The sequence below is a fragment of the Amia ocellicauda genome, chromosome 11 (genome assembly GCF_036373705.1).
Source record: "Amia ocellicauda isolate fAmiCal2 chromosome 11, fAmiCal2.hap1, whole genome shotgun sequence".
NCBI lineage: Eukaryota > Metazoa > Chordata > Actinopteri > Amiiformes > Amiidae > Amia > Amia ocellicauda.
Window position 1 is genome coordinate 87,878 of NC_089860.1, and position 60,948 is coordinate 148,825.

General features: G+C 43.5%; 6 non-coding genes across 6 annotated transcripts; all 6 read right to left on the bottom strand.

The window, feature by feature from the left end:
• Positions 1-428: 428 nt before the first annotated feature.
• On the bottom strand, positions 429-501 carry trnav-cac (transfer RNA valine (anticodon CAC)). Its single transcript has one exon. It is a non-coding gene; the product is annotated as a tRNA-Val (tRNA).
• Positions 502-27,641: 27,140 nt separating this feature from the next.
• On the bottom strand, positions 27,642-27,714 carry trnav-aac (transfer RNA valine (anticodon AAC)). Its single transcript has one exon. It is a non-coding gene; the product is annotated as a tRNA-Val (tRNA).
• Positions 27,715-28,255: 541 nt separating this feature from the next.
• trnav-cac (transfer RNA valine (anticodon CAC)) lies at positions 28,256-28,328 on the bottom strand. The gene has a single exon. It is a non-coding gene; the product is annotated as a tRNA-Val (tRNA).
• A 13,369-nt stretch (positions 28,329-41,697) lies between these two features.
• trnav-aac (transfer RNA valine (anticodon AAC)) lies at positions 41,698-41,770 on the bottom strand. Its single transcript has one exon. It is a non-coding gene; the product is annotated as a tRNA-Val (tRNA).
• Positions 41,771-42,641: 871 nt separating this feature from the next.
• On the bottom strand, positions 42,642-42,714 carry trnav-cac (transfer RNA valine (anticodon CAC)). The gene has a single exon. It is a non-coding gene; the product is annotated as a tRNA-Val (tRNA).
• A 17,877-nt stretch (positions 42,715-60,591) lies between these two features.
• On the bottom strand, positions 60,592-60,664 carry trnav-cac (transfer RNA valine (anticodon CAC)). Its single transcript has one exon. It is a non-coding gene; the product is annotated as a tRNA-Val (tRNA).
• Between the last annotated feature and the right edge of the window lie 284 nt (positions 60,665-60,948).

Genomic DNA, 60,948 nt, shown 5'->3' on the forward strand with positions numbered 1-60,948 from the left:
GCTCAAGGGCACATCAGGACACTTTGAAAACTCTTTCAAAGGAAGAACGCCCTGAGCTATGACAAGACTTACACTTACCCCAACAAGGTGATGCTCAATGGCTTGTTCAAACAGCTGCTGCTTGTCTTGTGCCACCATCAGACAATCACAGAGCTATTGTGCCTTCTACACCTTACGGTAGCTTTACTTTAACAATAATAATGACGGCGACCACGACGACAACAAGAACAACAACAACAACAACAACAATAACTTCATCATCAGATTTTAATTAAAAGTGCCTACACCAGCATTTACAATTTCAACCTGTCGATTGACGGACGCTCTGAGTGCACCAATTTCGGGCACTCCAATGAAGAAAAGCCACCTAACCGCCTCCGGGGAACCACGAGGGCAAGCAGGACGAAAAGGGCCGGCCCACAGCAGGCTGTTTCCGCCCGGTTTCAAACCGGGGACCTTTCGCGTGTGAGGCAAACGTGATAGCCACTACACTACGGAAACCAACCCGTCCTGGTGTTTCGAATAACTCCTATCAAAGCCGGCTGGTAAAACGGGCTCAGGCATTTCAGGTCGGCTAGACTGTGAGATGGCGTCTGAAGTGCCGCGAAAGGATGCCATTTTCACAGACCTGTTTGGCATTGCTAAAGGGCACATCAGGACACTTTGGAAACTCTTTCAAAGGCAGGTCGCCCTGCGCTTTAAAAGGGATCCCAGCTATGTTGGAGTGGAGCTTTTTGCTTTGGGAGAGAAGGAGGGTACGTTGGAACCTTTTGAGACGGTAATTGAATACTCTTATGAGGACTGGTTGAAGGTGATGGCCTGGAGAGATCTGGGGCTTGTGGATAAGACTCTAGAAGGCTTGCAAGAGGGTCCAAGAGAATGCGAAATGGAGTCTCCGACTCAGGGTTTTGAAAGGTGTGAATGGGAAAGCTTGCAGAACTACGGTAGAGTGGTGAAGAGTCTAACTCAAACTACAGATCGTAAGGTTTTGTTTAGCAGTACCCTGATTACAAACCCTATTGAAGGGGGTGTGGAGGATCCAGAAAAACAGGTTACTGAAATTATGTTTGACGCCGTGGACTGGCCGTTCTTGAAAGAGGTCATAAACTGTATAAATGATGGTTTTGACATCTTGACCAAATGTTCGCAACTGGATTTGGTTAGAAGGAGAATATGCTGGATTATGGATTATATATCCCCCTTGAATGACGACGACGATGATAAAACAGACGACGTGTGGGGTTTTGGAGGGGGGTCTGACGGCTCAGGGGCTACTCTCTTCTAAGAGGGCGGTGTGTCGTGACGTAGTGAAGAGATAGGATAAAAGGCGCAACAATTAATTCATGGTTTAAAATTAAAGAGAATGTCTTACCCGAAAGCTGCGGACGTCGACAGGCTCTACAGGCCTCTTCAAACCCGGGATCACCCCTGGTTCTATTCCCCAGATTTTGTATACACTCTGGAACCCTTTGACTGCGGTTACTCTCCAAGACCTCAGACCCCGGTCCCTCAGGACGAAACAACATGCGGTGCGATGGATGTCCAAATGAGTCTCGGGGATCCCCAGCCTCTGGAGCTCATGGAGGGCCTCGATTTTGCCGAACTGTCTACCGTCTGTGCGTCTCAGGAGGGGGTCAGTCCAATGGATGTAGAAACACCCCACAAACCACCAGGCGACCCAATGAGCATCGGACTGTCCCAATGGCGTGATGAAGATGCAGGATTTATGCCCGGGGTATGTGACCAAGTAAGCAGAGTGGTTAAAAGCACCCTGGTGTATATTCTGAGTGCTCTCATCGACCGAGCTCTGAAAGAAGTCTGTCGGGGGTGTGAAGTGAATCACCCCAGTCAGTTGAGACACAGTTGTTTGTTTGAACCAGACCGTTACTATTTCCTGTTGTATTTCAACGTGTTTTACAGAAGACTGAACAAACCGTGGCTGAAACCGGCATTAATCAAGGCGCTGTCTTACTCCCACATACATGTAACTGTGGGACAAGTCCAGAAAATCATAGATGAGATTTTGCTGGAGCTGAAAAAGGAGCCGTTTATAATAGAGAAACTTGGGCAGCTGCTCAATGACCTGGATGAGCCGAGTAGAAAAACCGCTGGCAAGCTAAAAGCTTATTTCTTCGGTAAAGAAGTTAAAGCTGGGGGCAGCGACGAGGAATTCGACATCTACGCCACTGATTCAGACTCTGACCTGAACTAAGGGACTTTGAACATGGGGAATGTTCTGGACTGCTTCTGCAACTGGTTCTGTCATCAACACTCAGCAGCTAACCTGAGAGCGCTATTACACCATGTGCTTGACAGAAAAGTAGCCAACGCGAGCCTTTTCTCTACAGATTTAACCATCGATGAGGATCAACTTTCAAACCTGGAAAAGTGAATGGCTGCTGTAACAAAGACCGGGGGGTACGAACACTGGGATGAAGCGCTCAAGGGGGCCAAGAATGATATTAGGCCATTTCATCAACATCTGTATGACCTTTTGCTGAGCATGTTTAATACACCTCTGTTTACTTTTAAAATAGGTCATATTGTTGTTTTATTTACATATGTAACTGAGGTGTGTGCCTACAAGATAAAGAAACAGGTATATTTGTTGATATAGATCAAGTAACCAATCATCTGATTTCTTTTTGTCTGGACCGTAGAAAAAATTGTTGTGTATGTTATACTTTTCTCAAATGTCTAAAAAGGGGTATCTGCTCTCCTGAAGTTGAATAAAAAACCTTGTATAAAAACTTTGCGCATAGTGTGGGTCTGTGTGGTTATTTGACAGAATGACTCGGCAAGCTCCCCAAATGCAGGAACTATACTACAACCCAGCCAAGATTGGGGGTTTGGCGGGTAAGAAGGGTTTTCAAAGAGGACTCGCTGAGGCCGGAGTGAAGGTTAATGATGTGGTTGTTTCAGAATGGTTACGGGAACAAGACGCCTATACCTTACATAAACCTCTCAGGATTAACTTTAAAAGAAACCGCGTATATGCAACTGACATAGACTCACAATGACAAATGGATCTAGTCGATATGTCAAATTTATCAAAACATAACAATGGTCACAAATTGATGTTGATGTGTATCGATGTGTTATCAAAATATGCCTGGGCTCGCATTCTACATAATAAAACAGGTCGGGCGGTGACAAGGATATATTGTCCCAGGGTCGATGTCCTAAAAAACTGCAGACTAATAAAGGAAAAGAGTTTCTCAACAGAGAATTTCAGAATCTACTGAAGAGACACAAAATACATCATTTCACCACCGGTAATGAGCTTAAGGCATCGGTAGTTTAGAGGTTTAACCGCACCATGAAGACCAAAATCTGGAGATATTTTACAGCGGTCAACACGTTCAAGTATTTTGATAAAGTTCAGGATTTTATCGATGCTTACAACCAAGGGTATCACACCAGTATTAAAATGAAGCCTATAGATGTTGATCAAAGTAATTCTTTTAAGGTCTATAAAGAATTATACGGACCATTTATTAAGAAGGGAAAAACTACTTATAAGTTCAACATCGGTGATGTGGTTCGCGTTTCAAAGCTAAGGAGTACTTTTGCCAAAGGTTATGAACAAACATTTTCTGACGAATATTTTACAGTTACCGAACAGTTGGCTAGAGACCCCCCCGTGTACCGGTTAAAAGACTATGACGGGGAGGATATAGAAGGAACGTTTTACGAAGCCGAGTTACAAAAAATGATTGTGGGTAAAGACAGTGTATACAGAGTTGAAAAGATATTAGCTGAAAAAACCCAGAACCGGAAAAAATACGTGTTGGTGAAATGGCTTGGATGGCCTGAAAAGTTCAATAGTTGGGTCCCGGAACAACAGGTTTGCGATATTCAATCCTTATAACAACATGCCCGTGGGTGTGTTGGGGGCATTACTTTCGGTACTCAAGATGGAATCAGGAGGCTTCTACGTGACTCTACCCAGTAACGCCTCTCTCGATATATACCCTAAAAATGAAATATCCAGTTACACGGTACAATTTGGAAAATCTATAGATCTAAGGGGGTCGTGGGAAGTGGGGTTGGCGGAAATACAGTATCCTTACACTTGGGCTGTTTTACAAGATAAGGATGCCACCTTCGCCATTTTTGATGATGTTAAAATCAATGGATATTCACGATACGAGGAGGTTATTATGACAATGTGGATAAAATATTAGATGAGATGCATAAACAGTTCTCAGAAGGCACCCCCAACATCAAGCTATATTACAACCCTATTAAAAACAGAGTGTACAAGGTGTCAAAACCAGGTATTAGCATTCAAACCAGCGGCCAACTGGGGCGTATATTAGGGTTCTATTCTGACACAGAGAGCAGGTTCTCAGAAGTGGTGGGGCGGCTTTTACACTCTTTATGTGTATACGGATATCATAACCCACCAGAGGGTCGGGGATAGTTATGTCCCCCTTTTGAGAAATGTACTTATTAAAGGTAAAAGCAATGACATGGTCACAATTACTTATGACAAGCCACACTACGTACCAGTCTCAAAGACCCACTTTGACAACATCACGATCGAAGTAAAATCGGATCAGAATATCAACGTACCCTTCCGCTTCGGTAAAGTTATTGTCAAACTACATTTTCGACCCCTGAAACAGTGTGTACATTATTAAAATGGCTACCTCGAGGGGTTATGTAGATCCTAGCGCCTATGTGGATTATTACAAGATGCAAGCCGGGAACGGCTTGCCCGGTATTGTAGGAGCCCCCACAATGTATGGCGCCGGTCTAGGAGGACTCTTTCGTGGTCTCTTTAGAATGGCCGTACCCCTGCTTAGGAGAGGCTTTGCTATAGCCAGACCCCACTTGAAATCAGCGGCTAAAAATATTGTTAGTGACGTGTTCACCAATGTTATGAACCGGGCAGCTAGCCATGAGCATCAGGAGGGTTCGGGTCTCATGGTAATGGCGAGGAGGGGGGGTAAAAGAAGAAACAGCATGTGTCCACCAGGGGGAGACGAAGATCCGTGGCTAACAAAAAACGAAGAATCTCTCATTCTCCAACATATCGTGGAAATTTCAGACACGGCCCCTCTGGAGTTTTTTATAGCTGGCAATGGCGAGGATTATATTGATTTGAATAACACATTTATTTTAATAAACTGTAAAGTGACTGATGAGGATGGCGATGCAATCGAGAAGACGGCCAACGCTGGGGTCATCAATTACCCGGTGGCCACCATGTTTTCACAGGTGGATGTGACCCTGGGAGATCGGCTCATTAGTCAAAGCAGCAATACTTACCCCTATAGAGCCATGATGGAGTGTATCCTTAATTATAGTGAGGAGACCCTGAGCAAACAGTTCAGCCCCGGCCTTTTCTTCAAAGACATCACGGAAGCTATGGACGACAAGAATCCAGAGGGACTCAATAAGGGTTTTCAAAAAAGAACGGCCTCTTCAACAGAAGGGAGGACCTTTGAGCTAATGGGGCATAACCATGCAGACATATTTTTCCAAGAAAAACTCATGCTCAACAGGGTAGACATTAAAATTAAAATGATCCGTAGTAAAAGTGCTTTTTGTCTGATGACCCCTGATACTGAAAAATATAAACTGACCATATTATCGGCCTCGCTGTTTGTGAAAAAAGTGTCCGTCTCCCCGGCGGTTAAACTAGGACACACGCAGGCGTTAATGACGGCAAACGCCAAGTACCCGATCGAAAGAGTCTATATGAAAGTCCACAGTATCCCCGCAGGGACACGGGTGATGAACCAGGAAAATCTGTTTCTAGGACAGCTCCCAAAACAGGTTATTATAGGTCTCGTGGATAATGATGCATTTACCGGGGTTTACAACAAGAACCCCTTTAACTTTAAACATTATAACGCGGAATTTATAGCGTTGTACGTCGATGGTGTGCAGGTTCCATCCAGACCTTTTCAACCTGACTTTGAAAACGGCAATGCGGTTCGTGAATATTACAGTCTAGTACTGGCTACGGGTCGCCATCTCAAGGATCAAACTCTGAAGATCGATCGCCGGGAATACTGCAGCGGTTACACCCTGTACGGTTTCAACCTGACCCCTGACGAAGAGTGTGGACAACATTTTTCACTGATGAAGACGGGCAATATGCGTTTGGAGATGCGTTTCAAGCAGCCTCTACCACGCACTGTAAATATGGTTGTGTATGCTGTGTTTGACAATATTATTGAGGTGAATCAGAGGAGAAACGTTCTGTATGATTATTATTAAAATGAACACCAGAGAGCTCAACCACATCATGAATGCCCTGGCCGGCTCACGGAAACTGTTTCAAGGAGTCTACGCCTGCGATCAGCTGCCTAAATTTAAGATCAAGAATTTACCTGCAATGTACATAATCAACACACACCCTAAAAATATGCCCGGAGAACATTGGCTGGCTATTTATCTAAGGGAGGACCACCGTGGTGAATTTTTTGATTCCTATGGAAACCCCCCGGATTTCAGACCTTTCCCTCGGAAGATCAATAACTTTCTGCTCAACAACTGTCAAGAAACCATTTACAGCGGTCGTCAAGTACAAAGTCTTCAGACCTTCACTTGTGGTCAACACTGTGTGTTTTTCTTATATCATATATCTAAAGGAATGGTCATACCCCGATATTATGGCCTTGTACAGTGAGGATTTAGGCCAAAATGATAAAAAAGTGGCAGAGTTTGTCAGTACACTGTGGACCCCCCCTTATAACACAATGACTTACGACCCTAGCCAGCCATGTATACAGATGGGGTGTTCTTGTGAGGATTTTAAAAGATGTCATGCGTGTTAAGGTGAAAAAATAATGAAAACAGCCTTTGAATCATTAGTTTTGTTTTTATTCAAAACAATTCTAATACAAAGCAGGGGTTATGTTATAAATAAATGTACAACATTTGAAATTAAAAAAAAATAAATAAAAAATTGTTTGTCGGGTCATTATTTACAGGGGAGACAAATAAAAACATGAGATTAATAAGCTTCCCAACGATGGATAGATCCTGAGGATGGTCGCTCAGCACGGTCAGAGTAATGAGATATCGGAGTCAGATCAGGCTCCACCTCTTTACACAGATGGATTTTTTGTCGCGTTTCCTGGTTAGGAACTGTGGATTGGGGCATGTTCAGACAGGCCATCGCCTGTAGGAAAGCATTCCAGCCTACAGGTCGGCGACTATCGGGTACCTTATTAGTGCTAGTGACACTCTTCAACAAATCAAACATGTGTGAACCTTTGATCAGTTGTCCTTTAAAAACAAATTCACCCTGTTCATTCCAAGCCGTTACCCGCGGTTTCTGAACCATTTTGTGCAGGATATATTCTGCATGTCTTTTGCTTCTGGCCGGCATGTTTCTCAAACATGTTATATAGTGTTATAGGCCGGTCTATCTATAATCACGGCATCACTGGTACTCTTGGACACATCATCATTTTGAACAAAGCCTTCACCCCCTACATTCTCACAGAGCATGTCCTCCACAGCCTTATCAGTCTCAGAACCCTCCACATTCCGAACACCCCCACTGCTGACATCTACAAAACCGCCTTTTTGAGGAAGCTCATTTAAAGCCTGTAAAAGTCCTTCAAAGATATCCAACCGGTTAATGTCAAGACCCTCCTCTAAAGTGATGGCTGTTTCTGCCGCCATCCTGTGTTCTAATTGTCTCAATTCATTTATAATAGGGGCAGAATTTGGTCGGGGTAGCTCCTCCAAAGCCTCCACCATTTCAAACAAATCGGGGTGAACTAGGGGGTGAACCTCTATAAGCGCTACCGGTGGGAGGTGGTTATTTAGATCATTGACCATCTGTAACAGGTCGGGGTTCACCGGTAAGTCTGTTAATTCACATTCTATCGGTGGTAATTGGGGGTTATTTAAATCATTTATCATTTGTAATAGTTCCAGGTTCATTGGGACATCAGAGGAGTTCACAACAGGGCCGGGGATGTTCTCTCGGGAAGGTCTTTTTGGGGCCCTAGCTTGTTCATAATCCTTTAGTTTGTGAGTTCTTTTACCAAGTCAGGACATTTTTTAATGTATTTTTTATTTTTCCAACAACCCACAATAGTAAGGCGTTTTGTGTCTATTAAAACATTAAATACGGTACAATTCGTTAGTAAGGGTATTAATAAGGGTGTTTTGGCTCTCTATCACCAGGTTTTGCCCCACTAACAGAAGTCTTTGATTTTGTAACAAAGTATGTAGCAACTCATGCCGACCTTCAGGAAGTAGCTCCGGGGTCTGGTGGCCTGGCTCAGCTTCAAAGGATGGTCGCTCCGGTAAATCTCGGTCGAAGGAGGCAGGGAGCGAGCGTATACTCATGGACGGAGACCAAGAAGGCCTTTGCGGTGACACCCTGGCCAAGCGCGGGGTACTGTTCCGCGTTTCTGTAGCCAAGAAACGGGTCTGGGGGGACGATGTTGAAACCAGGCCGTCGTTGGGTGGTGTGTCCGCCCTGACTGACGGCGACCCCTGAGGTTGTTGGATGCCTGTATTTGTTCCGCCCGACAATGCGGCGGGCTGAATCTGGGGTGTTGAATTACCCCCAGAAGGCTGTGGCCTGAGTAGATGTTGGGGGGTCTCCAAGACCACCGTGGGGGATCCTCTCGGTGATCTCACCGGGGAAGATGTTTGATCCCACTTAGACGGGGTAATTGTCCTCAATAGCTCATCCACAGAATGACTATCCCAAGAGTCTAGGGAAGAATAAAAATATACATTACATTTACATCTTTAAACGGCGACAGAAATCAAAATTAAAACAACATGTCCTGGACATTCAAAAGCTTTAGCTTTTTTAGACCTTTGAAAATAGCCTTAGACATTCACTACAACGCCTTATTATTTACAGACAATATATTTATTAGGACTTGATAATAAATGTAAAACAGAGAAGCCACTGTAAATAAACTGTTTCTTAAATGTTTCTTTAAAAACTGTAATATTGTTAATAAAACACACACACACACAACAACATTTCATTTTTAAACGAACGTTCCAAGTGTAAACGCTTCCTGATCCCGGGACTTCCTGTTTCACAAACGTTTTCACGATCTGTTTAAATATTAAATACAATGAACACCTTCAAGCTTTTTCCTACAACCACTTTAAATCAGAAGTATAATAGCGGGAGATAAGCCAAACAACTTACTAAACCCTTTCGGACGGCTTTACTTCCTAACCAGACGGTACGGCAATCGGTCATTTCTAAACACGTTCCCCAGAAACAAGCCTAGACCTGTCCGGACTTCTAAAGATCTTTCCCAGAACCCCCCGCCCTACAGGAAACGGTCACCCATCGCTTAAATATTAGCCCTCAACGGGCAAACAAAGCCCTTTTAAAAACATTAAAGTTTGAAAGATCTTACTTACCTCCACAGAATAATCGTTTCTTATGTTTTTTGGCTGGTTTAGCTTTTTGCACCGCTGTGAAGGTAAGAGACATGTTTAACCTTTAACCACACCGCTTTATAAAAAGCTTTAACCTCTTACAGGCTGCAGACATATACTCACAGCTATCAGATACCGGGGCTGACGGCCTTTCAGATTCTTGAAAGGTTACGGTTCTCGAAGGTAAAACGAAACAAGCCCTCGATGTGGAAGGCCTTTCGTTGTCTCGAACCACGTTTCTTAATACTGTTAGACAGGATAATTTTTTAAAATTAACAAAACTGGACTCAAACATCTTACAGAAACGTTATACAAACAAACAGGGGTTTAGTTCTTACCCGGTCGGCAGACAGCCTGTCTAGGGACAACCACTTCTCTTGGTCGATCCTCGGAGACATTAATCACAGACCTTTCGATAGTTTCTGTGTAATTAAAGAGACCGGCATTAATATATATTAAAACGTTTTCATAACTCTAATGAGCCGCTTTAAAACCACACACACCCATACATAAGAACCCATGAGCGCAAACACAAAAATCTTACCGTCGTTGTTCCAGATGATCTCCTCAGCGTTGGGAATTAACTCCTGTTGACTGGCTGAAAAATAATTTTACAGAACTTAAAACAGATGTTATAGCCTTATTTACAATACATGCACACAACACGCTCTGAGTCAATGAAAATAATCTGAAGACTTGCCTAAAAACTCGTTTAAATCGAAGTCGCTGATGTTGTTTCCGGACATTGTTGATCTTTAGTCTTAAATCGAAAGGTCAGTAAGAGTCTGTCGAGCTGAAGACCAGACCTTCATACTTATAATGATGGCCACATGCCGGATCTGCTTGTAAGGCATTGTTCTGGTCTGGCCTTTGTGCCGCCCTGTTACCAATTAACATATCAAAACCAACCAATAAAATGACACTGCATCAAATTTCAAATAGAAACCATGATGGAGACGATCTCTCTCCTCTCTACTCTAAACTTTTATTAAAACCTTTTGGTCTCTCAAAAAAACATTTTTAAGCATCAAGACCTGTAGTCAACAACCACTAAGAATATTTCAGGCCTTTATAAGCACTAAAAAACAACCTGAGCCAAGAAAATAACTATAAAGATCTAAAATAACTAGCGCTTTTACAGTGATTTTTTTTTTTTTTTATAGCGATGCTTTGTTTGGTATTAAACAAGTCACAAACTACTCAGAACAGCATTTATCCCCGCAAAAGAGATATTTGGGTTTATTTTACAAAGCTTATAAATTATATAGGTTAAAAGTATTCTGAATGTTTTGATACCACACGCCATACCTACTGTTGTCTGAGCCCATTCCCGCCCCCGCCCCCCATGGTGTGAGTGATTTAGCCTTGAGTGATGTGATCTATTTAGCATTGAGTGATCAGTTGTTTTTATTTTTTAAATGATTCCTTATCATCAGGGATTGAGACTGCTAAAATACCTTAAAAGCATATCCTTATCTTAAGTCTAACTCTTATGAGCTTTAAGACCCTAGAATGTATTTAAGTAAAACGACTGAACACATTATGTGAGAGATAAAATATAACCACAGCTTTTTTTTTTTTTTTTTTACAAAAACAATTAACCTATACACACAAACACCCACACACACACCCTCTTTTTTAATTTTATTTTTAATTAAATTTGAGGGGAGAGACAGAGCCAGATACAGTGTGGATAACATAAGTACCCTATGCAAAACAGGCATTGTTAGGACCTGGGATCATAACAGACAACAGAACTTGTTGATCTTATAAAATGATTGGGCGAGAGAGAGAGAGAGAGAGACAGAGACAGTGTGAATATGATAAACGCACTATTCAAAACTGGCATTGTTAAGACCTGGGACCATTACAGACAACAGAACTTGTTGATCTTATAACGGTTTAGATTTACTAAACCATTACATGTATATTTAAAAAAGACCCCCAACCACTACAGGAAGAGCCGACCCATTCACACTCTACAGTTGACCAACAAGAACAACAAGAACAACAGGTTATGGGCGGCCTTGTTGTTCAGGGTTTTATGGGTGTACACTTTCTGACGGATATGACGTAGGAATAATTAAGGAAATAACTCTACCTAGAATCACGCCCCCCAATTATGACGTAGGAATATTAATAAGCTTAGGGCATACGTCATAACAAAATAGGCCGCGCCCAAAAAACCCTACTATCTACTCATAAGAGTAACAGCAATGTCGCCGATCCTGCTACGGTCATATTGTAACAGCAACAACATGTATCGATTTTAAAAGTGTCAGTTCCAGCGCCTCGCAAAGCTACCCTTCTGTGATCGTTTGTTCTCAAGGTCAGGATTTCTTGCCACTCCGAGGAAGAGAAAACGATGGCCAGCCGCGTTACAGGGACAGGTAACACGGCACTAGCACGCGTGCACCGCGGGTTGTTTCCGCCCGGTTTCGAACTAGGGACCTTTCGCGTGTGAGGCGAACGTTATAGCCACTACACTAAGGAAACCGACCCGTCCTGGCGTTTCGAATGGCTCCCATCGAAGCAGGCTGGTAAAACGCGCACAGGCGTATCCCGTGGGCCAGCCTGTGAGATAAAGGTTTCTATTTTCACTGACCTATTTTGCATTGCTCAAGGGCACATCAGGACACTTTGGAAACTCTTTCAAAGGCAGGACGCCCTGCGCTCTGACAGTGCCTGCACTTAGCCCAACAAGGTGATGCTGAATGGCTTGTTCAAACGGCTGGTGGTCTTCCTTCACCACCAGACTATCAGAGCTATTGTGCCTTCTACACCTTACGGTAGCAACAAATCTAACTACTGCTTTACTTTAACAATAATAATGACGGCGACCACGACGACAACAACAACAACAACAACAACAACAACAACATCATCATCATCATCATCATCAGATTTTAATTAAAAGTGGCTACACCAGCGTTTACAATTTCATCCTGTCGACGGACGGACGCTCTGAGTGCACCGATTTCGGGCACTCCAATGAAGAAAAGCCACCCACTGCCTCCAGGGAACCACGAGGGCAAGCAGGATGAAAAGGACCGGCCCACAACAGGCTGTTTCCGCCCGGTTTCGAACGGGGGACCTTTCGCGCGTTAGGCAAACGTGATGACTGCTACACTACGGAAACTGACACTGTGGCCTCTTGCTTCGAATGGTTACCGTTGGAGCCTGCTGGTAAAACGGGCTCAGGCGTTTCAGGTCGGCTAGGCTGTGAGATGGCGTCTGTTGTGCCGCGAAAGGATGCCATTTTCACTGACCTGTTTGGCATTGCTAAAGGGCACATCAGGATACTTCGGAAACTCTTTCAAAGGCAGGACGCCCTGCGCTCTGACAGTGCCTGCACTTAGCCCAACAAGGTGATGCTGAATGGCTTGTTCAAACGGCTGGTGGTCTTCCGTCACCACCAGACTATCAGAGCTATACTGCGCCTTCAACTACATAAGAGTAGATAGTAGGGTTTTTTTGGCCTATTTTGTTATGACGTATGCCCTAAGCTTATTAATATTCCTACGTCATAATTGGGGGGCATGATTTTAGGTAGAGTTATTTCCTTAATTATTCCTACGTCATATCCGTCAGAAAGTGTACACCCATAAAACCCTGAACAACAAGGCCACCCATAAATACCCCCACCCCTCTGAAGGCAACTCCCCGAAACTCTCCTCTCTATTTAAGAACCCGCGCTGCTTTTAGGCAATACCTCTTTAATTCTCAGCATCAGAAACATCCCGCATCTTCAACATGTCCAGCGACATCAACATGAAACCCCGCAAGAAACAATCCCGGGCAAGGGTTCCTGTACTCACCAATTTGAAGATTGAACGCTCCTGGGTGTTGTTCTGGGGGGCTCGACGGGGTTACCGCTTTAAAAGGGATCCCAGCTATGTTGGAGTGGAGCTTTTTGCTTTGGGAGAGAAGGAGGGTACGTTGGAACCTTTTGAGACGGTAATTGAATACTCTTATGAGGACTGGTTGAAGGTGATGGCCTGGAGAGATCTGGGGCTTGTGGATAAGACTCTAGAAGGCTTGCAAGAGGGTCCAAGAGAATGCGAAATGGAGTCTCCGACTCAGGGTTTTGAAAGGTGTGAATGGGAAAGCTTGCAGAACTACGGTAGAGTGGTGAAGAGTCTATCTCTAACTACAGATCGTAAGGTTTTGTTTAGCAGTACCCTGATTACAAACCCTATTGAAGGGGGTGTGGAGGATCCAGAAAAACAGGTTACTGAAATTATGTTTGACGCCGTGGACTGGCCGTTCTTGAAAGAGGTCATAAACTGTATAAATTATGGTTTTGACATCTTGACCAAATGTTCGCAACTGGAATTGGTTAGATGGAGAATATGCTGGATTATGGATTATATATTCCCCTTGAATGACGACGACGATGATAAAACAGACGACGTGTGGGGTTTTGGAGGGGGGTCTGACGGCTCAGGGGCTACTCTCTTCTAAGAGGGCGGTGTGTCGTGACGTAGTGAAGAGATAGGATAAAAGGCGCAACAATTCATTCATGGTTTAAAATTAAAGAGAATGTCTTACCCGAAAGCTGCGGACGTCGACACGCTCTACAGGCCTCTTCAAACCCGGGATCACCCCTGGTTCTATTCCCCAGATTTTGTATACACTCTGGAACCCTTTGACTGCGGTTACTCTCCAAGACCTCAGACCCCGGTCCCTCAGGACGATACAACATGCGGTGCGATGGATGTCCAAATGAGTCTCGGGGATCCCCAGCCTCTGGAGCTCATGGAGGGCCGGGGGGTACGAACACTGGGATGAAGCGCTCAAGGGGGCCAAGAATGATATTAGGCCATTTCATCAACATCTGTATGACCTTTTACTGAGCATGTTTAATACACCTCTGTTTACTTTTAAAATAGGTCATATTGTTGTTTTATTTACATATGTAACTGAGGTGTGTGCCTACTAGATAAAGAAACAGGTATATTTGTTGATATAGATCAAGAAACCAATCATCTGATTTCTTTTTGTCTGGACCGTAGAAAAAATTGTTGTGTATGTTATACTTTTCTCAAATGTCTTAAAAGGGGTATCTGCTCTCCTGAAGTTGAATAAAAAACCTTGTATAAAAACTTTGCGCATAGTGTGGGTCTGTGTGGTTATTTGACAGAATGACTCGGCAAGCTCCCCAAATGCAGGAACTATACTACAACCCAGCCAAGATTGGGGGTTTGGCGGGTAAGAAGGGTTTTCAAAGAGGACTCGCTGAGGCCGGAGTGAAGGTTAATGATGTGGTTCTTTCAGAATGGTTACGGGAACAAGACGCCTATACCTTACATAAACCTCTCAGGATTAACTTTAAAAGAAACCGCGTATATGCAACTGACATAGACTCACAATGGCAAATGGATCTAGTCGATATGTCAAATTTATCAAAACATAACAATGGTCACAAATTGATGTTGATGTGTATCGATGAGTTATCAAAAAATGCCTGGGCTCGCATTCTACATAATAAAACAGGTCGGGCGGTGACAAGGGCCTTTGAGGATATATTGTCCCAGGGTCGATGTCCTAAAAAACTGCAGACTGATAAAGGAAAAGAGTTTCTCAACAGAGAATTTCAGAATCTACTGAAGAGACACAAAATACATCATTTCACCACCGGTAATGAGCTTAAGGCATCGGTAGTGGAGAGGTTTAACCGCACCATAAAGACCAAAATGTGGAGATATTTTACAGCGGTCAACACGTTCAAGTATTTTGATAAAGTTCAGGATTTTATCGATGCTTACAACCAAGGGTATCACACCAGTATTAAAATGAAGCCTATAGATGTTGATCAAAGTAATTCTTTTAAGGTCTATAAAAAATTATACGGACCATTTATTAAGAAGGGAAAAACTACTTATAAGTTCAACATCGGTGATGTGGTTCGCGTTTCAAAGCTAAGGAGTACTTTTGCCAAAGGTTATGAACAAACATTTTCTGACGAATATTTTACAGTTACCGAACAGTTGGCTAGAGACCCACCCGTGTACCGGTTAAAAGACTATGACGGGGAGGATATAGAAGGAACGTTTTACGAAGCCGAGTTACAAAAAATTATTGTGGGTAAAGACAGTGTATACAGAGTTGAAAAGATATTAGCTGAAAAAACCCAGAACCGGAAAAAATATGTGTTGATGAAATGGCTTGGATGGCCTGAAAAGTTCAATAGTTGGGTCCCGGAACAACAGGTTTGCGATATTCAATCCTTATAACAACTTGCCCGCGGGTGTGTTGTGGGCATTACTTTCGATACTCAAGATGGAATCAGGAGGCTTCTACGTGACTCTACCCAGTAACGCCTCTCTCGATATATACCCTAAAAATGAAATATCCAGTTACACGGTACAATTTGGAAAATCTATAGATCTAAGGGGGTCGTGGGAAGTGGGGTTGGCGGAAATACAGTATCCTTACACTTGGGCTGTTTTACAAGATAAGGATGCCACCTTCGCCATTTTTGATGATGTTAAAAAGAGTCAATGGACATTCACGATACACGGAGGTTATTATGACAATGTGGATAAAATATTAGATGAGATGCATAAACAGTTCTCAGAAGGCACCCCCAACATCAAGCTATATTACAACCCTATTAAAAACAGAGTGTACAAGGTGTCAAAACCAGGTATTAGCATTCAAACCAGCGGCCAACTGGGGCGTATATTTGGGTTCTATTCTGACACAGAGAGCAGGTTCTCAGAAGTGGTGGGGCGGCTTTTACACTCTTTATGTGTATACGGATATCATAACCCACCAGAGGGTCGGGGATAGTTATGTCCCCCTTTTGAGAAATGTACTTATTAAAGGTAAAAGCAATGACATGGTCACAATTACTTATGACAAACCACACTACGTACCAGTCTCAAAGACCCAATTTGACAACATCACGATCGAAGTAAAATCGGATCAGAATATCAACGTACCCTTCCGCTTCGGTAAAGTTAATGTCAAACTACATTTTCGACCCCTGAAACAGTGTGTACATTATTAAAATGGCTACCTCGAGGGGTTATGTAGATCCTAGCGCCTATGTGGATTATTACAAGATGCAAGATGGAACGGCTTTGCCCGGTTTTGTAGGAGCCCCCACAATGTATGGCGCCGGTCTAGGAGGACTCTTTCGTGGTCTCTTTAGAATGGCCGTACCCCTGCTTAAGAGAGGCTTTGCTATAGCCAGACCCCACTTGAAATCAGAGGCTAAAAATATTGTTAGTGACGTGTTCACCAATGTTATGAACCGGGCAGCTAGACATGAGCATCAGGAGGGTTCGGGTCTCATGGTAATGGCAAGGAGGGGGGGTAAAAGAAGAAACAGCATGTGTCCACCAGGGCGACGACGATCCGTGGCTAACAAAAAACGAAGAATCTCTCATTCTCCAACATATCGTGGAAACACTCGGAGAAGGAAGCAGCACAAGAAAAAACCTGCAAAAAGAAAGTCTAAAAGAAAGAAAAATAGAGCCTCAGGATACATCTTTTAAACATGTCTTTTCGGAAGAATGCGTCAAATCAGAACTGGATCTGTTTACAGTTCCATACACTCAAACGAGTATAGATAAGATCATATATGTAGAGATTCCCTCTCTTTCTGCAATTTCAGACACGGCCCCTCTGGAGTTTTTTATGGCTGGCAATGGCGAGGATTATATTGATTTGAATAACACATTTATTTTAATGAACTGTAAAGTGACTGATGAGGATGGCGATGCAATCGAGAAGACGACCAACGCTGGGGTCATCAATTACCCGGTGGCCACCATGTTTTCACAGGTGGATGTGACCCTGGGAGATCGGCTCATTAGTCAAAGCAGCAATACTTTCCCCTATAGAGCCATGATGGAGTGTATACTTAATTATAGTGAGGAGACCCTAAGCAAACAGTTCAACCCCGGCCTTTTCTTCAAAGACATCCCGGAAGCTATGGACGACAAGGATCCAGAGGGACTCAATAAGGGTTTGCAAAAAAGAACGGCCTTTTCAACAGAAGGGAGGACCTTTGAGCTAATGGGGCATATCCATGCAGACATATTTTTCCAAGAAAAACTCATGCTCAACGGGGTAGACATTAAAATTAAAATGATCCGTAGTAAAAGTGCTTTTTGTCTGATGACCCCTGATACTGAAAAATATAAACTGACCATATTATCGGCCTCGCTGTTTGTGAAAAAAGTGTCCGTCTCCCCGGCGGTTAAACTAGGACACGCGCAGGCGTTAATGACGGCAAACGCCAAGTACCCGATCGAAAGAGTCTATATGAAAGTCCACAGTATCCCCGCAGGGACACGGGTGATGAACCAGGAAAATCTGTTTCTAGGACAGCTCCCAAAACAGGTTATTATAGGTCTCGTGGATAATGATGCATTTACCGGGGTTTACAACAAGAACCCCTTTATCTTTAAACACGAAGACGTGCAATATGCGTTTGGTGATGCGTTTCAAGCAGCCTCTACCACGCACTGTAAATATGGTCGTGAATGCTGTGTTTGACAACATTATTGAGGAGAATCAGAGGAGAAACGTTCCGTATGATTATTATTAAAATGAACACCAGAGAGCTCAACCACATCATGAATGCCCTGGCCGGCTCACGGAAACTGTTTCAAGGAGTCTACGCCTGCGATCAGCTGCCTAAATTTAAGATCAAGAATTTACCTGCAATGTACATAATCAACACACACCCTAAAAATATGCCCGGAGAACATTGGCTGGCTATTTATCTAAGGGAGGACCACCGTGGTGAATTTTTTGATTCCTATGCAAACCCCCCGGATTTCAGACCTTTCCCTCGGAAGATAAATAACTTTCTGCTCAACAACTGTCAAGAAACCATTTACAGCGGTCGTCAAGTACAAAGTCTTCAGACCTTCACTTGTGGTCAACACTGTGTGTTTTTCTTATATCATAGATCTAAAGGAAGGTCATACCCCGATATTATGGCCTTGTACAGTGAGGATTTAGGCCAAAATGATAAAAAAGTGGCAGAGTTTGTCAGTACACTGTGGACCCCCCCTTATAACACAATGACTTACGACCCTAGCCAGCCATGTATACAGATGGGGTGTTCTTGTGAGGATTTTAAAAGATGTCATGCGTGTTAAGTTGAAAAAATAATGAAAACAGCCTTTGAATCATTAGTTTTGTTTTTATTCAACACAATTCTTATACAAAGCAGGGGTTATGGTATAAATAAATGTACAACATTTGAAAAAAAAAAAAAAAAAAAAAATTGTTTGTCGGGTCATTATTTACATGGGAGACAAATAAAAACATGATATTAATAAGCTTCCCAACGATGGATAGATCCTGAGGATGGTCGCTCAGCACGGTCAGAGTAATGAGATATCGGAGTCAGATCAGGCTCCACCTCTTTACAAGGGGCGGATTTTTTGTAGCGTTTCCTGGTTAGGAACTGTTGATTGGGGCATGTTCAGACAGGCCATCGCCTGTAGGAAAGCATTCCAGCCTACAGGTCGGCGACTATCGGGTACCTTATTAGTGCTAGTGAAACTCTTCAACAAATCAAACATGTGTGAACCTTTGATCAGTTGTCCTTTAAAAACAAATTCACCCTGTTCATTCCAAGCAGTTACCCGCGGTTTCTGAACCATTTTGTGCAGGATATATTGTGCATGTCTTTTGCTTCTGGCCGGCATGTTTCTCAAAACATCCGTTACAACATCTCCCTCTGAACTCTCAACAGGTTCGGTCACCGCAACATCTTTATCAACCGTACCCCCCGCATCAGCCCCAGAACCATTTTCTTGATAGGCCATGGTTAAAGTTAAAATGTTATGATCTTTTTCACCCTGTCTAACCAGACGGAGGTAGCGCTGTAACGTGTTGGTATACAACTGGGCTTTGGAATACTGATTTAAATCGGCCCTGGCCTGTATAGCTTTCATTTCAGAGTCCAGGTTGTTTTCGGCCGTTTGTCTAATGGGCTCTGGCCCGACAACATTTTTTCTCAGTTTCTCAAGCTGCTCCTGAGGGATCAAAAACATTTTCTGAGCATATTCCATTATTAACCCACTCTGGAAGCTAGAAGACTGGTTAGGAAAGGCACGGCTATGCTCAACAGCGGTCCTATAAAACCCCCGGTTTGATTAATCTTCTTTCTTTTTCTTTTAATAGAATACTTCTTATTAGCGATGATCTTGATAACCGCTTTTTGTTTTTTGAGTTTAGAATGTTGAGAAGGGGTTAGGGGTATATTACCACGTAAGATGTTAAAAGCTATTTCACACAGGGTCTCGATCAAATCCGAGGGGGCCCCTGCCAGCACAGCTTTCCTATGGCGCGGGCTCCCCTCAAATAACATTTGCAAAAGCGGCAGATTTCTTTTAATCCGAACAGACATTCTTATTTATTTCCTTTTCTTTAGCACATACACTGCCGGCCAATCGGGCGGGCACAAACCTGTTCTGAGGCGAAAGTCTTCTGGGGTTTGTGCTTTTAAGTCCGCAATCAAGTACCCGTAGGGTTTTTTGGTGGCATCCTCAAATGCCTCCAAAAAGAACTTGGTCTGGTTAGGGTACATTTGACGAGCCAAGACGGTGACCTGTAGTTTATCTCTGGGGTTTTTAAAAAGAATTATATAATTGGCATTTAAATTAATAGTGCGGCTTTTTTTACCTTGAAAAAATAGATTTTGAACTAAATAAATAATACTTAAATTCCTATGATGAGTGCACTTTGTGAAAGCTTTTTCCACTTCACTGTTGTCACCGGCCTGCTCCATCAGGTCATCAAGGATCACTAGATTAGTTTGACCGGGCGGGAACAAGTCATCGTCACACAACGAGGCGGGGAGACCTTGCACAAATTTCAGATTATTTTTTTTCGAAGCCAAATCATCGTAGAGAGGTTGCCAGCAAGAGTAACACCACACTATGTTGTCAAGAGCTTGGGACACGGTTGCGTCCACATCTTCTATGATGTTCTTTATAAGATAGCTCTTCCCCGAATTGGAGGGACCGGCTATAATACAGGAGAAAGGGTGTTGAAATCTGTTATCAAAACCACCGCTAATATCCATAAGGCAGAGTGGTATAATCAGTCTTCAACACTCTTTTATTGTACACCACCCTGAATCGTTTGTTTAGTGATCTATTTTCCAACGTGTACCCCTTTTTATTGCGATAGATCTGATTTCCGGCTGTAATAATCTCACGAGGAGGCGCGTCTTTCTTGGTTACAAAACTTTCTACCAGGGTCGTCAGAGACTTGATGTTAATGAGCTTGTTGTTACAATGGTTCAGAGTGAAACCCTTAACTTTCATACAGGTCTTACCCGCAGCCGTTCTGTATGCGTAAGTCTTAGGACCCCCTGAAACAAACTCCACTATGTGGTCCTGAGGATCTAGTTCGCTCGTTAACTCCCCAAGGTAGTCCCCGAGGGGAGGGACCCAATCCCCTGGCCTGGTGACAAAGATTACAGAGTCAGTATCATGATAGAGCGTGCGTTCCTGCAACTGATCCATTAAGTTGTACAGTTCAAGCCGGGCGTAAGCCGTGGTAAAAACCGCTATGAAAACATTAACGTTCCCCTGTTTGGTGGGGAAATCTTTAGGGGCCCTCCACTGGACCTGTGCCACGTGGTCATTTAAGAATTGAAAGTGTGATACTGCATGTTGTTTGGAAAACATAAATTCTATAAACTGTTCAGGGGTTTTAATCAAGGTTGTGTTTAGACGGTAATTTCTTTCCCCAAACTTACCCCACAGACTGTTTAAAATCAGTTTGGACATTTGTCTCTTGGCGGGGTTTACAGTTATGTTCCCCGGCTCTAGACGGATCCCTTCCTTTTCAAAATATTGCTGAACGTATCGCTCTTTGGCCGCGGAGTCAACACACCATGAGGGATAGCCCGATGCCTCCTGTTTCCCTTTCAGATGGGTCATAATGTAATCAGCAAAAAGAGTATCAGATTTTTCAGAAAAATGCCAAACCTCATGCACCTTACCGACTCTGTAACCTTTCTCCACCGCCTTGTCAAGCTCAATGTTACACTAGACACCCGTCAGCGCTCTCTCTTCATCACTGTGCAGACAAGAGGTAGTTTGATTTTCAGTTTCCACACACGTTCTACACAGAGGGAACATCAATTTTCCCGAACACCTGTAAGGCAACACGGGTAAGAACAGCTCGCGAGGAGGGTACATGGTGACTTTGATCAAACCAAAGTAATGTCCGATTTCGAGAAAGTCACGATAAACAATGGTTGGACGCCCCACCGGGTACATTTTGGTCTTGTTGACATAAGGGTACAGACTGGTGAAATCATAGTAATCTACTCTCTCACCCTCCTTTACCTCATAATGTAAACAGAGGGCGTTGGTACGACCCCCAAATAACACATCCCGGGGCTCTAGACGTTCAGGAAAGTCCAAGGTTTCCATAAACCGTTGTACCCCCGCATCCTGTTGCTTCAGGGTCGTCCACTCGTGTTTCCAAATCACCAGCACGTTCAAACCATAGGTGTTTTTTAAAGTTTCAATTCGTTCCTGGAAATCATAGTACATATCACCGCAGAGTTTTTGTGTTACGGGGTTAAAGGTGTTTGGGTCGAAGCACTGAGGACAGCCATGGTAAATACAACCTGCAAACTCATAAGCGGTACGCCGCCCGGACACGTCGCTAAAATCGTCTAAGTAGTAAGGCCCCATTTTGACTTCCCCTTGATTTAAAGCATGTCGGATGAAGATGTTATCCCGGGCACTCAGGTATTCCAGCCACTGTATGGAGACAGTCGAAAAGTTCTTTTGTCTAGCACGATAGTTGTCAGAAGTGGTGACCGCTATAGTGTTTTTCTGCAAGAAATTGGACCGATACATTTTCATGCAGAGAGACGCTATGGTCACACTTTGCAAAGGGTCGAGACCCGATGTGTTGATAACCTCGGCGCGGAAACGCACACAGGCTTCTTTAAGGATCACCACATCATTTTTACAATAAGCGGCCATCTCTTCTCGGAAATCAAAAACACCTCCCTTAACCGTATTGTACCATTTAAAGAATTCCTCCCTCTCATGAGACATCATAGTATCAACCCCATAATAAGAGGCGGGCGGGTAGGACCCTCGATAATTTTGAGTGTCCTTAGTATTAAAAAAATGGCAGAACCAACCTTTCTTCTGAGCCTCAAAACCCAGAGCCTTAGGCAAAGCGCTCAATTTCATGGGGAGGAAATTTAACGAGTCTATGTAACGTTAGTTGAAAGCTTCGTCGGTGAAACACATGATCTTGCTACCCTGAGCTATTATTTTTGGGGTCACCCCATTTTCCACCAGATACTTCATCAAAATGTAAGAATCATAACCCTTAGCATTGTGGGCAACAAATGTGTAATTGAGGTATTTTGGACCGCGATACCGCGTAAAGAAATCCCTGACACAACTCTCACCGCTAGCTGACCACTCACGATCCAACATGTCAATGCAGTGTATATAATTAGCAACGTGGACCCCGTTTTCTTGCCGGCATTCAAAATCAAAAAAGACATACCGGTTGTGCGGCGGCTCCTTTTTAACCGGCTGAATAAAGCACTGGTGTTCGGACCCCGGGGTTAAATCAGCACTACAGATCCTGCATCTCGGCTCCAGATATTTGTGTGGTTTAACCTCATGAAAACGGTACTGGAGGCAACACTGCGGGCAATATTTAGTTTGATCACAATAACTCCGTTTTTAAACCCCCTCAGCAGCGGCCCTCTGTACCTTATGCTCGGAAAAACAGAACGCTGAGAGACAAATCCTTAAGCAATCTTTACATCGGATGGTAGGGGCCAAACCCTTATGACATTGCGGATTGAAACAGACGTTACAGTAACCGTCACAGCGGTGCTTAAGCTTATCATTGAAGGCCTTATAACACCAATGACAAACATACGAACAACCCAAAAAAGCCGTCAAACTCTTTATTCCAAAGTAATGACTATCACTTAGGAAGAGAAACAGTGTCTGTGTATAGGTTTCAGGATGTGTCTGAAATTTCACAAATACTTCCTTTACCTCACAACGGTACCACACAACAATTTTTAAAGACAACAACTCCTCAAACTTGGTGATGTCTGAAAAGGCAACCATCTGTTGAGAGTTTAAGCCGGCCCTCTGATGAAGCATTAAAGCCTCTTGCAGAGCTTGGGGTTCAGGCATGTCGGGGGTGAGTAGTTTTATTAAACTGTAAGCAAAACAGAGCTTATTGTCCCCACTGGAACTCACCACTAATTGCCTGAGCTTGGTCCTAATTATGACGTTCTTCAAGCATTTCGACAGTCTTCTAAGCGCCCCACCCTCAGGGTTACGAACCACATTCATTACCAGAGACAGACTTTCATCAGCTAAGATGGCTGCGTTACTTTGCAATAACGCTTCGATTTTAGCCAGACATCTAAATTATCTCCACTCAGCATTACAGATAGGTTGCTAAACAAATCATCCCCTCTGAGTTCTAACTGTACAACATCTCGAGGTCTGACCCTTTCAGCAACCTGTTCAAGCATTTTTTGCAAGGCCTCGTGTATGTTGACAAATATTTCTGCATAATTGTCACAATTTAAAAGTTCTGCAAAATTAAAACGCTGAATCATTTCAAAATTGTTATAGGCCGGTCTATCTATAATCACGGGATCACTGGTACTCTTGGACACATCATCATTTTGAACAAAGCCTTCACCCCCTACATTCTCACAGAGCATGTCCTCCACAGCCTTATCAGTCTCAGAACCCTCCACATTCCGAACACCCCCACTGCTGACATCTACAAAACCCCCTTTTTGAGGAGGCTCATTTAAAGCCTGTAAAAGTCCTTCAAAGATATCCAACCGGTTAATGTCAAGACCCTCCTCTATAGTGATGGCTGCTTCTGCCGCCATCCTGTGTTCTAATTGTCTCAAATCATTTATAATAGGGGCAGAATTTGGTCGGGGTAGCTCCTCCAAAGCCTCCACCATTTCAAACAAATCGGGGTGAACTAGGGGGTGAGCCTCTATAAGCGCTACCGGTGGGAGGTGGTTATTTAGATCATTGACCATCTGTAACAGGTCGGGGTTCACCGGTAAGTCTGTTAATTCACATTCTATCGGTGGTATTTGGGGGTTATTTACATCATTTATCATTTGTAATAGTTCCAGGTTCATTGGGACATCAGAGGAGTTCACAACAGGGCCGGGGATGTTCTCTCGGGAAGGTCTTTTTGGGGCCCTAGCTTGTTCATAATCCTTTAGTTTGTGAGTTCTTTTACCAAGTCAGGACATTTTTTAATTTATTTTTTATTTTTCCAACAACCCACAATAGTAAGGCGTTTTGTGTCTATTATAACATTAAATACTGTACAATTCGTTAGTAAGGGTATTAATAAGGGTGTTTTGGCTCTCTATCACCAGGTTTTGCCCCACTAACACAAGTCTTTGATTTTGTAACAAAGTATGTAGCAACTCATGCTGACCTTCAGGAAGTAGCTCCGGGGGCTGGTGGCCTGGCTCAGCTTCAAAGGATGGTCGCTCCGGTAAATCTCGGTCGAAGGAGGCAGGGAGCGAGCGTATACTCATGGACGGAGACCAAGAAGGCCCTTGCGGTGACACCCTGGCCAAGCGCGGGGTACTGTTCCGCGTTTCTGTAGCCAAGAAATGGGTCTGGGGGAACGATGTTGAAACCAGGCCGTCGTTGGGTGATGTGTCAGCCCTGACTGACGGCGACCCATGAGGTTGTTGGATGCCTCTATTTGTTCCGCCCGACAATGCGGCGGGCTGAATCTGGGGTGTTGAATTACCCCCAGAAGGCTGTGGCCTGAGTAGATGTTGGGGGGTCTCCATGACCACCGTGGGGGATCCTCTTGGTGATCTCACCGGGGAAGATGTTTGATCCCACTTAGACGGGGTAATTGTTCTCAATAGCTCATCCACAGAATGACTATCCCAAGAGTCTTGGGAAGAATAAAAATATACATTACATTTACATCTTTAAACGGCGACAGAAATCAAACTTAAAACAACATGTCCAGGACATTCAAAACCTTTAGCTTTTTTAGACCTTTGAAAATAGCCTTAGACATTCAATACAACGCAATATTATTTACAGACAATATATTTATTAGGACTTGATAATAAATGTAAAACAGAGAAGCCGCTGTAAATAAACTGTAAATAAACTGTTTCTTAAATGTTTCTTTAAAAACTGTAATATTGTTAATAAAACACACACACACACAACAACATTTCATTTTTAAACGAACCTTCCAAGTGTAAACGATTCCTGATCCCGGGACTTCCTGTTTCACAAACGTTTTCACGATCTGTTTAAATATTAAATACAATGAACACCTTCAAGCCTTTTCCTACAACCACTTTAAAACAGAAGTATAATAGCGGGAGATAAGTCAAACAACTTACTAAACCCTTTCGGACGGCTTTACTTCCTAACCAGACGGTACGGCAATCGGTCATTTCTAAACACGTTCCCCAGAAACAAGCCTAGACCTGTCCGGACTTCTAAAGATCTTTCCCAGAACCCCCCGCCCTACAGGAAACGCTTAAATCGCTTAAATATTAGCCCTCAACGGGCAAACAAAGCCCTTTTAAAAACATTAAAGTTTGAAAGATCTTACTTACCTCCACAGAATAATCGTTTCTTATTTTTTTTGGCTGGTTTAGCTTTTTGCACCGCTGTGAAGGTAAGAGACATGTTTAACCTTTAACCACACCGCTTTATAAAAAGCTTTAACCTCTTACAGGCTGCAGATATATACTCACAGCTATCAGATACCGGGGCTGACGGCCTTTCAGATTCTTGAAAGGTTACTGTTCTAGTAGGTAAAACGAAACAAGCCCTCGATGTGGAAGGCCTTTCGTTGTCTCGAACCACGTTTCTTAATACTGTTAGACAGGATAATTTTTTAAAATTAACAAAACTGGACTCAAACATCTTACAGAAACGTTATACAAACAAACAGGGGTTTAGTTCTTACCCGGTCGGCAGACAGCCTGTCTAGGGACAACCACTTCTCTTGGTCGATCCTCGGAGACATTAATCACAGGCCTTTCGATAGTATCTGTGTAATTAAAGAGACCGGCATTAATATATATTAAAACGTTTTCATAACTCTAATGAGCCTCTTCAAAACCACACACACCCATACATAAGAACCCATGAGCGCAAACACAAAAATCTTACCGTCGTTGTTCCAGATTATCTCCTCAGCGTTGGGAAATAACTGCTGTTGACTGGCTGAAAAATAATTTTACAGAACTTAAAACAGATGTTATAGCCTTATTTACAATACATGCACACAACACGCTCTGAGTCAATAAAAATAATCTGAAGACTTGCCTAAAAACTCGTTTAAATCGAAGTCGCTGATGTTGTTTCCGGACATTGTTGATCTTTAGTCTTAAATCGAAAGGTCAGTATGAGTCTGTCGAGCTGAAGACCAGACCTTCATACTTATACTGATGGCCACATGCCGGATCTGCTTGTAAGGCATTGTTCTGGTCTGGCCTTTGTGCCGCCCTGTTACCAATTAACATATCAAAACCAACCAATAAAATGACACTGCATCAAATTTCAAATAGAAACCAAGATGGAGACGATCTCTCTCCTCTCTACTCTAAACTTTTATTAGAACCTTTTGGTCTCTCAAAAAAACATTTTTAAGCATCAAGACCTATAGTCAACAACCACTAAGAATATTTCAGGCCTTTATAAGCGCTAAAAAACAACCTGAGCCTAGAAAATAAGCATAAAGATCAAAAATAACTAGCGCTTTTACAGTGATTTTTTTTTTTTTTTTAATAGCGATGCTTTGTTTGGTATTAAACAAGTCACAAACTACTCAGAACAGCGTTTATCCCCGCAAAAGAGATATTTGGGTTTATTTTACAAAGCTTATAAATTATATAGGTTAAAAGTATTCTGAATGTTTTGATACCACACGCCATACCTACTGTTGTCTTCTACACCTTACGGTAGCAACAAATCTAACTACTGCTTTACTTTAACAATAATAATGACGGCGACCACGATGACAACAAGAACAACAACAAGAACAACAACAACAACATCATCAGATTTTAATTAAAAGTGGCTACACCAGCGTTTACAATTTCAACCTGTCTACAGACGGACGCTCTGAGTGCACCGATTTCGGGCACTCCAATGAAGAAAAGCCACCCACCGCCTCCGGGGAACCACGAGGGCAAGCAGGACGAAAAGGGCCGGCCCACAGCAGGCTGTTTCCGCCCGGTTTCGAACCGGGGACCTTTCGCGCGTTAGGCGAACGTGATAACCGCTACACTACGGAAACTGACAACGCGGCGTCTTGCTTCAAACGGTTATCGTTGAAGCCTGCTGGTAAAACGGGCTCAGGAATTTCAGGTCGGCTAGACTGTGAGATGGCGTCTGAAGTGCCGCGAAAGGATGCCATTTTCACAGACCTGTTTGGCATTGCTAAAGGGCACATCAGGACACTTCGGAAACTCTTTCAAAGGCAGGACGCCCTGCGCTCTGACAGTGCCTGCACTTAGCCCAACAAGGTGATGCTGAATGGCTTGTTCAAACGGCTGGTGGTCTTCCGTCACCACCAGACTATCAGAGCTATACTGCGCCTTCAACTACATAAGAGTAACAGCAATGTCGCCGATCCTGCTACGGTCGTATTGTAACAGTAACAACATGTATCGATTTTAAAAGTGTCAGTTCCAGCGCCTCGCAAAGCTACCCTTCTGCGATCGATTGTTCTCAAGGTCAGGATTTCTTGCCACTCCGAGGAAGAGAAAACGACGGCCGGCCTTGGGGCAGGGAGATGAGGACGGGTAACACGGTACTGGCACGCGTGCACCGCGGGTTGTTTCCGCCCGGTTTCGAACCGGGGACCTTTCGCGTGTGAGGCGAACGTGATAGCCACTACACTACGGAAACCAACCCGTCCTAGCGTTTCGAATGGCTTCCATCGAAGCAGGCTGGTAAAACGCGCACAGGCGTTTCCCGTGGGCCAGCCTGTGAGATAATGGTTTCTATTTTCACTGACCTATTTTGCATTGCTCAAAGGCACATCAGGACACTTTGGAAACTCTTTCAAAGGAAGAACGCCCTGAGCTATGACAAGACTTACACTTACCCCAACAAGGTGATGCTCAATGGCTTGTTCAAACAGCTGCTGCTCGTCTTGTGCCACCATCAGACAATCACAGAGCTATTGTGCCTTCTACACCTTACGGTAGCAACAAATCTATCTACTGCTTTACTTTAACAATAATAATGACAGCGACCACGACGACAACAAGAACAACAAGAACAACAGCAAGAACAGCATCATCATCATCATCATCATCAGATTTTAATTAAAAGTGGCTACACCCGCGTTTACAATTTCAACCTGTCGACGGACGGACGCTCTGAGTGCACCGATTTCGGGACACTTAGGAAACTCTTTCAAAGGCAGGTCGCCCTGCGCTCTGACAGTGCCTGCACTTAGCCCAACAAGGTGATGCTGAATGGCTTGTTCAAACGGCTGGTGGTCTTCCGTCACCACCAGACTATCAGAGCTATACTGCGCCTTCAACTACATAAGAGTAGATAGTAGGGTTTTTTGGGCGCGGCCTATTTTGTTATGATGTATGCCCTAAGCTTATTAATATTCCTACGTCGTAATTGGGGGGCGTGATTTTAGGTAGAGTTATTTCCTTAATTATTCCTACGTCATATCCGTCAGAAAGTGTACACCCATAAAACCCTGAACAACAAGGCCACCCATAAATACCCCCACCCCTCTGAAGGCAATGCCCCGAAACTCTCCTCTCTATTTAAGAACCCGCGCTGCTTTTAGGCAATACCTCTTTAATTCTCAGCATCAGAAACATCCCGCTTCTTCAACATGTCCAGCGACATCAACATGAAACCCCGCAAGAAACAATCCCGGGCAAGGGTTCCTGTACTCACCAATTTAAAGATTGAACGCTCCGGGGTGTTGTTCTGGGGGGCTCGACGGGGTTACCGCTTTAAAAGGGATCCCAGCTATGTTGGAGTGGAGCTTTTTGCTTTGGGAGAGAAGGAGGGTACGTTGGAATCTTTTGAGACGGTAATTGAGATCTGGGGCTTGTGGATAAGACTCTAGATGGCTTGCAAGAGGGTCCAAGAGAATGCAAAATTGAGTCTCCGACTCAGGGTTTTGAAAGGTGGTGAATGGGAAAGCTTGCAGAACTATGGTAGAGTGGTGAAGAGTCTATCTCTAACTACAGATCGTAAGGTTTTGTTTAGCAGTACCCTGATTACAAACCCTATTGAAGGGGGTGTGGAGGATCCAGAAAAACAGGTTACTGAAATTATGTTTGACGCCGCCTGACGGCTCAGGGGCTACTCTCTTCTAAGAGGGCGGTGTGTCGTGACGTAGTGAAGAGATAGGATAAAAGGCGCAACAATTCATTCATGGTTTAAAATTATAGAGAATGTCTTACCCGAAAGCTGCGGACGTCGACAGGCTCTACAGGCCTCATCAAACCCGGGATCACCCCTGGTTCTATTCCCCAGATTTTGTATATACTCCGGAACCCTCTGACTGCGGTTACCCTCCAAGACCTCAGACCCCGGTCCCTCAGGACGAAACAACATGCGGTGCGATAGATGTCCAAATGAGTCTCGGGGATCCCCAGCCTCTGGAGCTCATGGAGGGCCTCGATTTTGCCGAACTGTCTACCGTCTGTGCGTCTCAGGAGGGGGTCAGTCCAATGGATGTAGAAACACCCCACAAACCACCAGGCGACCCAATGAGCATCGGACTGTCCCGGGGGCGTGATGAATACGCAGGATTTATGCCCGGGGTATGTGACCAAGTAAGCAGAGTAGTTAAAAGCACCCTGGTGTATATTCTGAGTGCTCTCATCGACCGAGCTCTGAAAGAAGTCTGTCGGGGGTGTGAAGTGAATCACCCCAGTCAGTTGAGACACAGTTGTTTGTTTGAACCAGACCGTTACTATTTCCTGTTCTATTTCAACGTGTTTTACAGAAGACTCAACAAACCGTGGCTGAAACCGGCACTAATCAAGGCGCTGTCTTACTCCCACATACATGTCACTGCGGGACAAGTCCAGAAAATCATAGATGAGATTTTGCTGGAGCTGAAAAAGGAGCCGTTTATAATAGAGAAACTTGGGCAGCTGCTCAATGACCTGGATGAGCCGAGTAGAAAAACCGCTGGCAAGCTAAAAGCTTATTTCTTCCGTAAAGAAGTTAAAGCTGGGGGCAGCGACGAAGAATTCGACATCTACGCCACTGATTCAGACTCTGACCTGAACTAAGGGACTTTGAACATGGGGAATGTTCTGGACTGCTTCTGCAACTGGTTCTGTCATCAACAGCTAACCATGCAGCTAACCTGAGAGCGCTATTACACCATGTGCTTGACAGAAAAGTAGCCAACGCGAGCCTTTTCTCTACAGATTTAACCATCGATGAGGATCAACTTTCAAACCTGGAAAAGTTAATGGCTGCTGTAACAAAGACCGGAGGGTACGAACACTGGGATGAAGCGCTCAAGGGGGCCAAGAATGATATTAGGCCATTTCATCAACATCTGTATGACCTTTTACTGAGCATGTTTAATACACCTCTGTTTACTTTTAAAATAGGTCATATTGTTGTTTTATTTACATATGTAACTGAGGTGTGTGCCTACAAGATAAAGAAACAGGTATATTTGTTGATATAGATCAAGTAACCAATCATCTGATTTCTTTTTGTCTGGACCGTAGAAAAAATTGTTGTGTATGTTATACTTTTCTCAAATGTCTAAAAAGGGGTATCTGCTCTCCTGAAGTTGAATAAAAAACCTTGTATAAAAACTTTGCGCATAGTGTGGGTCTGTGTGGTTATTTGACAGAATGACTCGGCAAGCTCCCCAAATGCAGGAACTATACTACAACCCAGCCAAGATTGGGGGTTTGGCGGGTAAGAAGGGTTTTCAAAGAGGATTCGCTGAGGCCGGAGTGAAGGTTAATGATGTGGTTGTTTCAGAATGGTTACGGGAACAAGACGCCTATACCTTACATAAACCTCTCAGGATTAACTTTAAAAGAAACCGCGTATATGCAACTGACATAGACTCACAATGGCAAATGGATCTAGTCGATATGTCAAATTTATCAAAACATAATAATGGTCACAAATTGATGTTGATGTGTATCGATGTGTTATCAAAATATGCCTGGGCTCGCATTCTACATAATAAAACAGGTCGGGCGGTGACAAGGGCCTTTGAGGATATATTGTCCCAGGGTCGATGTCCTAAAAAACTGCAGACTGATAAAGGAAAAGAGTTTCTCAACAGAGAATTTCAGAATCTACTGAAGAGACACAAAATATATCATTTCACCACCGGTAATGAGCTTAAGGCATCGGTAGTGGAGAGGTTTAACCGCACCATAAAGACCAAAATCTGGAGATATTTTACAGCGGTCAACACGTTCAAGTATTTTGATAAAGTTCAGGATTTTATCGATGCTTACAACCAAGGGTATCACACCAGTATTAAAATGAAGCCTATAGATGTTGATCAAAGTAATTCTTTTAAGGTCTATATAGAATTATACGGACCATTTATTAAGAAGGGAAAAACTACTTATAAGTTCAACATCGGTGATGTGGTTCGCGTTTCAAAGCTAAGGAGTACTTTTGCCAAAGGTTATGAACAAACATTTTCTGACGAATATTTTACAGTTACCGAACAGTTGGCTAGAGACCCCCCCGTGTACCGGTTAAAAGACTATGACGGGGAGGATATAGAAGGAACGTTTTACGAAGCCGAGTTACAAAAAATGATTGTGGGTAAAGACAGTGTATACAGAGTTGAAAAGATATTAGCTGAAAAAACCCAGAACCGGAAAAAATATGTGTTGGTGAAATGGCTTGGATGGCCTGAAAAGTTCAATAGTTGGGTCCCGGAACAACAGGTTTGCGATATTCAATCCTTATAACAACATGCCTGCGGGTGTGTTGGGGGCATTACTTTCGATACTCAAGATGGAATCAAGAGGCTTCTACGTGACTCTACCCAGTAACGCCTCTCTCGATATATACCCTAAAAATGAAATATCCAGTTACACGGTACAATTTGGAAAATCTATAGATCTAAGGGGGTCGTGGGAAGTGGGGTTGGCGGAAATACAGTATCCTTACACTTGGGCTGTTTTACAAGATAAGGATGCCACCTTCGCCATTTTTGATGATGTTAAAATCAATGGACATTCACGATACAAGGAGGTTATTATGACAATGTGGATAAAATATTAGATGAGATTCATAAACAGTTCTCAGAAGGCACCCCCAACATCAAGCTATATTACAACCCTATTAAAAACAGAGTGTACAAGGTGTCAAAACCAGGTATTAGCATTCAAACCAGCGGCCAACTGGGGCGTATATTAGGGTTCTATTCTGACACAGAGAGCAGGTTCTCAGAAGTGGTGGGGCGGCTTTTACACTCTTTATGTGTATACGGATATCATAACCCACCAGAGGGTCGGGGATAGTTATGTCCCCCTTTTGAGAAATGTACTTATTAAAGGTAAAAGCAATGACATGGTCACAATTACTTATGACAAGCCACACTACGTACCAGTCTCAAAGACCCACTTTGACAACATCACGATCGAAGTAAAATCGGATCAGAATATCAACGTACCCTTCCGCTTCGGTAAAGTTATTGTCAAACTACATTTTCGACCCCTGAAACAGTGTGTACATTATTAAAATGGCTACCTCGAGGGGTTATGTAGATCCTAGCGCCTATGTGGATTATTACAAGATGCAAGCCGGGAACGGCTTGCCCGGTATTGTAGGAGCCCCCACAATGTATGGCGCCGGTCTAGGAGGACTCTTTCGTGGTCTCTTTAGAATGGCCGTACCCCTGCTTAAGAGAGGCTTTGCTATAGCCAGACCCCACTTGAAATCAGCGGCTAAAAATATTGTTAGTGACGTGTTCACCAATGTTATGAACCGGGCAGCTAGCCATGAGCATCAGGAAGGTTCGGGTCTCATGGTAATGGCGAGGAGGGGGGTAAAAGAAGAAACAGCATGTGTCCACCAGGGGGCGACGAAGATCCGTGGCTAACAAAAAACGAAGAATCTCTCATTCTCCAACATATCGTGGAAATTTCAGACACGGCCCCTCTGGAGTTTTTTATAGCTGGCAATGGCGAGGATTATATTGATTTGAATAACACATTTATTTTAATGAACTGTAAAGTGACTGATGAGGATGGCGATGCAATCGAGAAGACGGCCAACGCTGGGGTCATCAATTACCCGGTGGCCACCATGTTTTCACAGGTGGATGTGACCCTGGGAGATCGGCTCATTAGTCAAAGCAGCAATACTTACCCCTATAGAGCCATGATGGAGTGTATCCTTAATTATAGTGAGGAGACCCAGGTTATTATAGGTCTCGTGGATAATGATGCATTTACCGGGGTTTACAACAAGAACCCCTTTAACTTTAAACATTATAACGCGGAATTTATAGCGTTGTACGTCGATGGTGTGCAGGTTCCATCCAGACCTTTTCAACCTGACTTTGAAAATGGCAATGCGGTTCGTGAATATTACAGTCTAGTACTGGCTACGGGTCGCCATCTCAAGGATCAAACTCTGCTGATCGATCGCCGGGAATACTGCAGCGGTTACACCCTGTACGGTTTCAACCTGACCCCTGATGAAGAGTGTGGACAACATTTTTCACTGATGAAGACGGGCAATATGCGTTTGGAGATGCGTTTCAAGCAGCCTCTACCACGCACTGTAAATATGGTCGTGTATGCTGTGTTTGACAACATTATTGAGGTGAATCAGAGGAGAAACGTTCCGTATGATTATTATTAAAATGAACACCAGAGAGCTCAACCACATCATGAATGCCCTGGCCGGCTCACGGAAACTGTTTCAAGGAGTCAACGCCTGCGATCAGCTGCCTAAATTTAAGATCAAGAATTTACCTGCAATGTACATAATCAACACACACCCTAAAAACATGCCCGGAGAACATTGGCTGGCTATTTATCTAAGGGAGGACCACCGTGGTGAATTTTTTGATTCCTATGCAAACCCCCCGGATTTCAGACCTTTCCCTCGGAAGATCAATAACTTTCTGCTCAACAACTGTCAAGAAACCATTTACAGCGGTCGTCAAGTACAAAGTCTTCAGACCTTCACTTGTGGTCAACACTGTGTGTTTTTCTTATATCATAGATCTAAAGGAAGGTCATACCCCGATATTATGGCCTTGTACAGTGAGGATTTAGGCCAAAATGATAAAAAAGTGGCAGAGTTTGTCAGTACACTGTGGACCCCCCCTTATAACACAATGACTTACGACCCTAGACAGCCATGTATACAGATGGGGTGTTCTTGTGAGGATTTTAAAAGATGTCATGCGTGTTAAGGTGAAAAAATAATGAAAACAGCCTTTGAATCATTAGTTTTGTTTTTATTCAAAACAATTCTAATACAAAGCAGGGGTTATGTTATAAATAAATGTACAACATTTGAAAATAAAAAAAATAAAATAAAAAATTCTTTGTCGGGTCATTATTTACAGGGGAGACAAATAAAAACATGAGATTAATAAGCTTCCCAACGATGGATAGATCCTGAGGATGGTCGCTCAGCACGGTCAGAGTAATGAGATATCGGAGTCAGATCAGGCTCCACCTCTTTACACAGATGGATTTTTTGTCGCGTTTCCTGGTTAGGAACTGTGGATTGGGGCATGTTCAGACAGGCCATCGCCTGTAGGAAAGCATTCCAGCCTACAGGTCGGCGACTATCGGGTACCTTATTAGTGCTAGTGACACTCTTCAACAAATCAAACGTGTGAACCTTTGATCAGTTGTCCTTTAAAAACAAATTCACCCTGTTCATTCCAAGCCGTTACCCGCGGTTTCTGAACCATTTTGTGCAGGATATATTGTGCATGTCTTTTGCTTCTGGCCGGCATGTTTCTCAAAACATCCGTTACAACATCTCCCTCTGAACTCTCAACAGGTTCGGTCACCGCAACATCTTTATCAACCGTACCCCCCGCATCAGCCCCAGAACCATTTTCTTGAGAGGCCATGGTTAAAGTTAAAATGTTTTGATCTTTTTCACCCTGTCTAACCAGACGGAGGTAGCGCTGTAACGTGTTGGTATACAACTGGGCTTTGGAATACTGATTTAAATCGGCCCTGGCCTGTATAGCATTCATTTCAGAGTCCAGGTTGTTTTCGGCCGTTTGTCTAATGGGCTCTGGCCCGACAACATTTTTTCTCAGTTTCTCAAGCTGCTCCTGAGGGATCAAAAACATTTTCTGAGCATATTCCATTATTAACCCACTCTGGAAGCTAGAAGACTGGTTAGGAAAGGCACGGCTATGCTCAACAGCGGTCCTATAAAACCCCCGGTTTGATTAATCTTCTTTCTTTTTCTTTTAATAGAATACTTCTTATTAGCGATGATCTTGATAACCGCTTTTTGTTTTTTGAGTTTAGAATGTTGAGAAGGGGTTAGGGGTATATTACCGCGTAAGATGTTAAAAGCTATTTCACACAGGGTCTCGATCAAATCCGAGGGGGCCCCTGCCAGCACAGCTTTCCTATGGCGCGGGCTCCCCTCAAATAACATTTGCAAAAGTGGCAGATTTCTTTTAATCCGAACAGACATTCTTATTTATTTCCTTTTCTTTAGCACATACACTGCCGGCCAATCGGGCGGGCACAAACCTGTTCTGAGGCGAAAGTCTTCTGGGGTTTGTGCTTTTAAGTCTGCAATCAAGTACCCGTAGGGTTTTTTGGTGGCATCCTCAAATGCCTCCAAAAAGAACTTGGTCTGGTTAGGGTACATTTGACGAGCCAAGACGGTGACTTGTAGTTTATCTCTGGGGTTTTTAAAAATAATTATATAATTGGCATTTAAATTAATAGTGCGGCTTTTTTTACCTTGAAAAAATAGATTTTGAACTAAATAAAGAATACTTAAATTCCTATGATGAGTGTACTTTGTGAAAGCTTTTTCCACTTCACTGTTGTCACCGGCCTGCTCCATCAGGTCATCAAGGATCACTAGATTAGTTTGACCGGGCGGGAACAAGTCATCGTCACACAACGAGGCGGGGAGACCTTGCACAAATTTCAGATTATTTTTTTTCGAAGCCAAATCATCGTAGAGAGGTTGCCAGCAAGAGTAACACCACACTATGTTGTCAAGAGCTTGGGACTTGGTTGCGTCCACATCTTCTATGATGTTCTTTATAAGATAGCTCTTCCCCGAATTGGAGGGACCAGCTATAATACAGGAGAAAGGGTGTTGAAGTCTGTTATCAAAACCACCGCTAATATCCATAAGGCAGAGTGGTATAATCAGTCTTCAACACTCTTTTATTGTACACCACCCTGAACCGTTTGTTTAGTGATCTATTTTCCAACGTGTACCCCTTTTTATTGCGATAGATCTGATTTCCGGCTGTAATAATCTCACGAGGAGGCGCGTCTTTCTCGGTTACAAAACTTTCTACCAGGGTCTTCAGAGACTTGATGTTAATGAGCTTGTTGTTACAATGGTTCAGAGTGAAACCCTTAACTTTCATACAGGTCTTACCCGCAGCCGTTCTGTATGCGTCTTAGGACCCCCTGAAACAAACTCCACTATGTGGTCCTGAGGATCTAGTTCGCTCGTTAACTCCCCAAGGTAGTCCCCGAGGGGAGGGACCCAATCCCCTGGCCTGGTGACAAAGATTACAGAGTCAGTATCATGATAGAGCGTGCGTTCCTGCAACTGATCCATTAAGTTGTACAGTTCAAGCCGGGCGTAAGCCGTGGTAAAAACCGCTATGAAAACATTAACGTTCCCCTGTTTGGTGGGGAAATCTTTAGGGGCCCTCCACTGGACCTGTGCCACGTGGTCATTTAAGAATTGAAAGTGTGATACTGCATGTTGTTTGGAAAACATAAATTCTATAAACTGTTCAGGGGTTTTAATCAAGGTTGTGTTTAGACGGTAATTTCTTTCCCCAAACTTACCCCACAGACTGTTTAAAATCAGTTTGGACATTTGTCTCTTGGCGGGGTTTACAGTTATGTTCCTGCAATTTGGTGATGTCTGAAAAGGCAACCATCTGTTGAGAGTTTAAGCCGGCCCTCTGATGAAGCATTAAAGCCTCTTGCAGAGCTTGGGGTTCAGGTATGTCGGGGGTGAGTAGTTTTATTAAACTGTAAGCAAAACAGAGCTTATTGTCCCCACTGGAACTCACCACTAATTGCCTGAGCTTGGTCCTAATTATGTCGTTCTTCAAGCATTTCGACAGTCTTCTAAGCGCCCCACCCTCAGGGTTACGAACCACATTCATTACCAGAGACAGACTTTCATCAGCTAAGATGGCTGCGTTTCTTTGCAATAACGCTTCGATTTTAGCCAGACATCTAAATTATCTCCACTCAGCATTACAGATAGGTTGCTAAACAAATCATCCCCTCTGAGTTCTAACTGTACAACATCTCGAGGTCTGACCCTTTCAGCAACCTGTTCAAGCATTTTCTGCAAGGCCTCGTGTATGTTGACAAATATTTCTGCATAATTGTCACAATTTAAAAGTTCTGCAAAATTAAAACGCTGAATCATTTCAAAATTGTTATAGGCCGGTCTATCTATAATCACGGGATCACTGGTACTCTTGGACACATCATCATTTTGAACAAAGCCTTCACCCCCTACATTCTCACAGAGCATGTCCTCCACAGCCTTATCAGTCTCAGAACCCTCCACATTCCGAACACCCCCACTGCTGACATCTACAAAACCCCCTTTTTGAGGAGGCTCATTGAAAGCCTGTAAAAGTCCTTCAAAGATATCCAACCGGTTAATGTCAAGACCCTCCTCTATAGTGATGGCTGCTTCTGCCGCCATCCTGTGTTCTAATTGTTTCAAATCATTTATAATAGGGGCAGAATTTGGTCGGGGTAGCTCCTCCAAAGACTCCACCATTTCAAACAAATCGGGGTGAACTAGGGGGTGAACCTCTATAAGCGCTACCGGTGGGAGGTGGTTATTTAGATCATTGACCATCTGTAACAGGTCGGGGTTCACCGGTAAGTCTGTTAATTCACATTCTATCGGTGGTAATTGGGGGTTATTTAAATCATTTATCATTTGTAATAGTTCCAGGTTCATTGGGACATCAGAGGAGTTCACAACAGGGCCGGGGATGTTCTCTCGGGAAGGTCTTTTTGGGGCCCTAGCTTGTTCATAATCCTTTAGTTTGTGAGTTCTTTTACCAAGTCAGGACATTTTTTAATTTATTTTTTATTTTTCCAACAACCCACAATAGTAAGGCGTTTTGTGTCTATTAAAACATTAAATACGGTACAATTCGTTAGTAAGGGTATTAATAAGGGTGTTTTGGCTCTCTATCACCAGGTTTTGCCCCACTAACACAAGTCTTTGATTTTGTAACAAAGTATGTAGCAACTCATGCCGACCTTCAGGAAGTAGCTCCGGGGGCTGGTGGCCTGGCTCAGCTTCAAAGGATGGTCGCTCCGGTAAATCTCGGTCGAAGGAGGCAAGGAGCGAGTGTATACTCATGGACGGAGACCAAGAAGGCCTTTGCGGTGACACCCTGGCCAAGCGCGGGGTTACTGTTCCGCGTTTCGGTAGCCAAGAAACGGGTCTGGGGGGACGATGTTGAAACTAGGCCGTCGTTGGGTGGTGTGTCAGCCCTGACTGACGGCGACCCCTGAGGTTGTTGGATGCCTGTATTTGTTCCGCCCGACAATGCGGCGGGCTGAATCTGGGGTGTTGAATTACCCCCAGAAGGCTGTGGCCTGAGTAGATGTTGGGGGGTCTCCAAGACCACCGTGGGGGATCCTCTCGGTGATCTCACCGGGAAAGATGTTTGATCCCACTTAGACGGGGTAATTGTCCTCAATAGCTCATTCACAGAATGACTATCCCAAGAGTCTTGGGAAGAATAAAAATATACATTACATTTACATCTTTAAACGGCGACAGAAATCAAACTTAAAACAACATGTCCAGGACATTCAAAACCTTTAGCTTTTTTAGACCTTTGAAAATAGCCTTAGACATTCACTACAACGCCTTATTATTTACAGACAATATATTTATTAGGACTTGATAATAAATTTAAAACAGAGAAGCCGCTGTAAATAAACTGTTTCTTAAATGTTTCTTTAAAAACTGTAATATTGTTAATAAAACACACACACACACAACAACATTTCATTTTTAAACGAACCTTCCAAGTGTAAACGCTTCCTGATCCCGGGACTTCCTGTTTCACAAACGTTTTCACGATCTGTTTAAATATTAAATACAATGAACACCTTCAAGCCTTTTCCTACAACCACTTTAAAACAGAAGTATAATAGCGGGAGATAAGCCAAACAACTTACTAAACCCTTTCGGACGGCTTTACTTCCTAACCAGACGGTACGGCAATCGGTCATTTCTAAACACGTTCCCCAGAAACAAGCATAGACCTGTCCGGACTTCTAAAGATCTTTCCCAGAACCCCCCGCCCTACAGGAAACGGTCACCCATCGCTTAAATATTAGCCCTCAACGGGCAAACAAAGCCCTTTTAAAAACATTAAAGTTTGAAAGATCTTACTTACCTCCACAGAATAATCGTTTCTTATGTTTTTCGGCTGGTTTAGCTTTTTGCACCGCTGTGAAGGTAAGAGACATGTTTAACCTTTAACCACACCGCTTTATAAAAAGCTTTAACCTCTTACAGGCTGCAGATATATACTCACAGCTATCAGATACCGGGGCTGACGGCCTTTCAGATTCTTGAAAGGTTACGGTTCTCGAAGGTAAAACGAAACAAGCCCTCGATGTGGAAGGCCTTTCGTTGTCTCGAACCACGTTTCTTAATACTGTTAGACAGGATAATTTTTTTAAATTAACAAAACTGGACTCAAACATCTTACAGAAACGTTATACAAACAAACAGGGGTTTAGTTCTTACCCGGTCGGCAGACAGCCTGTCTAGGGACAACCACTTCTCTTGGTCGATCCTCGGAGACATTAATCACAGGCCTTTCGATAGTTTCTGTGTAATTAAAGAGACCGGCATTAATATATATTAAAACGTTTTCATAACTCTAATGAGCCGCTTCAAACCACACACACCCATGCATAAGAACCCATGAGCGCAAACACAAAAATCTTACCGTCGTTGTTCCAGATGATCTCCTCAGCGTTGGGAATTAACTCCTGTTGACTGGCTGAAAAATTATTTTACAGAACTTAAAACAGATGTTATAGCCTTATTTACAATACATGCACACAACACGCTCTGAGTCAATGAAAAGAATCTGAAGACTTGCCTAAAAACTCGTTTAAATCGAATCGCTGATGTTGTTTCCGGACATTGTTGATCTTTAGTCTTAAATCGAAAGGTCAGTATGAGTCTGTCGAGCTGAAGACCAGACCCTCATACTTATACTGATGGCCACATGCCGGATCTGCTTGTAAGGCATTGTTCTGGTCTGGCCTTTGTGCCGCCCTGTTACCAATTAACATATCAAAACCAACCAATAAAATGACACTGCATCAAATTTCAAATAGAAACCAAGATGGAGACGATCTCTCTCCTCTCTACTCTAAACTTTTATTAGAACCTTTTGGTCTCTCAAAAAAACATTTTTAAACATCAAGACCTATAGTCAACAACCACTAAGAATATTTCAGGCCTTTATAAGCACTAAAAAACAACCTGAGCCTAGAAAATAACTATAAAGATCAAAAATAACTAGCGCTTTTACAGTGATTTTTTTTTTTTTTTATAGCGATGCTTTGTTTGGTATTAAACAAGTCACAAACTACTCAGAACAGCGTTTATCCCCGCAAAAGATATATTTGGGTTTATTTTACAAAGCTTATAAATTATATAGGTTAAAAGTATTCTGAATGTTTTGATATCACACGCCATACCAACTGTTGTCTTCTACACCTTACGGTAGCAACAAATCTAACTACTGCTTTACTTTAACAATAATAATGACGGCGACCACGATGACAACAAGAACAACAACAACAAGAACAACAACAACAACAACATCATCATCATCATCATCATCAGATTTTAATTAAAAGTGCCTACACCAGCGTTTACAATTTCAACCTGTCGACGGACGGACGCTCTGAGTGCATCGATTGCGGGCACTCCAATGAAGAAAAGACACCCACCGCCTCCGGGGAACCACGAGGGCAAGAATGACGAAAAGGGCCAGCCCACAGTAGGCTGTTTCCACCCGGTTTCGAACCGGGGACCTTTTGCGCGTTAGGCGAACGTGATAACCGCTACACTACGGAAACTGACACCGCTGCCTCTTGCTTCAAATGGTTACCGTTAAAGCCTGCTGGTAAAACGGGCTCAGGTGTTTCAGGTCGGCTAGGCTGTGAGATGGCGTCTGAAGTGCGGCGAAAGGATGCCATTTTCACTGACCTGTTTGGCATTGCTAAAGGGCACATCAGGACACTTCGGAAACTCTTTTAAAGGCAGGACGCCCTGCGCTCTGACAGTGCCTGCACTTAACCCAACAAGGTGATGCTGAATGGCTTGTTCAAACGTCTGGTGGTCTTCCTTCACCACCAGACTATCAGAGCTATTGTGCCTTCTACACCTTACGGTAGCAACAAATCTAACTACTGCTTTACTTTAACATTAATAATGACGGCGACTACGACGACAACAAGAATAACAACAACAACATCATCATCATCAGATTTTAATTAAAAGTGGCTACACCAGCGTTTACAATTTCAACCTGTCGATGGACGAACGCTCTGAGTGCACCGATTTCGGGACACTTCGGAAACTCTTTCAAAGGCAGGACGACCTGCGCTCTGACAGTGCCTGCGTTTAGCCCTACAAGGTGATGCTGAATGGCTTGTTCAAACGGCTGGTGGTCTTCCGTCACCACCAGACTATCAGAGCTATACTGCGCCTTCAACTACATAAGAGTAACAGCAATGTCGCCGATCCTGCTACGGTCGTATTGTAACGCAACAACATGTATCGATTTTAAAAGTGTCAGTTCCAGTGCCTCGCAAAGCTACCCTTCTGCGATCGTTTGTTCTCAAGGTCAGGATTTCTTGCCACGCCGAGGAAGAGAAAAGGACGGCCGGCCTTGGGGCAGAGAGATGGCGACGGGTAACACGGCACTGGCACGCGTGCACCGCGGGTTGTTTCCGCCCGGTTTCGAACCAGGGACCTTTCGCGTGTGAGGCGAACGTGATAGCCACTACACTACGGAAACCGACCCGTCCTGGTGTTTCAAATGGCTCCCATCGAAGCCGGCTGGTAAAACGCGCACAGGGGTTTCCCGTGGGCCAGCATGTGAGATAAAGGTTTCTATTTTCACTGACCTATTTTGCATTGCTCAAGGGCACATCAGGACACTTTGGAAACTCTTTCAAAGGAAGAACGCCCTGAGCTATGACAAGACTTACACTTACCCCAACAAGGTGATGCTCAATGGCTTGTTCAAACAGCTGCTGCTCGTCTTGTGCCACCATCAGACAATCACAAAGCTATTGTGCCTTCTACACCTTACGGTAGCAACAAATCTAACTACTGCTTTACTTTAACAATAATAATGACGGCGACCACGACGACAACAAGAAAAACAAGAACAACAACAACAACAAGAACAAGAACAACAACATCATCATCATCATCATCATATTTCAATTAAAAGTGGCTACACCAGCGTTTACAATTTCAACCTGTCGACGGACGGACGCTCTGAGTGCACCAATTTCGGGACACTTAGGAAACTCTATCAAAGGCAGGTCGCCCTGCGCTCTGACAGTGCCTGCACTTAGCCCAACAAGGTGATGCTGAATGGCTTGTTCAAACGGCTGGAGGTCCTCCGTCACCACCAGACTATCAGAGCTATACTGCGCCTTCAACTACATAAGAGTAGATAGTAGGGGTTTTTGGGCGCGGCCTATTTTGTTATGACGTATGCCCTAAGCTTATTAATATTCCTACGTCATAATTGGGGGGCGTGATTTTAGGTAGAGTTATTTCCTTAATTATTCCTACGTCATATCCGTCAGAAAGTGTGCACCCATAAAACCCTGAACAACAAGGCCACCCATAAATACCCCCACCCCTCTGAAGGCAATGCCCCGAAACTCTCCTCTCTATTTAAGAACCCGCGCTTCTTTTAGGCAATACCTCTTTAATTCTCAGCTTCTGAAACATCCCGCTTCTTCAACATGTCCAGCGACATCAACATGAAACCCCGCAAGAAACAATCCCGGGCAAGGGTTCCTGTACTCACCAATTTGAAGATTGAACGCTCCTGGGTGTTGTTCTGGGGGGCTCGACGGGGTAACCGCTTTAAAAGGGATCCCAGCTATGTTGGAGTGGAGCTTCTTGCTTTGGGAGAGAAGGAGGGTACGTTGGAACCTTTTGAGACGGTAATTGAATACTCTTATGAGGACTGGTTGAAGGTGATGGCCTGGAGAGATCTGGGGCTTGTGGATAAGACTCTAGAAGGCTTGCAAGAGGGTCCAAGAGAATGCGAAATGGAGTCTCCGACTCAGGGTTTTGAAAGGTGTGAATGGGAAAGCTTGCAGAACTACGACAGACGACGTGTGGGGTTTTGGAGGGGGGTCTGACGGCTCAGGGGCTACTCTCTTCTAAGAGGGCGGTGTGTCGTGACGTAGTGAAGAGATAGGATAAAAGGTGCAACAATTCATTCATGGTTTAAAATTAAAGAGAATGTCTTACCCGAAAGCTGCGGACGTCGACAGGCTCTACAGGCCTCTTCAAACCCGGGATCACCCCTGGTTCTATTCCCCAGATTTTGTATACACTCTGGAACCCTTTGACTGTGGTTACTCTCCAAGACCTCAGACCCCGGTCCCTCAGGACGAAACAACATGCGGTGCGATGGATGTCCAAATGAGTCTCGGGGATCCCCAGCCTCTGGAGCTCATGGAGGGCCTCGATTTTGCCGAATTGTCTACCGTCTGTGCGTCTCAGGAGGGGGTCAGTCCAATGGATGGAGAAACACCCCACAAACCACCAGGCGACCCAATGAGCATCGGACTGTCCCGGGGGCGTGATGAAGACGCAGGATTCTTGCCCGGGGTATGTGACCAAGTAAGCAGAGTGGTTAAAAGCACCCTGGTGTATATTCTGAGTGCTCTCATCGACCGAGCTCTGAAAGAAGTCTGTCGGGGGTGTGAAGTGAATCACCCCAGTCAGTTGAGACACAGTTGTTTGTTTGAACCAGACCGTTACTATTTCCTGTTCTATTTCAACGTGTTTTACAGAAGACTGAACAAACCGTGGCTGAAACCGGCACTAATCAAGGCGCTCTCTTACTCCCACATACATGTCACTGTGGGACAAGTCCAGAAAATCATAGATGAGATTTTGCTGGAGCTGAAAAAGGAGCCGTTTATAATAGAGAAACTTGGGCAGCTGCTCAATGACCTGGATGAGCCGAGTAGAAAAACCGCTGGCAAGCTAAAAGCTTATTTCTTCCGTAAAGAAGTTAAAGCTGGGGGCAGCGACGAAGAATTCGACATCTACGCCACTGATTCAGACTCTGACCTGAACTAAGGGACTTTGAACATGGGGAATGTTCTGGACTGCTTCTGCAACTGGTTCTGTCATCAACACTCAGCAGCTAACCTGAGAGCGCTATTACACCATGTGCTTGACAGAAAAGTAGCCAACGCGAGCCTTTTCTCTACAGATTTAACCATCGATGAGGATCAACTTTCAAACCTGGAAAAGTGAATGGCTGCTGTAACAAAGACCGGGGGGTACGAACACTGGGATGAAGGGCTCAAGGGGGCCAAGAATGATATTAGGCCATTTCATCAACATCTGTATGACCTTTTACTGAGCATGTTTAATACACCTCTGTTTACTTTTAAAATAGGTCATATTGTTGTTTTATTTACATATGTAACTGAGGTGTGTGCCTACAAGATAAAGAAACAGGTATATTTGTTGATATAGATCAAGTAACCAATCATCTGATTTCTTTTTGTCTGGACCGTAGAAAAAATTGTTGTGTATGTTATACTTTTCTCAAATGTCTAAAAAGGGGTATCTGCTCTCCTGAAGTTGAATAAAAAACCTTGTATAAAAACTTTGCGCATAGTGTGGGTCTGTGTGGTTATTTGACAGAATGACTCGGCAAGCTCCCCAAATGCAGGAACTATACTACAACCCAGCCAAGATTGGGGGTTTGGCGGGTAAGAAGGGTTTTCAAAGAGGACTCGCTGAGGCCGGAGTGAAGGTTAATGATGTGGTTGTTTCAGAATGGTTACGGGAACAAGACGCCTATACCTTACATAAACCTCTCAGGATTAACTTTAAAAGAAACCGCGTATATGCAACTGACATAGATTCACAATGGCAAATGGATCTAGTCGATATGTCAAATTTATCAAAACATAACAATGGTCACAAATTGATGTTGATGTGTATCGATGTGTTATCAAAATATGCCTGGGCTCGCATTCTACATAATAAAACAGGTCGGGCGGTGACAAGGGCCTTTGAGGATATATTGTCCCAGGGTCGATGTCCTAAAAAACTGCAGACTGATAAAGGAAAAGAGTTTCTCAACAGAGAATTTCAGAATCTACTGAAGAGACACAAAATACATCATTTCACCACCGGTAATGAGCTTAGGGCATCGGTAGTGGAGAGGTTTAACCGCACCATAAAGACCAAAATGTGGAGATATTTTACAGCGGTCAACACGTTCAAGTATTTTGATAAAGTTCAGGATTTTATCGATGCTTACAACCAAGGGTATCACACCAGTATTAAAATGAAGCCTTTAGATGTTGATCAAAGTAATTCTTTTAAGGTCTATAAAAAATTATACCGACCATTTATTAAGAAGGGAAAAACTACTTATTAGTTCAACATCGGTGATGTGGTTCGCGTTTCAAAGCTAAGGAGTACTTTTGCCAAAGGTTATGAACAAACATTTTCTGACGAATATTTTACAGTTACCGAACAGTTGGCTAGAGACCCCCCCGTGTACCGGTTAAAAGACTATGACAGGGAGGATATAGAAGGAACGTTTTACGAAGCCGAGTTACAAAAAATTATTGTGGGTAAAGACAGTGTATACAGAGTTGAAAAGATATTAGCTGAAAAAACCCAGAACCGGAAAAAATATGTGTTGATGAAATGGCTTGGATGGTCTGAAAAGTTCAATAGTTGGGTCCCGGAACAACAGGTTTGCGATATTCAATCCTTATAACAACATGCCCGCGGGTGTGTTGGGGGCATTACTTTCGATTCTCAAGATGGAATCAGGAGGCTTCTACGTGACTCTACCCAGTAATGCCTCTCTCGATATATATCCTAAAAATGAAATATCCAGTTACACGGTACAATTTGGAAAATCTATAGATCTAAGGGGGTCGTGGGAAGTGGGGTTGGCGGAAATACAGTATCCTTACACTTGGGCTGTTTTACAAGATAAGGATGCCACCTTCGCCATTTTTGATGATGTTAAAAAGAGTCAATGGACATTCACGATACAAGGAGGTTATTATGACAATGTGGATAAAATATTAGATGAGATGCATAAACAGTTCTCAGAAGGCACCCCCAACATCAAGCTATATTACAACCCTATTAAAAACAGAGTGTACAAGGTGTCAAAACCAGGTATTAGCATTCAAACCAGCGGCCAACTGGGGCGTATATTTGGGTTCTATTCTGACACAGAGAGCAGGTTCTCAGAAGTGGTGGGGCGGCTTTTACACTCTTTATGTGTATACGGATATCATAACCCACCAGAGGGTCGGGGATAGTTATGTCCCCCTTTTGAGAAATGTACTTATTAAAGGTAAAAGCAATGACATGGTCACAATTACTTATGACAAACCACACTACGTACCAGTCTCAAATACCCACTTTGACAACATCACGATCGAAGTAAAATCGGATCAGAATATCAACGTACCCTTCCGCTTCAGTAAAGTTAATGTCAAACTACATTTTCGACCCCTGAAACAGTTTGTACATTATTAAAATGGCTACCTCGAGGGGTTATGTAGATCCTAGCGCCTATGTGGATTATTACAAGATGCAAGATGGAACGGCTTGCCCGGTATTGTAGGAGCCCCCACAATGTATGGCGCCGGTCTAGGAGGACTCTTTCGTGGTCTCTTTAGAATGGCCATACCCCTGCTTAAGAGAGGCTTTGCTATAGCCAGACCCCACTTGAAATCAGCGGCTAAAAATATTGTTAGTGACGTGTTCACCAATGTTATGAACCGGCCAGCTAGCCATGAGCATCAGGAGGGTTCGGGTCTCATGGTAATGGCGAGGAGGGGGGGGTAAAAGAAGAAACAGCATGTGTCCACCAGGGGGCGACAAAGATCCGTGGCTAACAAAAAACGAAGAATCTCTCATTCTCCAACATATCGTGGAAACACTCGGAGAAGGAAGCAGCACAAGAAAAAACCTGCAAAAAGAAAGTCTCAAAGAAAGAAAAATAGAGCCTCAGGATACATCTTTTAAACATGTCTTTTGTCCATCGGAAGAGTCTATCGGAAGAATGCGTCAAATCAGAACTGGATCTGTTTACAGTTCCATACACTCAAACGAGTATAGATAAGATCATATATGTAGAGATTCCCCCTCTTTCTGCAATTTCAGACACGGCCCCTCTGGAGTTTTTTATAGCTGGCAATGGCGAGGATTATATTGATTTGAATAACACATTTATTTTAATGAACTGTAAAGTGACTGATGAGGATGGCGATGCAATCGAGAAGACGACCAACGCTGGGGTCATCAATTACCCGGTGGCCACCATGTTTTCACAGGTGGATGTGACCCTGGGAGATCGGCTCATTAGTCAAAGCAGCAATACTTACCCCTATAGAGCCATGATGGAGTGTATACTTAATTATAGTGAGGAGACCCTAAGCAAACAGTTCAGCCCCGGCCTTTTCTTCAAAGACATCCCGGAAGCTATGGACGACAAGGATCCAGAGGGACTCAATAAGGGTTTGCAAAAAAGAACGGCCTTTTCAACAGAAGGGAGGACCTTTGAGCTAATGGGGCATATCCATGCAGACATATTTTTCCAAGAAAAACTCATGCTCAACGGGGTAGACATTAAAATTAAAATGATCCGTAGTAAAAGTGCTTTTTGTCTGATGACCCCTGATACTGAAAAATATAAACTGACCATATTATCGGCCTCGCTGTTTGTGAAAAAAGTGTCCGTCTCCCCGGCGGTTAAACTAGGACACGCGCAGGCGTTAATGACGGCAAACACCAAGTACCCGATCGAAAGAGTCTATATGAAAGTCCACAGTATCCCCGCAGGGACACGGGTGATGAACCAGGAAAATCTGTTTCTAGGACAGCTCCCAAAACAGGTTATTATAGGTCTCGAAGATAATGATGCATTTACCGGGGTTTACAACAAGAACCCCTTTAACTTTAAACATTATAACGCGGAATTTATAGCGTTGTACGTCGATGGTGTGCAGGTTCCATCCAGACCTTTTCAACCTGACTTTGAAAACGGCAATGCGGTTCGTGAATATGACAGTCTAGTACTGGCTACGGGTCGCCATCTCAAGGATCAAACTCCCGGCTGATCGATCGCCGGGAATACTGCAGCGGTTACACCCTGTACGGTTTCAACCTGACCCCTGACGAAGAGTGTGGACAACATTTTTCACAGATGAAGACGGGCAATATGCGTTTGGAGATGCGTTTCAAGCAGCCTCTACCACGCACTGTAAATATGGTCGTGTATGCAGTGTTTGACAACATTATTGAGGTGAATCAGAGGAGAAACGTTATGTATGATTATTATTAAAATGAACACCAGAGAGCTCAACCACATCATGAATGCCCTGGCCAGCTCACGGAAACTGTTTCAAGAAGTCTACACCTGCGATCAGCTGCCTAAATTTAAGATCAAGAATTTACCTGCAATGTACATAATCAACACACACCCTAAAAATATGCCCGGAGAACATTGGCTGGCTATTTATCTAAGGGAGGACCACCGTGGTGAATTTTTTGATTCCTATGCAAACCCCCCGGATTTCAGACCTTTCCCTCGGAAGATCAATAACTTTCTGCTCAACAACTGTCAAGAAACCATTTACAGCGGTCGTCAAGTACAAAGTCTTCAGACCTTCACTTGTGGTCAACACTGTGTGTTTTTCTTATATCATAGATCTAAAGGAAGGTCATACCCCGATATTATGGCCTTGTACAGTGAGGATTTAGGCCAAAATGATAAAAAAGTGGCAGAGTTTGTCAGGACACTGTGGACCCCCCCTTATAACACAATGACTTACGACCCTAGCCAGCCGTGTATACAGATGGGGTGTTCTTGTGAGGATTTTAAAAGATGTCATGCGTGTTAAGGTGAAAAAATAATGAAAACAGCCTTTGAATCATTAGTTTTGTTTTTATTCAACACAATTCTTATACAAAGCAGGGGTTATGGTATAAATAAATGTACAACATTTGAAAAATAAAAAATAAAAATAAAAAATTGTTTGTCGGGTCATTATTTACAGGGGAGACAAATAAAAACATGAGATTAATAAGCTTCCCAACAATGGATAGATCCTGAGGATGGTCGCTCAGCATGGTCAGAATAATGAGATATCGGAGTCAGATCAGGCTCCACCTCTTTACACAGACGGATTTTTTGTCGCGTTTCCTGGTTAGGAACTGTTGATTGGGGCATGTTCAGACAGGCCATCGCCTGTAGGAAAGCATTCCAGCCTACAGGTCGGCGACTATCGGGTACCTTATTAGTGCTAGTGACACTCTTCAACAAATCAAACATGTGTGAACCTTTGATCACCGCAACATCTTTATCAACCGTTCCCCCCGCATCAGCCCCAGAACCATTTTCTTGAGAGGCCATGGTTAAAGTTAAAATGTTTTGATCTTTTTCACCCTGTCTAACCAGACGGAGGTAGCGCTGTAACGTGTTGGTATACAACTGGGCTTTGGAATACTGATTTAAATCGGCCCTGGCCTGTATAGCTTTCATTTCAGAGTCCAGGTTGTTTTCGGCCGTTTGTCTAATGGGCTCTGGCCCGACAACATTTTTTCTCAGTTTCTCAAGCTGCTCCTGAGGGATCAAAAACATTTTCTGAGCATATTCCATTATTAACCCACTCTGGAAGCTAGAAGACTGGTTAGGAAAGGCACGGCTATGCTCAACAGCGGTCCTATAAAACCCCCGGTTTGATTAATCTTCTTTCTTTTTCTTTTAATAGAATACTTCTTATTAGCGATGATCTTGATAACCGCTTTTTGTTTTTTGAGTTTAGAATGTTGAGAAGGGGTTAGGGGTATATTACCGCGTAAGATGTTAAAAGCTATTTCACACAGGGTCTCGATCAAATCCGAGGGGGCCCCTGCCAGCACAGCTTTCCTATGGCGCGGGCTCCTCTCAAATAACATTTGCAAAAGCGGCAGATTTCTTTTAATCCGAACAGACATTCTTATTTATTTCCTTTTCTTTAGCACATAGACTGCCGGCCAATCGTGCGGGCACAAACCTGTTCTTAGGGGAAAGTCTTCTGGGGTTTGTGCATTTAATTCCGCAATCAAGTACCCGTAGGGTTTTTTGGTGGCATCCTCAAATGCCTCCAAAAAGAACTTGGTCTGGTTAGGGTACATTTGACGAGCCAAGACGGTGACCTGTAGTTTATCTCTGGGGTTTTTAAAAAGAATTATATAATTGGCATATAAATTAATAGTGCGGCTTTTTTTACCTTGAAAAAATAGATTTTGAACTAAATAAATAATACTTAAATTCCTATGATGAGTGTACTTTGTGAAAGCTTTTTCCACTTCACTGTTGTCACCGGCCTGCTCCATCAGGTCATCAAGGATCACTAGGTTAGTATTACCGGGCGGGAACAAGTCATCGTCACACAACGAGGCGGGGAGACCTTGCACAAATTTCAGATTATTTTTTTTCGAAGCCAAATCATCGTAGAGAGGTTGCCAGCAAGAGAAACACCACACTATGTTGTCAAGAGCTTGGGACACGGTTGCGTCCACATCTTCTATGATGTTCTTTATAAGATAGCTCTTCCCCGAATTGGAGGGACCGGCTATAATACAGGAGAAAGGGTGTTGAAGTCTGTTTTCAAAACCACCGCTAATATCCATAAGGCAGAGTGGTATAATCAGTCTTCAACACTCTTTTATTGTACACCACCCTGAACCGTTTGTTTAGTGATCTATTTTCCAACGTGTACCCCTTTTTATTGCGATAGATCTGATTTCCGGCTGTAATAATCTCACGAGGAGGCGCGTCTTTCTCGGTTACAAAACTTTCTACCAGGGTCGTCAGAGACTTGATGTTAATGAGCTTGTTGTTACAATGGTTCAGAGTGAAACCCTTAACTTTCATACAGGTCTTACCCGCAGCCGTTCTGTATGCGTAAGTCTTAGGACCCCCTGAAACAAACTCCACTATGTGGTCCTGAGGATCTAGTTCGCTCGTTAACTCCCCAAGGTAGTCCCCGAGGGGAGGGACCCAATCCCCTGGCCTGGTGACAAAGATTACAGAGTCAGTATCATGATAGAGCGTGCGTTCCTGCAACTGATCCATTAAGTTGTACAGTTCAAGCCGGGCGTAAGCCGTGGTAAAAACCGCTATGAAAACATTAACGTTCCCCTGTTTGGTGGGGAAATCTTTAGGGGCCCTCCACTGGACCTGTGCCACGTGGTCATTTAAGAATTGAAAGTGTGATACTGCATGTTGTTTGGAAAACATAAATTCTATAAACTGTTCAGGGGTTTTAATCAAGGTTGTGTTTAGACGGTAATTTCTTTCCCCAAACTTACCCCACAGACTGTTTAAAATCAGTTTGGACATTTGTCTCTTGGCGGGGTTTACAGTTATGTTCCCCAGCTCTAGACGGATCCCTTCCTTTTCAAAATATTGCTAAACGTATCGCTCTTTGGCCGCGGAGTCAACACACCATGAGGGATAGCCCGATGCCTCCTGTTTCCCTTTCAGATGGGTCATAATGTAATCAGCAAAAAGAGTATCAGATTTTTCAGAAAAATGCCAAACCTCATACACCTTACCGACTCTGTAACCTTTCTCCACCGCCTTGTCAAGCTCAATGCTACACCAGACACCCGTCAGCGCTCTCTCTTCATCACTGTGCAGACAAGAGGTAGTTTGATTTTCAGTTTCCACACACGTTCTACACAGAGGGAACATCAATTTTCCCGAACACCTGTAAGGCAACACGGGTAAGAACAGCTCGCGAGGAGGGTACATGGTGACTTTGATCAAACCAAAGTAATGTCCGATTTCGAGAAAGTCACGATAAACAATGGTTGGACGCCCCACCGGGTACATTTTGGTCTTGTTGACATAAGGGTACAGACTGGTGAAATCATAGTAATCTACTCTCTCACCCTCCTTTACCTCATAATGTAAACAGAGGGCGTTGGTACGACCCCCAAATAACGCATCCCGGGGCTCAAGACGTTCAGAAAAGTCCAAGGTTTCCATAAACCGTTGTACCCCCGCATCCTGTTGCTTCAGGGTCGTCCACTCGTGTTCCCAAATCACCAGCACGTTCAAACCATAGGTGTGTTTTAAAGTTTCAATTCGTTCCTGGAAATTATAGTACATATCACTGCAGAGTTTTTGTGTTACGGGGTTAAAGGTGTTTGGGTCGAAGCACTGAGGACAGCCATGGTAAATACAACCTGCAAACTCATAAGCGGTACGCCGCCCGGACACGTCGCTAAAACCGTCTAAGTAGTAAGGCCCCATTTTGACTTCCCCTTGATTTAAAGCATGTCTGATGAAGATGTTATCCCGGGCACTCAGGTATTCCAGCCACTGTATGGAGACAGTCGAAAAGTTCTTTTGTCTAGCACGATAGTTGTCAGAAGTGGTGACCGCTATAGTGTTTTTCTGCAAGAAATTGGACCGATACATTTTCATGCAGAGAGACGCTATGGTCACACTTTGCAAAGGGTCGAGACCCGATGTGTTGATAACCTCGGCGCGGAAACGCACACAGGCTTCTTTAAGGATCACCACATCATTTTTACAATAAGCAGCCATCTCTTCTCGGTCATCAAAAACACCTCCCTTAACCGTATTGTACCATTTAAAGAATTCCTCCCTCTCATGAGACATCATAGTATCAACCCCATAATAAGTGGCGGGCAGGTAGGACCCTCGATAATTTTGAGTGTCCATAGTATTAAAAAAATGGCAGAACCAACCTTTCTTCTGAGCCTCAAAACCCAGAGCCTTAGGCAAAGCGCTCAATTTCATGGGGATGAAATTTAACGAGTCTATGTAACGTTAGTTGAAAGCTTCGTCGGTGAAACACATGATCTTGCTACCCTGAGCTATTATTTTTGGGGTCACCCCATTTTCCACCAGATACTTCATCAAAATGTAAGAATCATAACCCTTAGCATTGTGGGCAATAAATGTGTAATTGAGGTATTTTGGACCGCGATACCGCGTAAAGAAATCCCTGACACAACTCTCACCGCTAGCTGACCACTCACGATCCAACATGTCAATACAGAGTATATAATTAGCAACGTGGACCCCGTTTTCTTGCCGGCATTCAAAAGCAAAAAAGACATACCGGTTGTGCGGCGGCTCCTTTTTAACCGGCTGAATAAAGCACTGGTGTTCGGACCCCGGGGTTAAATCAGCATTACAGATCCTGCATCTCGGCTCCAGACATTTGTGTGGTTTAACCTCATGAAAACGGTACTGGAGGCAACACTGCGGGCAATATTTAGTTTGATCACAATAACTCCGTTTTTTAACCCCCTCAGCAGCGGCCCTCTGTACCTTATGCTCGGAAAAACAGAACGCTGAGAGACAAATCCTTAAGCAATCTTTACATCGGATGGTAGGGGCCAAACCCTTACGACATTGCGGATTGAAACAGACGTTACAGTAACCGTCACAGCGGTGCTTAAGCTTATCATTGAAGGCCTTATAACACCAATGACAAACATACGAACAACCCAAAAAAGCCGTCAAACTCTTTATTCCAAAGTAATGACTATCACTTAGGAAGAGAAACAGTGTCTGTGTATGGGTTTCAGGATGTGTCTGAAATTTCACAAATACTTCCTTTACCTCACAACGGTACCACACAACAATTTTTAAAGACAACAACTCCTCAAACTTGGTGATGTCTGAAAAGGCAACCATCTGTTGAGAGTTTAAGCCGGCCCTCTGATGAAGCATTAAAGCTTCTTGCAGAGCTTGGGGTTCAGGCATGTCGGGGGTGAGTAGTTTTATTAAACTGTAAGCAAAACAGAGCTTATTGTCCCCACTGGAACTCACCACTAATTGCCTGAGCTTGGTCCTAATTATGTCGTTCTTCAAGCATTTCGACAGTCTTCTAAGCGCCCCACCCTCAGGGTTACGAACCACATTCATTACCAGAGACAGACTTTCATCAGCTATGATGGCTGCGTTACTTTGCAATAACGCTTCGATTTTAGCCAGACGTCTAAATTATCTCCACTCAGCATTACAGATAGGTTGCTAAACAAATCATCCCCTCTGAGTTCTAACTGTACAACATCTCGAGGTCTGACCCTTTCAGCAACCTGTTCAAGCATTTTCTGCAAGGCCTCGTGTATGTTGACAAATATTTCTGCATAATTGTCACAATTTAAAAGTTCTGCAAAATTAAAACGCTGAATCATTTCAAAATTGTTATAGGCCGGTCTATCTATAATCACGGGATCACTGGTACTCTTGGACACATCATCATTTTGAACAAAGCCTTCACCCCCTACATTCTCACAGAGCATGTCCTCCACAGCCTTATCAGTCTCAGAACCCTCCACATTCCGAACACCCCCACTGCTGACATCTACAAAACCCCCTTTTTGAGGAGGCTCATTTAAAGCCTGTAAAAGTCCTTCAAAGATATCCAAGACCCTCCTCTATAGTGATGGCTGCTTCTGCCGCCATCCTGTGTTCTAATTGTCTCAAATCATTTATAAAAGGGGCAGAATTTGGTTGGGGTAGCTCCTCCAAAGCCTCCACCATTTCAAACAAATCGGGGTGAACTAGGGGGTGAACCTCTATAAGCGCTACCGGTGGGAGGTGGTTATTTAGATCATTGACCATCTGTAACAGGTCGGGGTTCACCGGTAAGTCTGTTAATTCACATTCTATCGGTGGTAATTGGGGGTTATTTAAATCATTTATCATTTGTAATAGTTCCAGGTTCATTGGGACATCAGAGGAGTTCACAACAGGGCCGGGGATGTTCTCTCGGGAAGGTCTTTTTGGGGCCCTAGCTTGTTCATAATCCTTTAGTTTGTGAGTTCTTTTACCAAGTCAGGACATTTTTTAATTTATTTTTTATTTTTCCAACAACCCACAATAGTAAGGCGTTTTGTGTCTATTAAAACATTAAATACGGTACAATTCGTTAGTAAGGGTATTAATAAGGGTGTTTTGGCTCTCTATCACCAGGTTTTGCCCCACTAACACAAGTCTTTGATTTTGTAACAAAGTATGTAGCAACTCATGGCGACTTTCAGGAAGTAGCTCCGGGGGCTGGTGGCCTGGCTCAGCTTCAAAGGATGGTCGCTCCGGTAAATCTCGGTCGAAGGAGGCAGGGAGCGAGCGTATACTCATGGACGGAGACCAAGAAGGCCTTTGCGGTGACACCCTGGCCAAGCGCGGGGTACTGTTCCGCGTTTCTGTAGCCAAGAAACGGGTCTGGGGGGACGATGTTGAAACCAGGCCGTCGTTGGGTGGTGTGACCGCCCTGACTGACGGCGACCCCTGAGGTTGTTGGATGCCTGTATTTGTTCCGCCCGACAATGCGGCGGGCTGAATCTGGGGTGTTGAATTACCCCCAGAAGGCTGTGGCCTGAGTAGATGTTGGGGGGTCTCCAAGACCACCGTGGGGGATCCTCTCGGTGATCTCACCGGGGAAGATGTTTGATCCCACTTAGACGGGGTAATTGTCCTCAATAGCTCATCCACAGAATGACTATCCCAAGAGTCTTGGGAAGAATAAAAATATACATTACATTTACATCTTTAAACGGCGACAGAAATCAAACTTAAAACAACATGTCCAGGACATTCAAAACCTTTAGCTTTTTTAAACCTTTGAAAATAGCCTTAGACATTCACTACAACGCCTTATTATTTACAGACAATATATTTATTAGGACTTGATAATAAATGTAAAACAGAGAAGCCACTGTAAATAAACTGTTTCTTAAATGTTTCTTTAAAAACTGTAATATTGTTAATAAAACACACACACACACAACAACATTTCATTTTTAAACGAACCTTCCAAGTGTAAACGCTTCCTGATCCCGGGACTTCCTGTTTCACAAACGTTTTCACGATCTGTTTAAATATTAAATACAATGAACACCTTCAAGCCTTTTCCTACAACCACTTTAAAACAGAAGTATAATAGCGGGAGATAAGCCAAACAACTTACTAAACCCTTTCGGACGGCTTTACTTCCTAACCAGACGGTACGGCAATCGGTCATTTCTAAACACGTTCCCCAGAAACAAGCCTAGACCTGTCCGGACTTCTAAAGATCTTTCCCAGAACCCCCCGCCCTACAGGAAACGGGCACCCATCGCTTAAATATTAGCCCTCAACGGGCAAACAAAGCCCTTTTAAAAACATTAAAGTTTGAAAGATCTTACTTACCTCCACAGAATAATCGTTTCTTAAGTTTTTCGGCTGGTTTAGCTTTTTGCACCGCTGTGAAGGTAAGAGACATGTTTAACCTTTAACCACACCGCTTTATAAAAAGCTTTAACCTCTTACAGGCTGCAGATATATACTCACAGCTATCAGATACCGGGGCTGACGGCCTTTCAGATTCTTGAAAGGTTACGGTTCTCGAAGGTAAAACGAAACAAGCCCTTGATGTGGAAGGCCTTTCGTTGTCTCGAACCACGTTTCTTAATACTGTTAGACAGGATAATTTTTTAAAATTAACAAAACTGGACTCAAACATCTTACAGAAACGTTATACAAACAAACAGGGGTTTAGTTCTTACCCGGTCGGCAGACAGCCTGTCTAGGGACAACCACTTCTCTTGGTCGATCCTCGGAGACATTAATCACAGGCCTTTCGATAGTTTCTGTGTAATTAAAGAGACCGGCATTAATATGTATTAAAACGTTTTCATAACTCTAATGAGCCGCTTCAAAACCACACACACCCATACATAAGAACCCATGAGCGCAAACACAAAAATCTTACCGTTGTTGTTCCAGATGATCTCCTCAGCGTTGGGAATTAACTCCTGTTGACTGGCTGAAAAATAATTTTACAGAACTTAAAACAGATGTTATAGCCTTATTTACAATACATGCACACAACACGCTCTGAGTCAGTGAAAATAATCTGAAGACTTACCAAAAAACTCGTTTAAATCGAAGTCGCAGATGTTGTTTCCGGACACTGTTGATCTTTAGTCTTAAATCGAAAGGTCAGTATGAGTCTGTCGAGCTGAAGACCAGACCTTCATACTTATACTGATGTCCACATGCCGGATCTTCTTGTAAGGCATTGTTCTGGTCTGGCCTTTGTGCCGCCCTGTTACCAATTAACATATCAAAACCAACCAATAAAATGACACTGCATCAAATTTCAAATAGAAACCAAGATGGAGACGATCTCTCTCCTCTCTACTCTAAACTTTTATTAGAACCTTTTGGTCTCTCAAAAAAACATTTTTAAGCATCAAGACCTATAGTCAACAACCACTAAGAATATTTTAGGCCTTTATAAGCGCTAAAAAACAACCTGAGCCAAGAAAATAACCATAAAGATCTAAAATAACTAGCGCTTTTACAGTGATTTTTTTTTTTTTTTTTTAATAGCGATGCTTTGTTTGGTATTAAACAAGTCACAAACTACTCAGAACAGAGTTTATCCCCGCAAAAGAGATATTTGGGTTTACTTTACAAAGCTTATGAATTATATAGGTTAAAAGTATTCTGAATGTTTTGATACCACACGCCATACCTACTGTTGTCTGAGCCCACCCCCGCCCCCCATGGTGTGAGTGATTTAGCCTTGAGTGTTGTGATCTATTTAGCATTGAGTGATCAGTTGTTTTTATTTTTTAAACGATTCCTTATCATCAGGGATTGAGACTGCTAAAATACCTTAAAAGCATATCCTTATCTTAAGTCTAACTCTTATGAGCTTTAAGACCCTAGAATGTATTTAAGTAAAACGACTGAACACATTATGTGAGAGATAAAATATAACCACAGCTTTTTTTTTTTTTTTTTACAAAAACAATTAACCTATACACACAAACACCCACACACACACCCTCTTTTTTAATTTTATTTTTAATTAAATTTGAGGGGAGAGACAGAGCCAGATACAGTGTGGATAACATAAATACCCTATGCAAAACAGGCATTGATAGGACCTGGGATCATAACAGACAACAGAACTTGTTAATCTTATAAAATGATTGGGCGAGATAGAGAGAGAGACAGACAGAGACAGTGTGAATATGATAAACGCACTATTCAAAACTGGCATTGTTAAGACCTGGGACCATTACAGACAACAGAACTTGTTGATCTTATAACGGTTTAGATTTACTAAACCATTACATGTATATTTAAAAAAGACCCCCAACCACTACAGGAAGAGCCGACCCATTCACACTCTACAGTTGACCAACAAGAACAACAAGAACAACAGGTTATGGGCGGCCTTGTTGTTCAGGGTTTTATGGGTGTACACTTTCTGACGGATATGACGTAGGAATAATTAAGGATATAACTCTACCTAAAATCACGCCCCCCAATTATGACGTAGGAATATTAATAAGCTTAGGGCATACGTCATAACAAAATAGGCCGCGCCCAAAAAACCCTACTATCTACTCATAAGAGTAACAGCAATGTCGCCGATCCTGCTACGGTCGTATTGTAACAGCAACAACATGTATCGATTTTAAAAGTGTCAGTTCCTGCGCCTCGCAAAGCTACCCTTCTGTGATCGTTTGTTCTCAAGGTCAGGATTTCTTGCCACTCCGAGGAAGAGAAAACGACATCCAGCCTTGGGGCAGAGAGATGGGGACAGGTAACACGGCACTGGCACGCGTGCACCGCGGGTTGTTTCCGCCCGGTTTCAAACCAGGGACCTTTCGCGTGTGAGGCAAACTTGATAGCCACTAAACTACAGAAACCAACCCGTCCTGGTGTTTCGAATGGCTCCCATCGAAGCCGGCAGGTAAAACGTGCACAGGCGTTTCCCGTGGGCCAGCCTGTGAGATAAAGGTTTCTATTTTCACTGACCTATTTTGCATTGCTCAAGGGCACATCAGGACACTTTGGAAACTCTTTCAAAGGAAGAACGTCCTGAGCTATGACAAGACTTACACTTACCCCAACAAGGTGATGCTCAATGGCTTGTTCAAACAGCTGCTGCTCGTCTTGTGCCACCATCAGACAATCACAGAGCTATTGTGCCTTCTACACCTTACGGTAGCAACAAATCTAACTACTGCTTTACTTTAACAATAATAATGACGGCGACTACGACGACAACAAGAACAACAAGAACAACAACAACATCAACAAGAACAACAACATCATCATCATCATCATCATTATCATTAGATTTTAATTAAAAGTGGCTACACGAGCGTTAACAATTTCAACCTGTCGACGGACGGACGCTCTGAGTGCACCGATTTCGGGACACTTCGATAACTCTTTCAAAGGCAGGACGCCCTGCGCTCAGACAGTGCCTGCACTTAGCCCAACAAGGTGATGCTGAATGGCTTGTTCAAACGGCTGGTGGTCTTCCGTCACCACCAGACTATCAGAGCTATACTGCGCCTTCAACTACATAAGAGTAACAGCAATGTCGCCGATCCTGCTACGGTCGTATTGTAACAGCAACAACATGTATCGATTTTAAAAGTGTCAGTTCCAGCGCCTCGCAAAGCTACCCTTCTGCGATCGTTTGTTCTCAAGGTCAGGATTTCTTGCCACTCCGAGCAAGAGAAAACGACGGCCAGCCTCGGGGCAGAGAGATGGGGACGGGTAACACAGCACTGGCACGCATGCACCGCGGGTTGTTTCCGCCCGGTTTCGAACCGGGGACCTTTCGCGTGTGAGGCGAACGTGATAGCCACTACACTACGGAAACCGACCCGTCCTGGAGTTTCGAATGGCTCCCATCGAAGCCGGCTGGTAAAACGCACACAGGCGTTTCCCGTGGGCCAGCCTGTGAGATAAAGGTTTCTATTTTCACTGACCTATTTTGCATTGCTCAAGGGCACATCAGGACACTTTGGAAACTCTTTCAAAGGAAGAACGCCCTGAGCTATGACAAGACTTACACTTTTCCCAACAAGGTGATGCTCAATGGCTTGTTCAAACAGTTGCTGCTCGTCTTGTGCCACCATCAGACAATCACAGAGCTATTGTGCC